Raw genomic sequence first — 72,089 nt, 5'->3', positions numbered from 1 at the left:
AAGGGAAGCTTTAAATTTACTACGCTCTGATTTATTCACACATAAACTACTGCAACCAGGTTTGGGCTACCACAACTAAAACTAATATAAATAAGATTGTTACCATACAAAAAAGAATTATACGACAAATTTCTAATCTTGAACAGACAGGTACCCCGAAAGAAGCATTTCTAGAGCATAATTTACTTCGCGCAGATGAAATGTATGAATTTCGGTAATAACAGTTGTTTAATGTTTCATCAACTAAAATCGTTAGTACACGAATGTTTTCACATTTCTCCCCATCAAAGTACGGCCGCCGAGGCCGCTTTAGTAATAACGTCTCTAAACGGCTATTATTTCATGTATGGAGTGTTCTCGCTAGGGAATTATCAGCCTCCTGCATGTTCACGAAAATTGAATTGTTGGGATATATTACATTAGAAAGCAGTGCGGAATTTTAATGTCATTGCAAAATAATTTTGCGGACAGACTGCTTGCAAATAAGCATTCACAACCGCATTACCTCATACTGAAAAGGTAAGAAGGAAAGGCTGTTAGAAAAAAAAAATATGACACAAGTGGATGCGAGTGGCTATCGTTTCACGCCAATTCAGAGTAGTCATTTACGCCCATCAAGTGAAAGTAAAGTAAGTTATTGCCAGAACCAAATCTGCGCCAGCACTTTCATTCGAAAGCGTTGCCTCACTGGCGAATGACGATTATCGTAACGCTAGTAACAGCGCAGCACAAGACATGGACAAAACGAAGGTAAAAACGACAACGCGCGCCGTGCTTTGTGTTGCGCTGTTACGTACCTTACAACGAATTCTAACCAAATGGCTCAACTTACCGTCTTGAAGAACAGCACTTAGGCTAAAAAGTGAAAACGGCACTTTTTAATTATACTAATAAACTCAGCACGTCTTCGGGAGGGGAAACCAGTATGTGCTAGATGGCAGCACCTTCACGTTTTAAAAGAAGGCACCACCCATGCAGTGGTGCTGTAAACTGTCTGAATATGCTAGCGATTTTTTACTTCAGATATTTAGGGCCAAAACGTCGGAAGCCTCCCACATAGTCGTAGAAGCTATTCAGCAAGCTTCGCTACCACACAATCACGTCACCTTGCTGTTCGCGCCTTTGGTAGACTAAACTCACGTAGCCAAATAGCTATATGTAGCCGGCACACGCAACCGACGCAACGGCGCCCGCTGCTCAATACTTTAATGGATCGTAACTTGCACCGGTGCGTGCCACGATCCCTGCGCCCTGCATTTCCCATTCTGGCCGCTCACCTCGCCTTACCGAGCCGCGTACAGGGTGTTCCCCCTTCGTTTAGCTTGAAAGCGGTGGGCATCGAGGAGCGCCGTTTCTCGTTTAGTGGAACGAGTGACTGGACCTCGCTTCCGGGCCAATTCCCCTGGTGGAATTCGCGAAAAAAATAAAGGTGAAGAGGAGCGTGGGCGGCAAAGCTGGTCGCCATCATTAATTCCTGGCGTCGGCACTTGCGTGATTTCGGCCTGAGTACCGTGCGTGTATACGTTATTAGAGCACAACATACGCCCAATATTTAGAGAAATGGCCTTTAGAACGACAGTTCTACACGCTTAAGTGCACTGTAGTGCTAACTATGTCAGGTTGCTTCACCGCAGATAACCTCAAAAAAGGAAATAGTGCAGATAACAGGCGTATGCGAATGCGACCACACACAGGCTTCTGCGTGGTCGTTATTGTATAGTCCTATTATCTGCGTTGATTTTCCTGAATGTTGGCAAGTGCCTGACATGACGGAACCGATTGTATTGCTTGTTCGGTAAGGCACGCATGACTTCATATTTTTGCGTGATTGATCGCCGCAAATGGCATGAATATGTTAATGGTATTTCGTAACAATATCGAATCGTACGGAGTGTGCGAAAAAGAAAAACTAGAAAACTGCCAGTCTCTTTATTTTATCTCAGTCGCAACGGCTTTTAGCGCACGTGCTGCATACGCTTGAGACTGATTAGCTGAAGGTAAGGTTAAGCAATTGCGCGGGTGAAAGGCAAAAAAAAAGGACCCAAGTCGATTATATCGAGAAATAAAGCAGTTATACTTCACTATTACCCAGGGGCCCTATAACGTAAAACTATTCCCATATGTTTTATTCCAATCTCCAGTCGTCAAAGTTGCATAACCGCCGACGCATGCATCGGGCGGTCACCCGGAGGGTTGTCTTAAAAGACCAATCAAACGCTCTCCTCGTTCATAAGCAGTTACTTTTGTTTGCTTGAAAAACAAGTAACATTGCCTATACTGGGCGGCGTGCCTTACCTAATTGGCTCACAAGAGGCGAGGTGCACGCTAAAGTGGAGCGGGATTTGGTGTGGCCGAGCCACTGCACTGAAAATCGATAACGGGATGAAGAGGATGGTGCAGGCGTCTGCGATTGGTCTGCTTTCCCTTACTTAGCTTGCGGTGGCTCATCGACAATCGCGGCGGAATGCAACGGAAGCTTAACCATGACACTAAAATGGATCTTCAGCAAAGAGCAGTTGGCAGAACGAGGTCAGAAACATGTCGAAAGTGGTCGAAAACGTTAGACGGATATGCAAAATGTTTTATTACATCCAAATAAACCCACGCTCTCCGGCACGTGCGGGTAACCAGTGCTTCAGTGAACATCAGCCGCCATCTTTTATTTCTTTCGGAATGGGGCAGCCTGCGGCAATTCAGAAGGAATTTCATCTTCGTTCGGCAAATTATTTCATCTTGAACACGTATACGTCACTTTGACGGGTTGAATTTTAGCATTTTTGCGACGTCGCATGAGAGGCAAGTGATGTGGGTGCAGCCCAAAAACTTTTTACGAGTAACCGAGGGGTAACTGTAAAAAGGCGTCGAATCAGAAATAACTATTTTTTCTTTTCTTTGTTCAAATCATGCATAATCAGTGCGTGCACGTCATATCAGATGGGGAGCTATCACGGTTTTGGTGACGTCGCGTGACAGACAGGTGAAGTGGGGGTGGTTCAAAGAATGTTTTGACCAATCGCGGAGGGCTGAATGCAGAATGGGAATAGAAAAGTTTGTAATAGTTACATTTTACAGCGCCGCAGCATATGTTACCGGCTGTAAACATCTACTGAACTGCAGACAAAATTTTGAGAAGCTATCGATGTCCACGTCCATTGATTGAAGGTCATAACAAAGAAGTTATTGCCAGAAAAACACCGAAAAGGAAATGGGGCTTCCCGCAGAGAAAACATTTAATATGGCTGCAGGTTTGGCTTAGTTAAATTGGATTCATTTTGTACAATATGTAATCAATGCGCATATGCTGCGCCAAACACCTCGTGTTTGGCGCAGCATAACGTTAGCTGCTTTTGCGCCATTAAACCCCATTTAACTAACTAACTAACATGTGAAGGGGTACGAAAAAGTCGTAGTTTCGGGCGACACATCGATGGCGATTGCAAATTAGTAGACAACTATACAAAGTAAGCATAGTAGTTTTGAGGGCCGTACAATCTGGGGAACATTCGCTTACTAAATAAATTAATGAGCATGGTGTCATCGCGTACAAGCAAGCATCAACACATCACACTACATGAGCGCAGACACTCGCTGTCAAAAGGCTGGTGTGAGCCATTAAGGTAGAAGCAGTGAGTGAAGAGACATTCGCACCGTCTTTCGCTTCAACTCAAGAGCGGCGAGAACAGTGCGCGCACAGAGATAGGAGCCGTCTTCAGATCCCTTTCATGATACGGCTCGCACGACTGCTCAATGGTGGAGACGGCTCGCAGACTTACCGGTAGAGTCGAAACCGCCCCCCCCCCCCCCTCCATTGCTCTCCGCGCTGCCTCCCTGCTTTCTCCTTATTGGGCGCGAGATTCAGCCGCAATCGTCAGTTCCCCTTGCACCTGGTATAGAAATACGCAGTTGCAACCGGAGAACCATACGGACCCTCCCTTCCTCTCCCGCTCATATCTTCACCGGCTTTCACGCGACAAAAGGCGGGGCGTTTGCTCTCCAGTTTCATCTTTCACGCGCGCCAGATTGAGCCACAATGGTCGGCTTTCCCTCGCTCGCTTTCACTTACACATACATACATATACATATAGCCGATATTCCAGTGTGCGTTAAGACAAATAAATGCAGCTGTGCAAGTCATGTTGTGCATAGTTTAGATAACCGTTGGAGCATTAGTGTTGCAGAATCGGTACCAAGAGAAGGGAAGCGCAGTCGAGGACGGCAGAAGACAAGGTGGGCCGATGAAATGAGGAAATTTGCGGCGCTAGTTGCAATTGGTTGGCGCAGAACAGAGGTAATCGGAGATCGCAGGGATAGGCCTTTGTCCTGCAGTGGACATAAAATAGGATGATGATAACGATGACGATGTTACAGCACACGACGCGTGGAGACGGTGTTATTGCCCTTGGACATTATAGGGAACACCACGGTGACGGCAACAGCAAGAATACGCGTGGAGTGTCCATGTAGTTGCTATCGCTATAATAAAGAGAACGCAAAAATTTTGCATTTCACTCATAGAGTGGCAGACAGCATTCTTCTACTGACGTCCTTCTACAGCATAGACAAATATTTCTTAAACTTGGCTAAGTTAGCTGGAAAAGTACGTACGTATGTATGTATGTATGTATGTATGTATGTATGTATGTATGTATGTATGTATGTATGTATGTATGTATGCATGCATGCATGCATGCATGCATGTATGTATGTATGTATGTATGTATGTATGTATGTATGTATGTATGTATGTATGTATGTATGTATGTATGTATGTATGTATGTATGTATGTTCCCAAAGTAAAGAAGAACGGCATATCGGGTGACTTGGTGGTTTTGTATAATGTTTAAAAACAGCGCAATGACGTTCACCGGACAACAGAATAGAGCATCAGACACAAACGGCGCACACAGTGCCCTGTGTGCCCCATCCTTTATTCTGCTGTCCGGTGTACGTCTTTGCGCTGTTTTTAAACATTCCCAAAGTATGTTTCGTCCTTTATTTTCACACGGAAGCTGTATTGCAAAAAAATACATCATGGCATCATCAACTATACACCTTGCACTTTTTTTCCATATGTCTCAATCCCCACCGTGATTGAGACATTTGACATAGCCTGCGATCAGTTTTAAGAAACCACACTGGTAAATCTCGGTGCCCTGCCATGCAAGAAATTGTCGCACAATTTGATGCATTTCAGCACTGCTTTGGAGGTGGCGTCCTGAGAGCACGGCTTTCGATTCAGGGAGCAGGTGCCCATTCAAACCGGATAACACCACGCAATTCAATTGGCGAGCGCGTTGTCAGCAGACGTCTGTCTCCCATCCTGATTTGTACTCGAATAGCGTCGGGCACACCAGTCTGCAGTTGTTTTCTGTTCAGCGCTTTGCACATGCGTCATTCCTGCTTCGCTGACGCTCCTTCCGTCGTTGAACAAGGAACGGGCGTGATTTTTTATGGTGATTGTTTGTTTCGCCTGGTGTAGCATCCTGTATATAAAAAAAGGATGAAACTTAATTTCGGAACGTCCCTTGTATGTACTCGTATGTTTATTTATTCTAGAGCTTTAGTTACCTACAAAGCCCCAAGAACCCAAGTGACGGCGTTTTCTCTGACATTGTCTTGTTTTTAGCGCAAATCAGGTTGAGTGTACAGGAAATCAGAAGACGAAAAGCCAGAAAAAATCACAGGATGGCCGCAATAGATGAGGGCTGGCTTATTATATTTGATGTAATTGTTCTACAGGTGCTCGAACATTGTTTGCATTTGGTTACACCGGAGTGGAGCACAGCATCAGGGGAAGGGCAATTCCATTCTGGTGGCGTCATCACAAAAAAATCGTAAAAAGTTGAGAGAAAGAAAAGGTTTGTATAGAAAGGTAGGGAGGTTAACCAGGGGTAGTTCCAGTTGGCTACCCTGCACTGAGAGAAGGAAGAGGGAAAGAAAGGAAGGAGGAAAGAGTGAGGAGCACAGACAAAGCGCACACATCAAGAGCGGTAGGGGGCAGCGTTCTTAACGTCTATTGCGAAAGCCCGTAGACGACAGTAATCTTCGTAACGAGAATAAGGCCTTCTGCGCGGATGTTCTTTATTTTTATTTACGATATTGTTGATCATAAGGCTGTTACAAAGTGGGATTTAAGGTATCAGAATTTTAAAAAGTGGGTGTTACAACAATAATAATCGCAAACATACAAACTTGGTGTTACAACAGTATATTCGATTAATTGTCAGTCTCAGTAATGTCTCAGTAATGTCTCAGTCTCAGTAATGTCTCAGTAAGCTGCCTGGTGTCGTCTCGTGCGGACGCTGTCCTCTCGGTGAGCGCATATTCCCCTTATCTTTTAAGAAGTTCCATTATTCCAAGCATTTCTCTCGCAAAGCATACTTAGTTCAAGGGAATTTTCCACGCCTCAATAATTTCTCGTCGTATTCGAGTGCTGATTGCCCTGTTATCGGTTGTTCACGAAACTTTCTCCTAAGTCTCTAAATATTTTAAGGCAGTTTGTCGTGTGCCTATCATGACCACGCAGGCGTATACCGCCTTCCGTTTCTCTACCGCGGGTGCGCTTTAAAACCACGGCGCTGCAATTATGCTTCAGAAACTTTCCTTTCCGTTCGTCTTCTCCTCCCTTAAATTCGTTCTCTTAAATACTACACGCAGATACAAAGCAACAGCGCTCGCATTCGATCCTATATATATATATATATATATATATATATATATATATATATATATATATATATATCTATATATATATATATATCTATATATATATATATATATATATATATATATATATATATATATATATATATATATATATATATATATATATATATATATATATATATATATCAGTGAGAGCACTCGTAGTACAGCGCTCTCGGCCGTTCTCTCTTTCGAAAGTAGTTTTACTAGGGTTATTATAATTACACGAAGGTATTTCGCCCTCGTGAGAAGCAGACCTTGAGATTGTTACTCCGGCTAGCTTCCCACGCTAAGAGTGCCGCGCCCGCCTAGCACGTGATCAAGCTTTTCCTAGTCTCTTAAGCTGCTCGAGTTCGCTCTTATCCACGGGCGGCCATTTTTCCAAGAAAGTATGTCTTCCAACCATTCGACCGACCATCGCGGACATCAGTTCCTTTCGACGTAAGTATGAGGCTCTGGACAGGAGCTATGGCGCTTCAAGGTAACCTGGAGCCTGACGTACCAACCGACTGAGCTATGTTTCCGGGACAATTCCAAGGGTCACGAGTTCAAATCACCTGTTCTCTTCCTTTTTTTGTTTTTCTTCTTTTCTTCCTGCTTTTTTGTTTCTTCCCCTTTTTGAATATGTCTTTTCTTTTAGTTTGTCTCTATACAGGGACCCTCCTAAAGAAAAAGGGATCTTCTCTATTATGTATGGCCACACATGTGCAGGTCATAGATACCGGGTTCTCTAGTTGAGTGCCATCCGTGCGGTATAACCGAGCTCAGATTGGTCCACCTTGACTGACCAAATAAGGCCCCACTGTAGGTTAAATGAGTCGTACAACTCCTGCGCGGGCGGTAGAACACCCGCCTCGCGTGCGAGAGGACCGTGGTTCGAATCGCGGTGCCGTGCGATTCTCCACCGAAAAAAAAAAAGAAAACCGTGTGTTGAGAAAATTGCACGAACATGCCTAGAGTGCGGCCTGATCCCGGAGACCAGAACCGGTAACGCACTCTCTCACCAGAGCAGGATTGGCCACCCTTGTACAGTTCTTCGCCACAACCTCCTATATCAATACAACAATCAAACCCCGGCCCTCAGTCCCCACAAGCCGCGAAGCAGCTGACCACGGTGGCGGTGAGATCTGTGACGCAGCACAGGGTACTAAGAATACCTGGCTCTAGACAGGCCGCCATTGGAATCTGAACCTGGCAACGTTTAACGTTATAACGTTATCTAGGGAAGCGGGTCTAGCAGTGTTATTGGATGAATTAGAGAGTAGTAAATGGGATATAATAGGGCTCAGTGAGGTTAGGAGGACAAAAGAAGCATATACAGTGCTAAAAAGCGGGCACGTACTGTGCTACCGGGGCTTAGCGGAGAGACGAGAACTAGGAGACGGATTCCTGGTTATTAAGGATATAGCTGGTAACATACAGGTCAGGGCGGCCGCATTTCGATGGGGGCGAAATGCGAAAACACCCGTGTACTTAGATTTAGGTGCACGTTAAAGAACCCCAGGTGGTCGAAATTTCCGGAGTCCTCCGCTACGGCGTGCCTCGTAATCAGAAAGTGGTTTTGGCACGTAAAAGCCCATAATTTATTTTTTTAAATTTTAACATACAGGAATTATACAGCATTAACGAGAGGGTGGCAGGTCTTGTTGTGAAACTTAATAAGAGGTACAAATTGCAGGTAGTACAGGTCTACGCCCCTACATCCAGTCATGATGACCAGGAAGTCGAAAGCTTTTATGAAGACGTGGAATCGTGGATGGGTAAAGTCGAAACCAATACACTATACTGATGGGCGACTTCAATGCCAGGGTAGGCAAGAAGCAGGCTGGAGACAAGTTAGTGGGGGAATATGGCATAGACTCTAGGAATAGCAGGGGAGAATTATTAGTAGAGTTTGCAGAACAGAATTATATGTGGATAATGAATACCTTTTTCCGCAAGCGGGTTAGCCGAAAGTGGTAAGACTAGAAATAAAATCGACTGCATACTCTGCCCGAACCCTGGAATCATACAAGATGTAGACGTGCTCGGCAAGGTGCGCTGTTGTGACCATAGGATGGTAAGAACTCGAATTAGCCTAGACTTGAGGAGGGAACAGAAGAAACTGGTACATAAGAAGATAGTAAATGAGTTAGCGGTAAGAGGAAAAGTAGAGGAATTCCGGATCAAGCTACAGAACAGGTATTCGGCTTTAACTCAGGAAGAGGACCTTAGTGTTGAAGCAATGAACGGCAATCTTATGGGCATCATTAAGGAGTGCGCAATAGAAGTCGGTGGTAACTCCGTTAGACAGGAGACCAGTAAGCTATCGCAGGAGACGAAAGATCTGATCAAGAAGCGCGAATGTATGAAAGCCTCTAACCCTACAGCTAGAATAGAACTGGCAGAACTTTCGAAGTTAATCAACAAGCGTAAGACAGCTGACATCGGGAACTATATTATGGATAGAATTGTACATGCTCCCAGGAACGAAGGAAGCCTAAAAGCAGCGAAGAAGAAACTAAGAATAGGCAAGAATCAGATGTATGCGCTAAGAGACAAAGCCGGCAATATCGTTACTAATATGGATGAGATAGTTCAAGTGGCTGAGGAGTTCTATAGAGATTTATGCAGTACCAGTAACACCCACGACGATAATGTGAGAGAGAATAGTCTAGAGAAACTTGAAGTCCCACAAGTAACGCCAAAAGAAATAAAGAACGCCTTGGGAGCTATGCAAAGGGGGAAGGCAGCTGGGGAAGATCAGGTAACAGCAGATTTGTTGAAGGATGGGGGGAACATTGTTCTAGAAAGACTGGCCACCCTATGAATGCCTCATGACCTCGAACGTACCGGAATCTTGGAAGAACGCTAACATAATCCTAATCCATAAGAAAGGGGACGCCAAAGACTTGAAAAATTATAGACCGATCAGCTTACTGTCCGTAGCCTACAAAGTATTTACTAAGTTAATCCCAAATAGAATCAGGAACACATTAGACTTCTGTCAACCAAAGGACCAGGCAGGATTCCGTAAAGGCTACTCAACAATAGACCATATTCACACTATCAATCAGGTGATAGAGAAATGTGCAGAATATAACCAACCCTTATATATAGCTTTCATTAATTACGAGAAAGCGCTTGATTGAGTCGAAATCTCAGCAGTCATGGAGGCATTATGGAATCAGGGTGTAGATGAGCCATATGTAAAAATACTGGAATATATATATAGCGGCTCCATAGCCACCGTAGCGCTCTATAAAGAAAGCAACAAAATCCCAATATAGAAAGGCGTCAGACAGGGAGATACGATCTCTCCAATGCTTATCACAGCATGTTTACAGGAGGTATTCAGAGACCTGGAGTGGGAAGAATTGGGGATAAAGGTTGATGGAGAATACCTTAGCAACTTGAGATTCGCTGATGATATTGGCTTGCTTAGTAACTCAGGAGACCAATAGCAATCATGCTCACTGAGCTGGAGAGGAAAAGCAGAAGGGTGGGTCTGAAAATTAATCTGCAGAAAACCTAAATAATGTTTAACAGTCTCGGCATAGAACAGCAGTTTACAATAGTTAGCGAAGCACTGAAAATGGTAAGGGAATACATCTACTTAGGGCAGGTAGTGTCCACGGATCCGGATCATGAGACTGAAATAACCAGAAGAATAAGAATGGGCTGGGGGGCGTTTGGCAGGCATTCTCAAATCATGAACAGCAGGTTGCCACTATCCCTCAAGAGAAAAGTACATAACAGCTGTGTCTTACCAGTACTCACGTAGGGGGCAGAAGCCTGGAGGCCTACGAAAAGGGTTCTGCTGAAATTGTGGACGACGCAACGCGTTGTGTAAAGAAGTATGATGGGTGTAACTTTAAGGAATAAGAAAAGAGCATATTGGGTGAGGGAACAAACGCCGGTAAATGACATCTTAGTTGAAATCAAGGAAAAGAAGTGGGCATGGGCCGGACATGTAATGAGGAGGGAAGATAACCGATGGTCATTAAGGGTTACGGCCTGGATTCCAAGGGAAGGAAAGCGTAGCAGGGGGCGGCAGAAAGTTAGGTGAGCCGATGAGATTAAGAAGTTTGCAGAGACAACATGACCACAATTAGTACATCACCGCGGTAGTTGCAGAAGTATGGGAGAGGCCTTTGCCATGCAGTGGGCGTAACCAGGCTGCTGCTGCTGCTGATGATGATGATAGAAAACGGGTAAACTTGAGAAGTTGAAAAGTAGGCAAATATACAAACTGGGTGTTACAGCAGTAAATTACATCACGAACTGCCAGTAATAGAACACAGACCGAATTTGTACCGCAGTAGAACACTCCAGCAATTCACTGACAAATTACCTCAATAACACGACATTGTTAGAAGCCACATAAAATAATAATTTTACCAGTATTATCACGCTTTGGCACTCACTCTTCTAATTCATGAAAAACAGTGGAATTCGTAGGAGATGACATGTTTTATATGAACTAGTTGATAAAAAATAATATATATATATACATACATACATACATATATATATATATATATATATATATATATATACATATATATATATATATATATATAAACGAGAAGAAAGGGGGTTAACCGAGGGACCCGATAATTATTAGTCATATATTGAGAAGCCAACAAACACTGACACCAAGTACCAAGTTGGTGTCAGTGTTTGTTGGCTTCTCAATATATGACTATATATATATATATATATATATATATATATATATATATATATATATATATATATATATATATATATAAGAATGGCAGCAAACATAATTATTCATGCTTGTAATGGTGGTTTTATCCATATTTCGAGTGTTTCAGCTGAGGTGCACTGCATAATTCATAATGACAGGGCGTTCCAGTGTCTTATATATCGAGGTAGGAATGAATATGCATAGCTGTGTAGAATATGCATAGACGGGTAGCTATGGCACAATGAAGATGGATTCATTCTTGTCCCTGATCCCTGAGAGTTCGTATTTCTTTGGGGGGGGGGAGATAAATATTCTGCGATGTCGATGTTAACATGGTGTTTAGAAGACAAAAATAGGAATTTTAGTCTTGCCACTAGGCTCCACTAGGGATAAATGTGGTAGTTCACGCCAAGCATTAACTCAGGCGTCAAGCATCAAACGTCAAGCGGAAAATCAGGGAGGCGAAAATAATCTCATGGGTGGCGGTAATAGAAAAGAAACATACCATGAGTAACTATTTAAGAAAAAAATGAAATAAGGAAAGAAGCAACTTATGATAACTCAAAAGGAAGCTGATTATTTTTCGAAGCGAGATCAGGATTGGTACGCACCTAAAAAACTAGATATAAAAAGAAAGAGAAGCATAAGCTTGCTGCGGTAAACCTAAGGAAATGATGGAGCATGTTTTACTAGAAGGTGAAGATATTTGCCCAGTGGTTGATTTAGGCACCACTGGCCTTCTTGAAGCCCTTGGGTTCAGCGAGAGCAGCGGGCAAGTAAAAATGTCCACAATAGATATTAGTAAGAGGCGATTATAAGATTGGTGGAAAAAAGTAAGGAAATGAGAAAAAACGCAGGCGTTACAAAACAAAGTTAACAAGAGGGGTCAGAAAATTTTATTATGGGAAATTATCGTAGGTTTTTTGCTCCTTCTTTTCCTTGTTTTTATTTTTTCTTTATCCTAGGTAGGACATTAGGCAGTATAATAGCAAGAGCATGGTGGTGCAACTCACCACCCTGTTCCAAAGCCGACGCTCATAACATCCATCCACATTCATCCAGTTAAAGCAGGCTTAACATCTCTGTTACCGAGTCGGTGGAGGAATACTCGGGCAAAATAAACCGCGCAGCACTCCTTTGTACCCTTTCGAGTTGGTTTATCAGACCCACTTGGAACGGATCCCATATGATGCTTGCGCACTATTACGCTGGCCTCACATAGGTACGAAACGCGGTTATTTTGGCAGATTGACGCACAAGCTTCAGCTTCCTGCGCAGGAGCCGAAGTTACTTCTCGACAGTGCTCATATTTATGATAGGCGTTTTCCAGCTTGGGTTCTTCATAATAGTTATCCCTGACTGTCTGAGCGTATCAAGTGTAGCGAGTATTTGGGAGCTCACAAAGTATTTGTGGTCATGAGTATTCTTTAGCTTGTTGGATACCCTGAAAACAACTGTCTTTTGTTAATTTATCTTCATTTTCCAGTTTTCACACCTCATTTCAATTGCTGGAAAAGCGTCACTCAGTGATTTTTGTTCATTGATGTCATTAATTTCCCGGTAAAATAGACAGTCATCTGCGTACAAACGTACCCTGATGTTTTAACTAATAGCGGAACAGATATTTTCCCATACTGATGATGGTAAAGAACACAGTTGCAATACTGTGAAAGATGAAACTAACTTTTATTGGGCGAACTTGTGACACAAGAACACGCTACACTTAAAGCACAAGGATAGCGGCGAACGCAGTCGGTGATCCTCGAAATCTGATCTCCGCGTCAAGCGCGTCGGCTCTTATACATCACTCATCGAAGGTTCCCAGAGTGATCGGTGGTGCCCACGTGTCTTTCAGAAAGTTCTACACCATTCACGTCGCATGACGAGTGCAGATTAGGCAGAGTTCGGTGAGAACAGACAGCGGACATAAACATCGATAACTTTCGAGAAACTTCTGATACATGCAGGCGCGTCCTGCGCTGTGCGATAACATTTCTTAGGCGGTGAAACCTGTTCCCCCGATAAAGATAAAGAACTACGCCTGCCAATATTGCTACGAAACAGCCACAACCGTGTGGCTGCACCGAAGAGGAGGAAGACGACGTGGACCCGCTTGATATAGCGTCACCATTTTGGCCTTCCGTTAGCTTCCCTCAACAAATTGGGCTACGGCCACACGTAACATTAATTTGGTGGAGGTGGACGTTCCGCATACCCGTCATGGAGCGTCGCAGCGGTCGCATTGGTGAAAGTGCCACTTCGGCTCCGGCGGGCACAACTTCATCTGCGCAAACGTCTCCGCCTGCAGCCCCGACCTACGTCGCCGTTCCCCCCTCCCCCTCGGGATCCTGGTGTTTTCAACAGAGTCAGCAGTCCTGATGTTGACGACTGAATCCGCTTATACGAACGTGTCCGCACCAGTCACAGGTAGGATCCGACTAATAGGCTTGCGAACATTCTTTTCTACCTCGACGGAGCTCCACTTGCATGGTTCCAGACTCACCAAGAGGAGATCTCGAGCTGGGATCTCTTCAAAGAGATCCTCCGCCACCTTTACGGCAATCCGTTCGGTCGCCAAGTCAATGCCAAAAAGCCCTTGCCACACGTGTACAGACGTCTACCGAGTCCTACGTGCCGTACATTCAGGACGTCTTGGCCCCTTGTGCCAAGGCTCACCTGACCATGTCTGAGGCCGAGAAGGTTAATCACGTCCTCAAAGGCATTGCTGACGACGCCTTCAATTTAGTGGTGTTTACGAACGGCACCACCATAGATACGATCCTCAAGGAGTGCCGCCATCTCGTACATGCTAAAAGCTACCGGTTATCGAGGCACATCATGCGACTTCCCAACACAGCTGCTACGCCATCCTGTGACCTCTTCCACCAGCCGTCGCGATGTGACAACTTGACCGCATCATTCGTCGTGAGGTCGAAGCGGCCCAACAGGGAGCCCCTTCATTCCCGTCACCTGATCATTCTCCGGTGACAAACTCCTTGATACAGGCCGTCGTCCATCAAGAATTGTCCAACGTCGGCCTGCAATCCATTCGTTCCGTACGATATGAACCTCTCTCTCCAAGCACGTCCCCACCGCGCTCTTCTTACTCTTATCGACAGCGCAACCCTTCCGAATGGCGAACGGTGTAAAACAAGCCGCTCTGTTTTAACTGCCGACACATTCGACATTTCGCTCGCCACTGCCGCAGCCGCTGAGACTTCTCCGACGCGCTATTCTCCTGATTAGCACCCTCGACCCTCTAGCGCATACTTTTCCTTCGCCCCTTCTATGCCCGCTCCATCATCTGACCCTGCGACACATTTGACACGACGCCCCTACTCCCGCTCACCTTTCCTTCCTTTCGTCAATCTTGTTCGCCCCCGTCACGTGGTGCTCCTTCTCCGACCTGCTCGCCGCACCCCCGACCGGAAAACTAGACAGTGCAGCTTCTAGAGGTGAAGCGGCAATGACGACATTGGCACGAAATCGTTGCTTCACATTACCCATGAAGAAGAATCTTTTGGACGTTCTCGTCGACAATGTTCCTGTGTGCGCGTTTATTGACACCGGGGTGCGTGTGTCCATTATGAGTGCTGCTCTTCGCCGTCGGCTCAAGAAAGCTCTGACGCCCATCCCGAACCAAGTTGTACAAGTCGCCGACGGAGGGACTGTCGCTATTGTTGGCATATGCTCTGCCCGACTCACCCTTTCTTAGCGACACTGTCGTTCTCTTCACCGTCATCGAGCATTGCCCTCACGAACTCAATCTCGGTCTAGATTTTCTTGCCCATCATTCTGCCCGCATTGAATGTTCGGCCGGCTGACTTCGCTTTTACTTGCCTCTTCTTGCCGACTCTGCGGACCCACCTCCAAGCCGTTTGAGCTGCATGGATTTTGTTCGCCTACCGCCCCACTCTGTGACACACGTCGACTTGTAGTCCTTACCAGCTGTACCTGACGGTAATTATTTGGTCGCACCAATTCCGGCAGTTACACTTACACGTGGTGTTATCGTGCCGCACCCTGTGCTGACAATTACTGGCAACCGCACCTGCCTTCCCCTTGTGAATTTCGCGCAAACCGTGGAAGTTCTGCCTGAGGGGACTTAATTGGCTATAATCAGTGCTTTACAGGATGATGAGATCGAGCCATTCACAGTGTAAGATCGTCACAGCTCAGTGCATACCGTGATTTCATCGCACGGTACTGACGTCGACATTGAGAAGATGGTTTCGTATGACCTTACACCTGTTCAAGCTGAAGTCCTTCGCCGTGTTCTTGACGACTATCGCGACATTTTTGACTTTGATAATCGACCCTTACGTGAAACGTCCGTCATGACCCATCGCTAAACACTGGCGATGCGAACCCTATTCACCGACGTCCATATCGTGTTTCAGCTGTTATCCAACAGGAAATCAAAAAGATGCTTGCAAAGGACATTACCGAGCCTTCCTGTAGTCCCTGGGCTTCTCCTGTCGTACTTGTCAAAAAGAAGGATGGAACGTGGCGTTTTTGTGTAGATAATCACCACCTGAACAAAATCACAAAAAAGGACGTGTACCCTTTGCCACGTATTGATGGCGCTCTAGATTGCCTCTACAGTGCAACCTATTTTTCTTCTATCGATTTACAGCCCGGCTACTGGCAGATATCCGTCGATGACATCCACCGAGAGTAGAGAGCATTTGATGCCCCTGACGGCCTTTATCATTTCAAGGTGATGCCTTTCGGTCTCTGCAACGCGCCCGCCACCTTCGAACGAATGATGGACTCTTTGCTTCAGGGGTTCAAGTTGTCCACCTGTTTGAATAAACGATGAAGTCTGGACGACTTCATCGTTTATTCGCCGACACTCGACACGCATCTAGAGCGTCATTCAGCAGTATTTGACGTGTTCTGCCGCACCGGTCTCCAGATGAATTCGTCAAAATGTCACTTCGCTCACCGCCAAATCACCGCCCTTGGACACCTCGTGGACACCCGAGGCGTGAGATCTGATCCGGACAAAATTGGCGCCGTTACGAACTTTCCTGTTGCGAAGTCTACCAAGGACGTTCATAGTTTCGTACGGCTGTGCTCTTATTTCCGACGCTTTGTGAAGGATTTTGCGACCATCGCACGTCCACTTACCGACCTCTTGAACAAAGCCACCACATTTTCTTGGGGATCTGACCATGCCGCATCTTTTTCGCAGCTCACTACTCTCCTTACCACGCGTCCAATTTTGGCCCACTTTGACCCGTCTGCTTGAAAGGAAGTTCGAACTGATGCCAGTGGTCATGGCATAGGAGCAGTTTGAGCACAATGCCAGCTCGGACATGATCGTGTTATAGCCTATGCCAGCCGACTTTTATCAACCGCCGAGAGCAATTATTCAATCACAGAGCGCGAGTGCCTCGCTCTTGTGGGGCACTCGCCGGATCGTCACACGCACCCGAATTGTTGCAGTTTACAATGCAACTTTCATTGTGATATGGGAGATTGCAATGCACACAGACGACCAGATGCTTACGAAAGAATGCCAGTGGGGATTGACCTCTGCCATATTTATCTTAACGTCTCGGGTAAGCATATCAGCTTGTGTTCCGAGTCTACAAACGGCGCGTACTCGGTCCTTAAGGTATGGCTACATTTTGCGCCACGTTTCTCATGGCAGTTCGCAAACGTTTCTTAGGCATGCCTGCGCATATGTATGTGAAAATACTACTGGCAGAAGGAAGCCTCATGATGGCAACTGAAATTATAGCAAAGCTGTGCTGCCAGGAGAAATGCCGTTCTTAATGACTCCAGTGGCGAGTGGCCTGTCGCATCGAAAAATCCGTAGAATATGAAGCACTGCGAAACTTGAAGTATAGATACAATACTAGCGCCAGTGTGACTTTCTCTGGCGAAGAGAGCTCGTCGGAAAGAAAACTCAGGTATTCTGAGAATTTACTAGCGCGTATATTGCCGCGAATAATAAAAGCGCTACAATGCTGTATGGCAGTGTCAGGCGATGTGGCAGCACAAGCATTTTCGTAGCGGTAAGGCGGCTGCATGCACAAGCGGCCACAACGCTTTAAAAGCGCTGAAACAGAAGAAATTTTGTGTGCGTTTGGCTGCAAATAAAAAACACATTATCTCACCATCTGAGCCGACATATATTGTATTATTTTTACGTAATCTTTATTTCTCTTTTGTAAGTAATTAAAAGCATCAATTTGCTGCAACCTTAACATAGTCAATCCTACTAGGCTTACAAAACGTCGGTGTGTTATGCGGTTAACTTGTAATATTGCTACTGGATTGTCTACATTGAGTTCAGTGTTTATTGAAAAAAGGGTCCTTTTATTCGTAGTTCTATGTTAGTGCGTATATTTGGCAAGCACAAATGCGCTGATTGAAAAGTTGTACCTCCCAGTGAGCTGCATATGAACCCAAGTTTTTCCTGTCTTGGCTATTGTAATGTGCATACAACAATCTTAAGTATATAGAGCCGTAGTTGGCTTAGTCGCTGCACCATATTTTGTAAAAGTAGAAGGCTATTTATCATTTTACCGCTACTACGCAGAAGTACCTTTTTTCTTATACTAAGGAACGCTGATAGCGTTGAATGAAATGAAGTGTGGTGTATTTTTCTGCTAACTTAATACAGAAACTTTCATCTGCCATGTATCAGATTAGTTTACCTTCTTGTAGTAAACAATGCGTTACCTCTTTTGCTACTGCTGTCGTCCTGTGTATTTTCGTAATTTTGAAATGCATTTTATTTCAGGTATTCAAGAAATGGCAACAACCAGAAGAAGTCGCCATCTTATTGAGCATGTTATGGGTGAGACAAATCGTAGCAGGCACTGTCGCATATCTCGTTAGCATATGATGCTATTTGTTGTAATTTTTGTCTCCACTTTTCTGTCCTTATTAATTTCAGTAATATTGTGTAAAGGGTAACACTTTCACATCGAGACAGAGTAATCGGCCACACGCGAGACTTGGCTGGAGGAGGCAACAAACACAAGCCTGCTTTGTTCCTACCTCAAAGTTGTGCAGTTACTCTCTCGTTATCATTCAACAAGCGCAAGTTCCTCATCAGCTACATTTACTAATTATCCGTTATTACAATTTCATTGACACCACATTGAAAGTACAGAGTTATACAGCAAGACAGAGACGTGAAATGATGAAGAGCCGTAGAACAAGGAGCATCGTTGGAGCCAATGTTTCCGCAAAGAGAAGAAGATAATTTTCTCGTCAAAACGTTGGCTCCAGTGAAAGTTCTTGTTCCATCACTATTTACGGTTAAAATAAAGCATTATTGCTCTTCCTGAAGTATTGTACATCATGGAATAAAAATTAGCAGAGAGAAATGTCAGGAATGTCAAAATTCTTATGTATTCCAATGGTAGAGCGACAGCCAGAATAACAAGATGTAGAGAACCAGATTGTTATTTTTCACTACCCAGTTTGGCCAGCTTCATCCCCAGGTTGCACTTTTTTGTATGAACGACTACTGAAATTCGTTAGTTGGATTAGCTTGGTGATTTACTTATGTTAAGAGAGGTTGAACGTGTATTAATGCAGCTTAAAACACTGCATGTAAAAAAATGGACAATCACATTTTAAGATGGCAGACTTGCAGTTATCTAGCAGATCACTTGATTGTATAAGGTCAGGTTTCAACCGAGCTTACATGCACAAACGGTTGCACATTCTTTTTTGTCATTGCTTGGATTTTCATAAACATAAGTACCGTTTCTTTTCGGACGGGTTCTAGTTGTGTTGTAGGAGCCAGCTGTTTACCTTCATTTGTATTGGTAGCCTGTCACACAGACAGCTCAATTTTCATTGTAAATCGTGAAGTGAAAGGACGAAGAACATTCACGCAGATTTGTTGCAGGTATGCTTTGGCGGCTCCTACCCCTGCATTCTACCTCCCCCATGTCCTGACTACGTCCACTAAGGATTTTGGGAGCCTTTGGTAGCTCCTGCCACTGCGTCCTGCCACCACCATATCCCGACTATGTCCACTAGGAAGTTGGCAGCCTTAGGGATAATGCCAAGCAGGCTGACAGCCGACAGAAAGATTCAAGTAAATACATGTATTTAAGTGGCGTCTTTTGGAGTGAAGGGGCTTGCAGCCACTCAGCAATGAAAGAATTAACTTCGAAGCTGTTTAGACTCCCTGCTATCGGCGCAGCAATGGTCATGTCCATTCATTTTGTCTTAGCCACCAAGAGGCTATGTGGATTAGACTAAACGCGATGCAAATTTTGAAACTACAAGAGACCACTTCTACAGTCTTTTTTTCTTGCGTAACACAAAAACTAGGTTGATAAAGCTTTATCATTTTAAACACACTACAATGCACTCTCATACATGGTATTTGGCATAAGTTTACTAGGACTGGCTCAATGGTAAGTATGCCGATAAACGTAAACCAAAATGGACTTCTAAGTTCACCCTCATCTCTGTGCACTGCTGCATATATTCATATTTCTGAAGCCAGTTTTTGCACACAGCGCAAGTCCTCAACACGTGGATTACATAAATTTGCAGCTTTTGCTCAAGGCCATTTCTGGGAAAATAAAGTTAATAAGCCATTTTGTCCATTTCTAATGACTCATAATGAGCCGTAATAAACTGAGCAATCAGTTCAGTTTTTTGTGTAAGGCCTCCTTTCATTGTCCTTAAAAATTTGGCTATCTTAATGAAGGAACCAAGTTTTTGGCTATGCCTTTTAGGATGCATAGTTCAGTGCTCTACACAAAATTTGATGTTTACGCCTGTAAAAGAAATTGTTTGCCTTAATTATTTCGTGAAATTACCATTTGTTCTATTTGAAGGGCCTGCAGTTTTTCGAAAAGAAATTCCAAATGGTCGCGTGCCAGGCTGGGACCGCTGGCATGGAGTAACCTACTTACAAAAATAGGGAGGGAGGGCCATGCATGCTTGATATTATGTTAAGATACTATATTGATCCACAAAAGACAAAATGAAATATTGAAAGCAGCATTTCACATTCATTGACACTTTTGCAAATTTATATAACTTGAGTCTGGTGACTTGTGTCTGTTTTCATTATCTGCTATATGGAGATGGTAAACTTCAGATTTGCCCTATGGTGAAGAATATTTCGGTGCTTGTAGATATGGATCTGTGTTTTTAGGTTGCCTCAAAATTTTGCCATGGCCATGCCAGACACTCGGGCCAGGTCTCTTGCGAACAACATATAACCAGGCTCAACGCACCGGTGTCGAGTGAGTTCTGAGATCAACGCAATCTGCTGTGCAACCAGCTCGCAACATTTGGTCACTCCTCTGGATGTTCCATCGACTTCACAGCTGTACCTCAGGTCCCATTCATCCAAACAGCACCATCAGCTGTGATCACTTATCGAATAATGGATGAATGTTGGGGTGAAGTGATTTGAACAGACATTCAATTTGTCCCTTCAAATCCTTTGCAAATTCTTCTGTTATTATAATTCATATGTGCCTTTAGTACCTAGTTTTTGATAGTTCTTTTCTGTTAGAATTCTCACCATCGACTCCTGCTTGTATAATGTATATCTTTCTTTATGCCCCGTTTTTCGTAGTTCTTTTGAAATTGTGGATATATTTGATAGGTACTTAACTCTAGTTATACAAAAGGCTAAAATGCAAACTTATGGCAATATTTTTCCTTTGATGATCTACAGCACTGCAATGTTTTCAAGAAATGCAACCTAACACGTGCGCTGGTGCATGATAAGTTTAAGAGCAATATAGAGTACTTATTTCAAGCACCCGTAATTTTTTTTAAAAGCCAAGGATATAGGAGCACAAGAAAAAAAAACAATAAACTAGAGAAACATGGGTTCCCCTCATAAGTATGGTAATAATGTTCTTTTCACTGCACAGATACCAGTGGTACTCACATACAAGGTTTCAGACATGAAAGCTATGATGCCCTTGGCATTTCTCGGTGTTTATCTGTCACACTGACGAATGTTGAAGGCATTGTAGGTTTCATACACACATTGGTTGTGTTACACCTTTCGAGTATTTCATTTCTCAAACACAAAGTTTACAGCAGTGCTTTAAATGGCAAATGTATTCCCTAATTTTCAGAATTTGTTCGTGCAAGAATACAGATCATGTAAAACTAATTTTATAGCCTAAATTTCCATGGATGCATGCTTCTTCTCATGACATAGCAGTGCCATGTGGTCGGGATATGAATATCTTTATTTCAGATTTAAATATTGGTATCCACGTCTGCGTTAGTCTCCTACACTGAGTATTCTAGGTCAGAGCCCATTTACTAGAGGAAAGTGAATTAAACTAGGAATTATAAACATTAAAGGATCTTGTTCGGGACACTAATGTGACAATCAGCAAGGTTCTTCGTGCATTCGTTTCCAAATTCATGAGGATATATTTTATGGTTACTTTCATTATTGCAAGAACAAATATTTGTTTATTGTAACACTTGAATTGGCTGCCCCCATTTGTATACAACCCCTTTACAGGCTAAAAATTCTGTGTTTTATTAGCCTGTTTTTGGTTTTGCACACTCAGTGTAAAGGCATGGAAACGTTGACATACAAAAGAATGCAAAAATGACTAAGGAATGCAAGCAGGGCGTGCGGCTTGTTAGGCAGATGCGTGCGTGTGCTGTTTATAAACCTCCCTATAGCATGCCCGAAGGCATTTTCTAACACTTTGGTAGAATACACTGACACCCACTTATTAAGGGGAGATTCTCCTCGAAACAACTTTTTTTATTATTTGTACTAGAGTTTTGATCACACTGCCATTCGTAGATAGTGTTATGTAGATTTGAATTTTCATTGATTTTTGTGTAGCTGCTGTTCTTTAGTTGTGTCCTACACAGTGGCAAAATATTTTTGTGGGCACTTTCTTGTGCATAAATTTTCACAAATAGCTCCATGCTGTATATTATTTAGCTAATTGTATAACGCAAAGTGGCGATACCAATCCAAACAGTTTGTACAATTACTGGAGCTATGCAAAAAATGCTACACCACTTTACACAATTTTTAAATTGGAATTTAAATTAGATATCAGCATTCTGTATATCCTGAAGAGTATGTATGCCAAATTTCATTTGTATTTGACAATTATAAGCGCACAAGGTTATTCGCATGCTATTGCGACAAAGAAATTATTGATGTATTCTCAATATGTTTTTCACAATTGCGTGAGAAGTATGAAAGATTAGTATGCGGGCATGCCTACCTACTAATCTTCGATTTTTCTTATAAATTTACATGCTGTTTGAATTGATATCGGCACTTTGTAGTCTACAAAGAACTGAGTTAGCTACAGCACACTGTTTTTTCTGAAAAGTGAATACGCAAGAAAGTGCCTGCAAATATCACTATGTATTTTGTCGTTGTGTAGGGCATAACTAAAGAAACAGCTTAACAAAAACTAATGACATATATGAAATCTGCGCGAAGTACTCAACAATTGGCTCTCTTTTCCAACCTCTAGTACAAATAATCGAATTATATAAGTAATATTCAATCAGAAAAACGTGCCCCTTCCTATAGAGACCTAGAACATAGCGACGCAAAGTTTAAGGCAAGTCGTCTTGTCAAAGCGACTCTGGGCTCTTTTCCGAGTGGCTTGTGTTAAACACTGAATTTTCCTGCATTTGCCAGAAGTGCGATACTAAAATGTTAGTGAATGTGCAATTGGTATTGGCACACTAACAGAAAAATAGAGAGTTGTGTGAAATGCTGAATCGGCTATAACTTTGTTCGACATTTACATTTTGACTCCATACATTTATGTTGTGTTTTGTACTGTTTCAGCGGTGACTGCCGCTAGTTATTGAACATAACTGCTTCATGACAGTGCGACAATTTTCACTGACAAAAATTTATAGCAATGGCAGGATTTATAATTACAGTACTCAACAACGTCTACTTTGTAAGAACACACATAAACACCAGTTCTGAGTTACACATACCCAAAAGCACTGATCAAATAGATTTCTGTTCCCCACAGGATTGTCGCACAAGGCTTACAAAAGCCTTTTTGGCAAGGTAATATCTGAAAGAGCAATGCATGTTCCACAAAGTATGGTGACAAATATTTCACAGGTGCCAGTCTGAGGACTCCTACAAACAAATAATACCTTCAGAACTGACTCGCTTCAATAATGGGATGTCAGGATCTTTCTGAAATTCATAAAACTTTAGTTATTGTGATCGTGTTTAAGAAGATATTTGCAATTATCATCCAGTTCTAATTTCTGTCAGTTTTGTAAATATTTTCCAATGGTTTTTTCAGGGTACACTTTTTGGTAATAGTGGTATTCATTGCAGAAAGAGCTCGTAAATGGCATTTGTAATAAAAGTACTTCTCATTGTAGATTTCCTGTCTTCAGAATTTGTTTTGTTCCAAAGCTGCTTTTTGAAATCTGAAATGATGTGCCCGTTTCGTTGTTAGCAATAAACAGGGAAATCTGTCAGCATGTTTTGTTTAAAATACAGCTGATCAACCCAATAGTTAGTCTATTTGCTAATTATAAATTATTATGATAGTATTAGGAAGGAACAGCGCCAACTAAGACGATCACAAGAGGGCAGAACGACACAGGACAAGCGCCATCTAGCCATCTAGCCCAAATGAATGTTCTCCTGTATTATGATAGTAGTGCAGGTCCATAAAAACACACTGATGCTGACTCACAACTGCCCAGCTATATCGACGCAGCTGTGTCATACAATGCGCATGTGTTCAGAAGAGCCAAATGCCCCAGAGAGAAAGAAACAGTGACTCATTGTTCGTCATCTTGTACAAGCAGAATATGCGTCAGATCTAATTTATGCACAGTAAATACATATTCCAGTCATGCCAGGTGTCTCACATTAAGTTGCAAGTTCCAAGTTATTGTAATCTTGTTTTTTTTTCGCTTCCTATGTGAGCAAGAGTGAATTGGTTACCTTGCCACATATTGTCAAAACTGTTTCTTCGTCATTCGGCATCACGAAAATTCATTTAAACATAAAATTCACAGTTACTAATATGGTAGGCTTCGAGCTTAATCCTCTTATCTTTCACATGTTTATCTACCAAGTAGTTTTATCGTTCATTGAAACATATCCACGCAATGCACAATTGGCACTCACATTATGAATATATGTTCTTGCTTACTACCCTGTTCTGGTGTTTTCGCAACCTAGCATTGGTGCAATGGTCTGCCTGCACCTGCAGAAAAGTAGTGAAGTGGCTAAAAGTAAAGGTCAACAACATAGAGATAGAAAGCAAAAATATAAGTTTGCAAATGTCCCCCATAACCAGAGCTTCGCTTAGAAATGGAAAAAGAATGATGTACTGCTATAGTGTGAGAGTTGCTTTGGGCACCAAGTGAACTGCGTAGCACCTCTGCTAGAGTACACAACAAAGAAAAAAATCACGCTGGATTGGAGCGGCAGTAGAAATTTAAGCTCAGATGTTTTATTTCACGATCCATTATTGTGGCCTATCATCTGCTCCTGTTTTGTGGGAACGCATACATTGGGAAGACAATTTCTTGCGCCAATGTTACCTTAGCGGGACACCAGAGAAAGGTCGAAATCAAGAACCGGCATTCACGCTTGGTTGACCACAGTGTATCATCTGGATGTGTTTTACTGCACAAAAGATTACTGTAGCAGATGATCATAAAGACAAAGACACAATAATTAAAAGAGGTATGGGTTGGTCATCCTTCCGTGACCTCCAGTGCTTGTAGAAACACTTCTTACTGTTTGTGCCAAGCCATAGGGAGGCTTTACGTAACTCAGTCATGCTTGCTAAGTTTAAAATCAGAATAAGGACAATCACAAGAACATTGTATGAGTGATATGTAAATGTTGCACCTAATGTAACTTATTCATGTATGTGCTGAGGGTAGAATACAGCCAGTGCGTAAGCTGCTCTTACAAGATGACTTGTGATGAGTAAAGGAAGCCTTCCTCACATCTTCGTCCTTGTTCCTTTTGGATCTTGGTGCACCATCTGTATTCCTACAGCCTCGTGCATCATTGCTACAACCTCGTGCTACAGCCTCCTGCATCTGGGTATCATTCATGTGTCATCATTCATGTGCTATCTTTGCCGTAACAAAATAAAGCTATGTATGCTACCTATTTTGTCAGCGTGCTTGCATTATGGCACGTTTGGTATTAGTGGTTATTCCAATCTGTGAAATTATCTGTGCCAGCTATTATACTTCGTCTTGCAAAAGTATGTTTGTCGACATAAATAAACGTTTAGTATAAATGTTGCTGTATTTATTTTTGTAATATTGTCAGTTATGAAGTTTTTATACAATGTTGCATGTTGTATGACGCAATAAAATTAATGCAGAACTTTTTAATGTGGTGTTTTTCAGATCAATTTTCAGCTGACGCTAACACGCACAAGTTGTGCGGAAATAGGGCCAACAAGATTACAGTGAGGTAAGACAGCTGTTTTTACTGTTGATTGGATTATCAAGTGCCAACCAGTTGTTTTAGTAGTTTAGTAGTTTAGCATAGTATGATGCATGGATTATGTAATCTAAGTTGGAATATTGTTTTAATGCTTCATTATCTGGGTCTCCTTTGTACATAAGTGCTGACTTTTTACTTTATGTGTAGCTTACTTGGTTAGGATGTGAAATCGTAAGTTCTCAATAAAAGTGCGTCTCGGAGAACAGTGAAGTAGTTTTAACTTATAAAGTTTTTGAAATATTATAGGAGACTTGTGCATTGGTGAATTGAACTTGCACTTAATAATATTTAGGGGTATCATTATGGTTCCGAGTGGCATTGCAGTGCCATGCATATGCAGTTGAAGGCTACATAGGGCATGTTTATTTAAAACTGTTTTGCTTGGTTGGCAATTGATCCCAGTATAATAGTAATAACAGCTGTCTTGCTTTTATAATGATTCTGCGCTGACTGACGCGTTTGAATTTTCCAGAAGGTAATAACAAAGAGTGATGAAATATTAACTTTTTCTTCCTAACCTGCCATGTCCCTTTTTGGCTAGTTTGCTATGGATTCTTTCTTATCATATGTTGTCTTTTCATAGTAGTCAACTTGAAAACTAGATGTAGTCGTGTGTACTTACAGCAAAAATTGTTCACACATGTGGGAAAGCGGCTCAACACTGCCATCCTAGAGTCAAACAAATGTGAGGCTTGGGCTGAACGCAGGAAGACTCGCACAGTAGGGTAACGGTTTAATGCGCGTTGAGGTTACATTTAACACACCGACTGATCACTCCAGCGGTAATGGCTTGACTGACTCACCCATCGCGGGCCAACAGCGAAAACAAGCAAGGCTGCCGGAAACGGAAGCAGGACAAGGTAGGTGACGATGTCGGTGCGGCTACATGCTGCGCAGGTCACGTTGCGCCATCTGCAGCAGCCCACGCCAACTGGGCCAAGCAGCATTACCTCACTCACATTCAACCCCCGTCCGGTTGACCAAGTCCCTTGGTCTAACTTGGCGTCATATTATAGTAGCTTCTTATGATATGGCGTACAGATAGTCATTCAAGCACGAAGTCTCGCAAGTGACGGGGAAGGTGACGCACACGATGTTGGCGCTGAGGCTGTGTTTGGTGGATGGCAGTTTCATCATCACGGACTGTAGTGCAGGATGTTTCCCCTTCAAGACTGGACGAAAGGTGTGCCACAAGAGATGATGGAGGCACATAAAACCTAATTTGCGAAACATGCACAGTTCTTGGCTGGTTAAGCCGGCGAGCTGTCATTCCTGACACACGCAAATCCTTGAATGTGGATGCAGTCAACTGCTCAGTGAAACTGTAGAGCCCTCTGAACTGCGGTGCCATTTTCTCGCGGGGCGCTGGCACTTTACGTTTGATCCATACTAGATCACCTACTGTGAAGCTATGAGACCGTGGGTACTATCATAGTGCCGTTTGCGGGAGGCTTTAGCTACTTCTGAATTGGCAGATGCCTCTGAACGTTGCGCTGTTACGTCGAGGACGCGCTCAACAAGGCCGGTTTGTTGGAGCGACCATTGTTGATGCAGAGGAACCTTAGGCACGTAGCTGAAGAGTAACTGGAATTGCGAAAAGCTGGTGTTAGAATTCACCGAAGTGTTGACCGCAAAGGCTGCTTCATGGAGCTTTGCAGGCCATGATAAAGGTTCCAAAGTACATATTTTTTGCAATACTGTAAGTAATGTCCCATTGCTACGTTCAATTAGGCCATTCCCTTCAGGTCGGTAGGCTGTTCAAAAGTGCAGCTCAACGTTATGTAAATGCATTAACCTCTTGAACGCTGTCAACTAAAAGGCCGACCCATGGTCTCAGAGGCCGTGGTCATGGCACCATAGCAATGAAATATTTTATGCAAAGTCTGAATAACTTCACCTGCCGAGGTTGACGGAATGGCTCCTAGAGCAATAAAGTGAGTCGCAAAACCAATCATGTTCAGTATATACCGTGATGAGTTGCTGGGAGGCATAGTTATGTGGTCGATAGCAATAGTTGAGAATGGAACATCTGAAGTGGGCATTTTGCCAAGAAAACCAACACTTCTTGAGGTTGGACGGTTATATTGCTGGCAGCACTGCCAGGATGACACGCAGCTCTTGACTACCTTTTCCATATCTGGCCACCAGTAGCGGTCTTGCACTTTGTGTAAAGTCCGCGTAACGTCGAAGTGACGTGCACCAACATGAAGTGCCTGGAGAATAGCGGGGTGCAATTACGATGGCGCTACGACAACATAGGTTCCTGAAGGTGTCCGATGGTATAGAACGTTGTCGATCAGGTTGAACTCGGCCGGGGCATCCCCATTAGCAAGGCTTTGAAGAATTGCACTGAATTCAGGGTATTTTTCTTCATGGGTAGCCAGCGCTTGGGTGGAGTTTGTGACTGCACAGGAAAGTCGAGAGAAATAGTCAGCTACAACGCTCAGCCGTCCAGTCAAATGTCTTACAGAGAAGTGAAATTCAACCAAGTCCATGAGCATGGACGTAAATCTGCGAGATGGTTTCACACACTTCGTCAAGCAAGCAACAGTCCAGTTATAAGTAACTAGGACGAACTTGATTCCGATTATATACAGAAGAAATTTCACTGTTATTGCCCAATGTACTGCGGTGCCTTCTCACACGTTACTGTGAAGCTTGCGTTCGTCTAGTGTCTGGGATCGGCTAGCATAGGCAATAACATGTTCTTTGCCATCCTGAAATTGTGACAACACTGCTCCTATGGCTTCACCAGAAGCATCTATAGTTACTGTTGTTGCTGCATCTTGACTGAAATGAGCAAGTAGTGGTGGCTCTGTAAGGGCTGTGCGAATAGTTTGGAAGGCACTTTCGCATTCTGGGGCCCACAGAAATGTGGACGACTTGACAAGGGCTCGAAGAGGGGCTACCACATTAGCGAGGCCCTTGATGAATCGACGGTAAAAGCTGGCTGTCTGTATCCAGGAAAGGACTTCCATTTGGTTTCGGGGAGTTGCGATATGGTACATGACAGCAGCTCTTTCTGGATCCGGGCGATGGCCTTTGCTTGAAATGATGAACCCGCGAAATTTGATGCAAGCGAGACCAAAGGAACATTTCTCAATTGAGGCCTTAAGTCCACTGGTATGCAGCAACTGGAGGGCCTCTTCCATCAAATCTGCAAATTTGGCTAATGACTGCATAGATAAGGATGTCACCGAGATATACTCGTATGACGCATTTATCAGGGCGAGGCTGAAGGTCTTGGAATACCAGTTGCATGGCTCGCTGAAACGTGGACGGCGCATTCTTTAATCCGTATGATATTCGGGTCCACATGTAGGTTCCGTGGTGGGTGATAAATGCGGTTTTATCATAGTCCTGGGGTCTCAGGCTGACTTACCCTAGGCGCACTTAATGTCCATGTGGCGAAGTAGGCGCAGCCAGCGATGTCCTGAATGATGACATCCACCAGTGGTAGGGGGTGCACAACCTTGTTCGTACATTCATTAAGTGGAATTCATTAAGTGGAATATTCGCGCCTACAAGAGCTGTTTGTGTCATACGCGTGCTGTAACTTAATAGATATGCCAACTAGGATTACTCCTACCTCTCAAAGTATTTTAGACCTTTGCATTACAAGCTTTCCGCCTGACGTTGTCAAATCGGGTGTATTGAAGTGCGATTTAAGTGACCATTTGCCAATCTACTGCATTTTACCTCACAAAAGGCCTAATTCAAATAAGCAACCAGTTTTTATCCGCCATTACTCTGAAAAAAATATCAGCAAATTCAAATATCTTCTCTCAAATCAAAGGTGGGACTCCATTTTAATGGAAACAGATGCAAATAAAGCGTACGAGGCTTTTCTTTCCTGCTTTATGGCTGCATACGAGAAGTGTTTTCCCCTCGAGCCATGGGTAAAACGAAAAAAGATAAGGAAGCCTTGGATCACTCATGAACTGCATATGAGAATCAAACAAAAAAACAGGCTGTTTGAAAAATTCCTGAATACCAAGCATGAAAATGACTTTACACTGTTTAAAAAAATTCGAAACAAATTAAATGCAGATATTAGAAAATCAAGATTTGAATACTACATAACAAAGTTCGCAGACATTACGGGTAACTCACGGCTAATGTGGCAAACCGTGAGGGAGGTACTCTCGAAAAATTTCCAGCACAAAAAGGTTCCGTATCAAAACGACGCTATGACTGACAACGAAGTCGCAAATTTATTTAATGACCATTTCATTGCAGTCGGATCATGCGATGGGAATTCAGTTGATTCACCGTGCGAGCAGTTCATTGCATCAAACGCCGCAAACACATTGTTTTTAGCACCCACTGACGAACGTGAAGTGCTAGATATTATTCTGACACTAAAAAATGGCTGTGCTCCAGGAGCAGATGAAATTAAACCGAAACCTCTAAAGGCTGTAGGTGAAATAATCAGTTGTCCGCTCTCTCACATTTGCAACATTATTTTATCTACAGGCGTTTTTCCGCAGAAAATGAAACTGGCCAAAGTGACTGTTGTGCACAAGGGTGGCCCAGCGAACGAACTAACAAATTATAGGCCTATATCAGTACTACCAGTATTTGCAAAGGTAGCCGAACAGGTTATAAACAAAAGATTCGTCCGTTTTCTCACCGCGCAAAATATTATAGCCGATGAGCAATTTGGCTTTAGGAAAGATAGATCAGCCGAAACCGCACTCCTCGGGATAAAGGAAAAAATTCTAAACAACATTGAAGAAAAGGCACACACCCTGGGAATTTTCCTCGACTTCAGAAAGGCATTCGACTGTGTTCAGCACGATGTTCTAATAAGAAAGCTTCCACTTTACGGATTCCGTGGCGTGTCGTTGACCTTAATTGAGAGCTATTTAACGTCAAGAGAGCAATTTACTGTCATAAATGCTGCAGCCTCACATGTAAAAACAATAAAATATGGTGTGCCTCAGGGATCTATTCTCGGACCTGTACTCTTTATTTTATACCTGAATTATATTGTGAATATACCAGGCAGCGAAAACCTAGTGTTGTACGCTGATGACACTAATGTCTTTTTCTCAGGTATTGACCCCTACGCGCTCGAAAGAAAGGCTAACTATTGGTTGACCGGCTTGAGTACATGGTTAAAACTAAACAAGATGCAATTAAATGCTAGTAAGACCAAATACATTCTCTTCAGAGCAAAAGGTGTAAAAGCTCCTGACAACCTAAACTTAAACTTTGAAAACACTCAGCTGAAACAGTGCTCGCAAATTCGTTTTCTAGGTGTTCTGTTTCAAGAAAATCTCTCTTGGAATTCGCATGTTGATCAGCTTCGAAGTGATCTTTGTCGGGCGGTTGGCATTTTAAACAAATTGAGATATCTCCCGGCGTCCATAAAGCGGCAAATATACTATTCATTAATACATTCCCGTTTAAGCTACTGTTCCCTTGTATGGTTAACGACGACACAAACAAATCGAGATTCCCTCTTTGCAATTCAAAAGCGGGCGTTACGAGCTATTGGGAAAATACAGTTATTGCGCAGCTGCTGGCCCTTGTTTAGGTCTTATGGAATACTAGAAATAAGTAAACTGCACACATACAAATTATGTCTGGAAATATTACGCCAGTACAAACTAGACAAAATAACCTTCGAAACCACCTATCACACTAAACTTAGCACATACGAACGTAGGAAACAATGTATGGAAACACCTCGTGTACGCACTAATTACGGTTTTCAGAGGTTAGGATGGCAAATTCCTGACTTAATTAATCAATACCCTATTATTCTGGATACTGTACGCAGCACTCCCTCTATACGTAAATACAAAATGTTAATTAAAGCAATGCTCATAAATGAACCTTAAAGGTGAAAACTGAACGTATACCTATCACTAGTGTGTTTTGTAAATACTGCTATGATGGAATTGTGCTTTGAAGTATGCTGTTTTGTTTTTCCGCCGAAAGCCTGTGTTTTGTAAGGATGTCTTATGCATTGTGTAAAAAATATTGAATGTGTGTTCTATTATGTAATGCTCTTTCTTGATTTTTGTAGCCTGTGGTGCCGCCTGTCATCCGGGTGGCGTGGCCTCGTCAGGCAAAGTATGCCTTTTGCCACGTCACCCTGGACAACCTTTTCGTTGTCTTAAATAAATTCTGAATGAATGAATGAATGAATCCCCACGCGCCAGATGCAGGGAGGATGATATTTTGAGCAAGAAGCTTTTTAAATTGCCTTTCAAGGAATTGCCTCTCTTCTAGCGTATATCTGTAAGGGCCGCGGTTGTACGGCACAGTATTGGGCAGCAAATCAATGCGATGTTGAGTGTCGGTAAAATGACCAATGTCATCTTCATGGCGAGAAAAGACTGCATTGTTCTTGGCCAGTATGTCAGCAATGACAGAGTGCTGTTCAGGGGAGAGCTGGCTGCCTAGGCTGGCTGGTGGAAGTTCGGGGTGGATGGTTACAGGCACCTTAGTACAAACTTGAAGTGCGGCAGTGCTGCTGTCCAGAGGCACTGTCTTCGCCCCCAAAACTTACCAGGGAGGCTCTAATGGCGAAGGTAAGGGTTCTCGTTGCAGACAGTCTTGTGAGGTTGCTTCTGCCGGCGCAAAAAGTTTTGAGCAGGCTAAACTGACGGCATTGGCCATTCGCGGGACCAGACGCTGAGGGGCTAGAAGCGTTACCCCCGTGGCGGGATGTTGTAGCTGAGTGGGCTCTGGTGGCTGGAAGATCAAGCGGGCTCGCGCTGCCAAAAACCAGTTTTCACCCAGAATAAGGGCTAGGACGTTGTTCTCCAAAACTGCTGCCTCAACCACACTAGTGATAGGGCCAATAGTTATCTTAAGGAGGGTGAACCCAACTGGTAGCGCTGTACGACCTCCAATGACGGCAAGAGGCAAACTAGCCCATGGCAAGATCATTGCGGAAGGTAGGATTGCTTTAGAAATCATAGTCACGTTCGAGCCAGAGTCCGGATATGCTTCCTGTTCTCCGACTCCTGCGATGGCCGCCGTCAAAAATGGACATTGATGTTGGGAGCCTTCAATTTTGTCAGGCATACTGTGAAAGGCCCGTGGCTGTTGCGCATCAGGAATGGTTGATGGTGGTGCCCTGTTGCTACGCGAGCGACATGCCGACGCCAAATGCCCTAACTCTTGGCACTTGTAACCGACAGACAGACAGAGAACTTTTATTTTGGTCCTGAGAAGACGATGAGTGTCCCCGTTAGGGGGCAGCGTCTGCGGGCCGCACCCACGACGGAGCCGGGAGGCTGAGACTCTCGGCGATATCGCGGGCTCTCTGGACAGCCCTGAGTTGCTCTTCCTTGGCGGAGCTGGTGACGAGCCGGAGCCAGTCTTCCTCTGAAGAGGGAGACCCTGAGCCCCCGCACAAGTCGGGGCACTGCCAGAGCATATGATTAAGAGTGCATCTGGGATGTCCACAGCGCGGACAGCCCGGGTTGATGCCACCTAGGAACTTTGAGCAAATAAATGGAGACGGATACGTCTCCGTCTGCAGCATCCGCAGGGTGATTGCCTGTGGTCTGTTTAGGTGTGGGTGTGGAAGTGGAAACTTCCGACGCCCTGGTTGATAGTGCCTGCAGACCTCGTTAAAAGTAAGGAGAGGGTCCCTGTGCCATTGCCACCCCCCAGCCTCCGATTGCCCACTTCCGGCGCGGCGGGTGAGATCTCGCGCCTGGGAGTGAGCAAGTTCGTTGGCGTTGGGGACGGCTTCATGAGCATCGCTGCCCATGTGACCGGGGAACCAGATTAAGTGTTTTTTGCCTGTCCAAGATGCTGCAGAGAGAACATGAGCGGCTTCCTTGCATACCGAGCCTTTCATGAATGCTCTAACGGCAGCTCGCGAGTCTGTGAAAATAGTGGAACGGTTCGTGGTGGCCATGGCGATGGCTACAGCCACCTGTTCGGCTTTGTCGGCGTTCACATTTTGATGCGTAGGCGACGTCAGCAGCTCCCCCCGCAGCGATGTAGCCACCGAAACAAAATGATTGGAAGCAGCGTATTGCGCAGCGTCGACGAAGGCGACGGTGTCCTCAATCTTAGCCGCCAGGCTAAGGAGGGCCCTGGCCCTCGCTTTACGTCTACCGTAATTGTGCTGAGGGTGCATATTTCTAGGTATCTGGGATACCGAATACATTTCTCTGACTTTGACGGGGAGCGCGCACTCCCTCTGTTTGGTGATGCACGAACCTTGACCGATATGCGCTAGTAGCTGCCTGCCGGCTTCCGTGGAAGCCAGTCTTGCAACTTGTGACATCTGCTGCGCCTCGACTATCTCTTCAAAGGTGTTGTGGACACCTAGCTCCAACAGCCTTTCAGTACTGGTGCTCTGTGGGAGACCCAGTGCCTTTTTTATGCTCTTGCGAATGATTGTTTCTACTCTAGCTGCGTCCCTTCTGCTCCATTTGTGGGCCAGGGCTATATAGTTAATGTGGCTGATTAGGAAGGCGTGGAAGAGTCGCCTTAGATTATCCTCCGATAGCCCCCCTTTTTTGTTGGCCACCCTCGTGATTAACTTTGTCATGGAATCGGCTTTGGTTGCGATTCGCTCTAATGTGTAGTCATTACTGCCGTCCTCCTCCAGGAACATGCCCAGGATTCTGATTCTGTGTACTACCGGAATGACGGATCCGGTCGCGGTGGTGATAGAGATATCGGGAGGTGTCCCTTTCTTTGCACCGATTGTGGGTCGGTATAGTAGCAGTTCCGATTTCTTAGCCGACAGGCAGAGTCCTGCCTTCGCGAGAAACTCCTGAACGACTGTGATCGCTGTTTGTAATTTCTCTTCGATGTACCCGTCGCTACCCCCCTCGCACCAGACTGTGATGTCGTCGGCGTAGAAGGCGTGACCGATACCCTCAATCTCGGCCAGCTTTTGGGAAAGAGCTCTCATGGATAAGTTGAATAAAAAAGGGGAGAGGACTGCCCCTTGCGGGGTGCCTCTGGGACCGAGACCGAATGTTCTCGAGCCCAGAGCTCCTAGGCAAATAGTGGCTTTTCTATCCTTTAGGAAGGAGCTGACGTACTTGTAGAATTTTTGTCCTAGACCTGCTTCTTTAATCGATTCGAGGATGTGAGAGTGTGTTACCTTGTCGAAGGCCTTTTCTAGGTCGAGTGCCAGGACGGCCCTGGTGTCTCTGGAGGCCTTGTCAATAATCTTATGTTTTAGAAGCAGCATTACGTCCTGTGTGGACATGGATGGTCTGAATCCAATTTGATTAAACGGAAATAGATTTCTTTCCTCTGTGAATTTAGCGGCCCTATTGAGAATGACGTGCTCGGCGACCTTTCCCACACAGGAAGTGAGTGAAATCGGCCGTAGCGAGCCAAGCTCTAAGGGTTTCCCTGGCTTCGGGATGAGGATTACGGTCGCGTTACGCCACTCCAGTGGTACCTCGCCTGTCTCCCAAACCTCGTTGATTTTATTTGTGACGAGCTCGATGGCCCCATCATCCAAATTCTTTAAGAGTTTATTTGTGATCCCATCGGGACCCGGTGCTGATCTGCAATTGAGTTCGTATAATACCTCTCTCACCTCCGCGTACGTGAAGGGGGAGCCCAGAGGGTCCGTTTCGTTCTCGTGCGTCGCAGAGAAATAGTCATTGTTTGAGCCAGGTTCGATACAGAGGTACCTCGAGGCCAACTCGTCCGTAATTTGTTTCTCGGTCATACCAGCGTTTTTTAAGTTGTGGATGAGCCTATCAATAGTGAGCCTCTGATTGGCTTTGGATTGTTTGTCCCCAAGGAGATGCTTGAGGATGTTCCATTTTGCTCCGCTCCTCATTTGCCCGTCGACGGCGTTGCATACTTCGTCCCATTGCTGCCGAGCGAGGGTTTGGCTATGTTCATCTATTTGCTTATTAAGTTCTGCAATCTTTTTGCGTAGGCGTCTATTTAACTTTTGTGTTTTCCATTGTGCCTGTAGCGCGTTTTTGGCTTCTAGCAGGTGTGCTAATCTACTGTCCATGCGCTCTACCTCTTTGTCCGTCTCTATTTCCTTTGTGGAAGCAGCAACGTCTTCTCGGAGGCGGGCGAATAATTCCTCTAACGAGCTGTATTTAGTCTCGTCCTTCTTTCTGATAGCTCTAAAGAGATCCCAATCCGTTACTCTGAATTTTCTGAGAGGTGGTGATGACACTCTTATCGCGAGGCTGCTGATGTAGTGATCACTGCTGAGGTTCTCTTGTAAATTTGTCCATACCGGTTCCTCCGCATTCCTAACCATGGTCAGGTCTGGCGTGGTATCCCTGCTGACTGAGTTGCCAATTCTGGTGGGGTATTTTGGATCGGTGACCAAGGTGAGACCGCAGGCTGCTATCTGTGCCGCGAGGGCCTTGCCCTTGGCCGTATCTTTGATGTAACCCCAATCTTGGTGTTGTGCGTTAAAGTCCCCTGCTATGATAAGCGGATGATCGCCTGCAATTTGACATGCCTTCTGGAAGAGAGCGTTAAACGTCTCCCTTCTGTCGGCTGGCGAGCTGTACACGTTCAGAATGAAAACGGATTGGTTGAGTTTAGCGTTTTGGATGAGCTCGATCATGATGTGTTCGACTTTTAAGTTCGGCCTAACGTCGTGACGTAAATAGGCGAGGCTCTTTGAGACGAGTGTCGCTATTCCTCTTTTGCCCTCCGAAAAGTGCGCTTCTGCATGGTAGTCGCGAAGAGCGATCACATCGGTGAGTGTTTCCTGGAGGAGGATTACTGACGGCCTTTCGTTAGCAGAGCTAAGTAGTTGTTGCAAGACTGCCTTCCTTTTGCGGAAGCTGGCGCAATTCCATTGCCAGATAACTAGATTGCTTGAGTTCGCCATTTTACTTACGTAGTGGGGGCGTACCGAGCAGCGCAAGCTGTCTGTCGGATTCTAAAATTTGGAGCCTCGCTGTGTGCTCGTTCAGTTGGAGCTTGATGGGGCTAATTTCGGAAACTATGTCCGATCTTAGCTGGTCAAGCAGTTGCTTAATCCTCGAGACGTTAAGCGTCTCCTCGTCGTCCATGGGCTCGGGGCTCGCCCTGCGTTTAGCGCCTCTGTTAAGAGAGGCGGCTGCTGCGACAGCTTGGCCGCCGATCGCGCGTTCTCTCTGCTGCATTTCCTGCAATAATGACTTAATTTCAGACAGTTCCGTTTTAAGAGACGCGTTTTCGCGCTCGAGTGATTGAATTTTGCCTAGCGTTTGCTCTTGGAGTTGCCCTTGTTGTGCGGGAGCACGGGTCTCACCTGTTTTAGCTGCCTTTTCCGCCCAGGTGGGTTGTGAGTTGATCCGGACCCGGGATCTGCTCCTGGATCTCGATCTAGAACGTTCCGCGGTGGCGTTCCTGGGAGCGTTCGTAGTTGGCGTTGTGGCTGGAACTGGGGTTCCTCGACCCCCAGCGTTGCTCGTTGCGTTGTTCTTGTTGCCGCGTTTCCTTCCTCTTCTGCGTCGTCTCCTCACGACATAAGGAACTTGATACCTGTTTTTGCAAGTTCGGTCGCCGGTGAGGTGAGCGTCTCCACAAAGCGCGCACTTGGGTTGCACACATTCGTGTCCGTTTGTGGTTTGCAAAGTTCCGCACTTTTCACACACTTTTTCGGTCGGTCTGGGGCAAACGTCGTGCCTGTGACCGACCCGTCCGCAGTTGCGGCAAGTGTCTATTTGCCTCTTGTACAGCGTGCAGCGCACCATGTTGGGGCCGCAGCGCACATAGTTGGGCACTTTCATGCCATTGAACAGTATGATCACGGTAGTCGACTCTTTTATGCGCCTGACTCCGAGCACCATCGGGTTTCTGGGTGTGACAAAAAGGCTTTGCAGTGCAGCTTCGGGCAGATCGGCATCGACGCCTCTGACCACGCCTCTGCAGGTATTACCCGGAGGCGTAATGTATGCCGCGATAGGGTGCCGTTTATCCGCCAAGATAATCTCTCGGACCTGGGAGTATGCAGTGGCGTTCAGTTCGGAGGGTGTGCTTATAACAAAGATATTCTGCATTGCATTCGCACACACGATATCCTCCTCGGCTGCCACCGGGGGCAGCTTGGTCGCCATTAAAATGGCGTTCGTGACTTTGATCTGACTGCATTTTCGCACGTCCAGCCCTCCCCCCGGGCGGACGACAACTCGAAAGTGGGATTTAGGCAGGCGCGGTAGCCTGGAGGCTGCGGCAACCTTTCTTAGCTGGCTGGCTTGTTTGGCGCCAACGCGGGTGCCTTTTTGCGTTGCCTTGCGCGTCTCGTTCTCGACGCAGGTTTTGTCCGCGTTCCGCTTTCTGTGAGCGGTAATCCAGCCGTTGGACTCGGCGTCTTCTTTGGAGATTTGCTCTCCCTGGACCATTGCCTCGTAAGGCATGGCGGAATGTTCTAGAACGCTCTTGGGCGTCGGCTCAGCGAGCGGCCACACCTTCCCGCGCTACGGCGGAGCCGATGTCGTGCCAAGCCAAATTAGGCTTAACCCTTGCTGTCGGAGAAAGGACACACAAAAAAGGTTTCAGTGGACCTACCGTGATAGATGCGCCATCCAATTGCTCCTTGTAACTTCCCGGAGTCGTTGCAGCAGAAATTGTGACGAAAAAGCACATTGGAACAAGTAGGACAACTTCGGTTGGCGGAGCTGATGCGGACACGTCCGCACGTCACGCCGCCATCTAGCGTCCCCACTTGTAACAGGTCGCTTGTGCGATGTCTTGGCCGCTCCGGAATGCTGGGCCCCCATACAGTGCAGAAATGGCTTCGTATCTTCGCTCCTGTTGTTCCTTGAGCAACTCGGAAATGCGCTGTCTTGCCTGTGCTGTTGTAGCTGTTGGCGGTGCTGGTGGCTGGAAGTTATACTGCTGATGTCCTGAATTGCTACTTTGAATTGAACGAGGGGGTGGCTTCTGTGGAAGCACCGGTTGGTTTACGCTTGCCATGTCGTGGGCACGTTGAGTGCTCTTGTCTCGGCTTGTGCACGTGGACACGAAGTCACGCACTGTTAATGGCCTATTGGCCGCGATGGCTGCAATGACTTGTTATTCTTGAAGACCTTGTAGTAGGTAATCAATCTTCTGGGCGTCGGTAAGGGTGACGGGGCAGCTTTCAATCACACGCCGCTTTGCGCAAGCGTACTCTCGTAGGCTCTCGCCAGGGCCCTGTCTGATCTTTATGACGTATTCCTGCCATTCGATGAGGGTCAGCTCCGATGAAAATGTTTCCTTCAGGGCGGCGCTCTATGTTTCCCAGGTTGACTGATGAGTTCCAAAAGCGAGGTGCCAATTATGAGCTGTGCCTTTCAGTTTACTTGCGGCAATGAGACCGGTGGTGGCGTCGTCCCATGCGGCAAGCTGCTGTACCCAGCGGACGTCATTGAGCCAAGCATTAACATTTTGTGCTGGAGACTGATCAAAGCAAGCAATTGATGATGACTGGTCTGGCAGAGTGGTAACTGTAGTCGAGGGGCGTGGCAGCTGTTGAAACAGAAGTGCCAGACTTTCGACCGTCCAGGGATCAAGGGTCAAACCTGAGTTGCCGGTGGTACCTGCTCTCTTCACGCTTGACCATGGCGTAGCCTCGCGATGTTGGTGAATGTTGCCTTCGAGGCGCTGAATGAGCTCTTCCTTAGAGCCGGTGCTCTCTAACTTGCGTCGGGCCAATTCATCGCGGATGGTCGCTTAGCCAAGCTCTTCCCAAATAATTCCTGGCATGATGCACTGCAAAGTTAGGCTGGGCCCTCGGGAGACTAGGCGAGTGAGCGCTAATCCATAGGTTATGCGCGGGATTCAAGTTAGTACCGGGTTAGTTGTGAACATTCATCGCACTCTTCATCTGACTGCCGTGCTTTTCTTCTGATGCAGAGTGAACACAGACAAGCCGTAAAATGGCAGAAGTATCCTCAGGCGTGAGTCTTCGGTGGTGTGAGGGCGCGACTACAATGATGAATGCGGCTGAAGAGGCGTAGTGACCGTCGTTCTGCGCTGCCGTGGCTGAATGGCTTGTCAGAGGTTCGGGGTCGACTACGCCAGATGTGAGGCTTCGCCTGAACTCAGGAAGACTCGCATAGTAGGGTAACGGTTTGTTGCGGGTTAATTCTACGTTTACCACACACTGATCCCTCCAGTGGCAATGGCTTGACTGACTCGCCCATCGCGAGCAAACAGCAAAACAAGCGAGGCTCCCGGAAACGGAAGCAGGACAAGGTAGGTGATGATGTCGGTGCGGCTACTTGCTGCGCAAGTCACACTGCGCCATCTGTAGCAGCCCACACCAACTGGGCCAAGCACCATTACGTCACTACACAACTTACATTGATTAGTTATTTTACTCTAGTTGCAATAGTCCTCTACCGCGCACTAAGGGTAACTTGACACACACTGCTGGAGTCATCAGACTCATCAAGAATAGTTACCCCAATCCTTCGGCAGTGGTCATGTGACCCTTTTTCTTCAGTCTTCTCACTCATGTCGAAAGGTTAACAGACTCCCTCAGCACTAGTATTCTAACTATTTTGACAGGGTTAGGAGACTACTACAACAGAGTGTGCATGACTATTATGTGTGGAGCCGTGTAACCACCTTGTATTAAGCAGAGATATTCTTGGGACTCTCTGCCGAAATATATTTCGGATGTGTCCCACAACGTGTGTCGTATACGTGGTGAGTCAAGGCTCTCCGAAAAGAGCAAGGCATACTCTTTTTTTTTCTCAGTATGCAAACCTACCGCTCCTCTCATAGCCGCTGCTGCACCTCGACAGTCGTTCCCGAATCGACATCGGAACCTTTCTGAGTGGCGAACACCGGATGACACGCCAATTTGCTTTGGTTGCTCCCGGGTCGGTCACATCGGCCACTTCCCACATCGCCATATATTGATCGCCGCTTCGACTGAGACCCTCGACCTCTATCGCCCCTCTCTGAGCCATACCATGCTGGCCTTCCACCTCGGGGAAGTACCACTAGCCGCTCGCCCTCGCCGCAATGCCGTCAATACCGTTCACCCACACTTCGACGTCCCTCGTCCCCATCCTACGCATGCCGCTTCTATAGAAACTAAGCAATGCAGCTCGCAGAGGTGAGCCTGCATTGACTACTCAGGCTGCAAAACCTCTGCTGACCCCTGGTGCTCGACCGAACCTTGTTGCAATTTTTGTTGATGATGTACCCGTTCAAGCCTTCATCGATACTGGCACTCAGGTGCCGGTTATGCGATCAGATCTTCGAAGCCGTCTCTGCAAAGTGCTCACACCTGCCGAGTCGCCTGTCTTCCGAGTAGCTACTGGCAGTACAACATCTGTGATGGGAATGTGCGCCGCGCGTGTTGCCATTGCTGGCCCTGCAGTGTTAGTCCTATTCACTGTTCTGGCCGAGTGTCCCCACGAAGCGATTCTTGGAATCGACTTTCTGACTGCCCATTCAGTACCTATTGACTATGCAACGGGCACCATTCGCCTCGAACTGTCCCATTACTTTGCCGACCCGACCTACGACCACAAGTCCTGACTTCGTTCTACTGTAATTTGTTCGACTGCAACATGGTGCTGCGACTGACGTCCTCATGTCTCCTTCTCCAGCACTTCGAAATGGTACTTACGTGGTGTCCCCACATGGCGACGTTCACCTGGCCCGTCAAATAGCACTACCAAGTTCAATTGTAACTCTTCTCAACATTCGAATGACGAATGACAGTCTCTTCAATGTTATAAAAAAAGATTACTTATTAGACTAACTATTATTGCCTCGGTCAATACAACGATGAGAAGAATAGACCGGTCATAGTCAAGTTCGCCTTTTTTAAGGATAAGCAGCGCGTAATAGAAAAAGGCCACAAGTTCAAGAACACTGATTATGCTGTTCGTGAGGATTTTTCTTTGCAAACCCGTATCGCTCGGCGCAAACTGATTGACTTCGCAAAAACCAAAAACGCGCAATTTAAGCTAACCCTCGATAAACTAAGAATCGATAACAATGTGTACACATACGATGAAGCGTCTGCCGCTGTTATCCCCCTACCCAGATAGCAAAGACCTAGGCTGGGAACACGTGTCTTTAAGAAAAAACCCAATTCAATACACGAGCCTATCGTGCCCTCGCACCTATCTATATCATTAACTAACATTCGTAGCATTCTTCCTAAACGCAATCAAGTTTCGTCATACTTAGACGACTGCGAATGTGATGTATTAGCACTTACGGAAACTTGGCTCAGCTCTGAAATTACGGATGGCGAAGTTCTACCCGGTTCTAATGTTTACACTATCTATCACAGAGATAGGGACGACAGAAGAGGTGGTGGGGTATTGCTCGCCATAAAAAAACATATCCCGTCATTTCTTGTGCCGATGTCATCCAGTCTCGAAATTCTGTGGGTCAGCGTAACATTTCCCCAATCGAATACAATTTATGGTGTATGCTACAGACCACCCGATAGCTCCTACAATTTTCTTTCCGAATTACACGATAACATTACGTCTATTCGATCCAAATATAACAAAGCTGATATTGTTCTTCTTGGTGACTTTAACTTTCCAGACATTGACTGGCAAAACTTGCGAGGCCAATCACGTGCATCTTTTGAGTTCGTTCAACTAACACTTGTTTTTTCACTTGTGCAATTAATAAACCAGCCTACTCGTATCAATAATATTTTAGATCTTGTTCTATCATCCGCGCCCGAGAGGGTTAACGCTATCACTTTTACGGATGGGTTCAGTGACCACCGGTTGTTACAATTCACAGTTCATACACCTTCACGCTCACGTCACCTGAAAACTAAACAAGTATTTGATTACAAAAGAGCAAACGTCAGCGCTCTAAACAATGGTATGGAAAGCTTCACGTCCTCATTCTTAGCAACTTTTTCTGAGGGGACAGTGAACGAGAATTGGTGCCTGTACAAAGAAAAGTTAATGGAATTAGCACATGCGCATATACCAAAGGTTTCATTTCGCGTTAACTCATCGAAACCATGGTTCACTAAAGCTCTTCTTACTCTATAGAATAAAAAGAAGCGTCTTTACAGGATGGCCAAACGTGTTGAGACACCTGCGTCTTGGAGCAAACACAAGTCTTGTGATGCAGCCTACTGAAATGCCCTGCGTCAAGCCAAGCAAAAGTATTTCTCTTGCGATCTGCAATCACTACTTCAAAACAACCCCAAAAAATTTTGGAAAACGATCTCTCCCGTTAAAGATTCCGACATTTCACAGCTACTTGATAGCTATGGCTTACCGATTGCACGAGAGCTTTCAGCATCTATCTTTAACAATTACTTCACGTCCGTATTTACAGAGGAAGACCATTCAAATATGGCAACACCCATCGAACTCGATTGTACATACATGGCCCCCATCAACTTAACAACCACTGGTGTTGCTGAGCAGATCGACAACCTCAAGATGTCAACTTCTTCCGGCATGGACGGTATAAATTCAAAAATCTTAAAATATACTGTAGTTTCCTCTAGCACAGTCCTTTCCTGCTTGTTTCAACAGTCCCTCTCAACAGGGGAAGTTCCGTATGACTGGAAGGTCGCTAAAGTTATACCTTTCTTTAAATCTGGCGATAAAAGCGCTGTTAACAATTACCGCCCAATATCACTAACAAGCGTTCCGGTAAGTTACTAGAACACATAATCTTTTCAAACGTAGCAAATCACTTGGAAACTAACAAGTTCTTCTTTAAACATCAGCATGGATTTAGAAAAGGACTATCATGTGAAACGCAACTATTCGAATTGACTACAGATATTTTCCTAAACATGGATAAAGGCATACAAACAGATTCCATCTTCATAGACTTCGCTAAGGCTTTCGATTGTGTTGCTCATTGCCGTCTCATAGCTAAACTCTCATGCTTAAATATCGATTCCCTAACAGTATCTTGGATAAGAAATTTCTTGTCATTCCGTAAGCAATTCACCGTCGTCGATAACTTCATTTCCAGTATCAGCGATGTAACATCTGGTGTCCCACAAGGAAGCGTACTCGGACCATTACTTTTTCTGATCTATATTAACGACCTGCCATCCGAAATAACGTCATCCATTCGCTTATTCGCAGACGATTGTGTGATCTATCGTGAAATCTGCTCAACTTCCGATCACGTCGCTCTCCAACGAGACCTTGACCGTATTACTAACTGGTGCTCTTCTTGGCAAATGACTCTAAACACTGATAAATGCAAACTAATAACATTCACCCGCAAAAAGACATTTTCCGCTTTCGATTACTCACTTGATAACAACCCCGTCACACGCACCAACTCATACAAGTACCTCGGCATTCTCCTTACACCTAACCTGTCATGGTCTGCGCACATCGAAAAAATAACTGCTAAAGCTTTACGTACGCTCGGCTATCTTAAACGCAACCTTCGTGATGCTCCTGTCCTCACCAGACAAATCGCTTATCAGACTTTTGTAAGGTCACAACTGGAATTCGCAGCCCCTATCTCACCTCGCCAAGCTTACCTAATCGCATCTCTCGAATCGATCCAAAACCGCGCCGCCCGCTTCATTGTCAGAGACTGTCACCGCGACTCTAGCGTGACTAGCATTAAGTCATCTTTATCTCTCTCATCTTTTGAATCACGAAGAACCATAGCATTGCTTTGTCTATTTCACAAGATAATCCATAGCACGCACCCGTCCACTCTGCCGCTCACTCGTCCATCTCGTACATCTCGGCATTTACATAATCATCTCAGTTTCCAGCGTATCTTTGGCCGAACAAATGCTTTCAATTCTTCCGCATTACCACGTGCCATTCAACATTGGAATAACCTACCAAATGACATAGTTGACATTCTTGACCCAGTATCCTTCAAAGCACGCTTATGCATTTTATTTCCATAATTCATCACAACTAAACCATACTGCGCACCTAAGCAAATACTTGTAGCGAAGTTGTATAAGTTTTTCTTTTTGTTTTGTTTGAATGTTTGTTTTGAATTGCTTTAACACTATTACAGACTTGTTCTTTCACCTTCACCTCCTACCATTTGTACAATCTCTTGGTACTTTTTTTGTTACTTCACACAGTCGTTTGTTTCATTTATCCCGTTATTTACATTGTTAGATATTTGTTCTTTCATGTTTACTCGCTAACAATGTATAATTTCTGTTTACTCCTGTTTTTGGTAATTCCCTGTATCCTCCCCTCACGCAATACTCCTTCGGGAGCCTGTGAGGTAAATGAATAAATAATGTAGAAAGATGTCGCAGGCAAGGAAAGAAAAAAGAAAAAGCACGCCCCGTGATCTTAAGGTTCTTGGACTATCGCGATAAATGTTCAGTGCTGAAATAGGGCAAAAAGCTTAAAGGGACAACACTTTCTATAACAGATGACTTTTATTTGAAAGTTAGGGGGATAAGAAAAAAATATGGCAAAGCTCAAAAGAAGAACGTGAGGGGGGCACCAACGCAAAGCAGTTTTTGATACTTGCGGCAAAGATGGTGAAATGTTTGTGTGGGATATGGAAAAGGACAAACTCTGTAAGCTAAAAAGAGGGAGAAAATGACCTGCTAACCTTTGGCAATCACCATTCACCCTTAACTGCCGCAGCGTTGTCAAAAAATAGAACAGCTTTAAAGCATCCTTTGCTGGCTTGACCCGGATGTTGCCGTATTGACGGAAACCTGGTTAAATGGTGATACATATGGTAGCGAATTCGTCCCCATAAACTACAGACTAATGCGAAAAGACCGTGATAGAAGAGGAGGAGGCGTAGCTATCTTCTTTAGACATTCCCTTCAAATTTGAAGGATGCCGGACACATCGGGAGTATAAAGCGTCATCTGCAACTTTTCTGTTAACAACGCCAAAAACATTGGGTGCCGTATACAGGCCCCCAATTCGCTTGTTGCAAACTTGGAATTCTTAAGAGAATATATGTGCACCCACATAAAACAAGCAGAGAAACTAATCTTAACCTGCGATTTACCTTCCGAAATGTTAACTGGAGCACATTTACGTCTCAATGCACAACAAATATTCATTGTGAAATGAATGATATTGCTTTTATTTTGGCTTATTACAGGCAGTTAAGGATTTTACTAAGACTCACAAAGATTCAAATGCTGTTCTCGATCTATTTTTTGTAAGTGGAAATATACAACATGATGTCTCATGTATGGTCACAGACGGCATTTCAGATCATCAAGCAGCCGTATTGTTTTGCAATGGTGCCCCTCGCTGTAAAAATGACAGGATTCAGTATTACCCGAACTTTTCTCGTGCAGATGATGCGTCTGCAACTGATACACTAGCATTTTATCTGGACAACTTTAAAAAAAAACACTGCCAGCATGAATGATCTGTGGCTTTTATTTAAAGGCATTGTATTCAACTGTATTGAACAGTTTGTTCCAAAGATTGCGAGAATGGCTACGCGTCGGAATTCATGGATTTCCAGGGAGACGTTGCGCCAGCAATGCGGGATTAAATCGCTTAAAAATGCCGCAAAATTGAAAGCTAGTTCGAATTCTGAAAGGGTGATTGAGGAAGCGTGAAATAAATTAAAACAAATTACCTTAAATGACAAAGAAAATTACTTTAATGTACAGCTTCCTAGTTTTATGAAAATCCAGGTAGATTCTGGAGGACGATGAGTCATTCTTCTTCCTGGTCCGATATGTTTATAATAGACGGTAAGAGTCTACAGGATGACCAGGTTGTATGTTCTGCTTTTAATAAGCATTTCAGTAGTGTATTCAAGTCAAAACGAATGACGGTTGTCTGCCTTCTTTTTACATGGATTTGCCTTCCATTCCCGATATTGTTATTACTGAGAATGGTATACGTCAGTTACTGTTAAAAATTGATGAAGAAAAATAACCTGGTCCAGATGGCATACCAAATGCTTTCTTAAAACCTTATGCCAAGTGCTGTGCGAAATACTTGGAAATCTTGTTCAGTAAATCGCTTCAGGATGGCATGCTTCCTGATGACTGGAAAGCAGAAATAATCAAATCCTTCCAGAAGCAGGGAAACAAAAATTGCATAAAACACTCTCGACCAATTTCCCTGACTTCGACAACATGCAAAATTTTTGAACACCTAATCTATAAGTATGTAACCGGTTTCCTTGATGAGCATTGCGTTTTGACAAAGGCTTAACATGAATTTAGGTAGGGATTTTCCACAAACGCTCAATTAGTCGAAACAATTCCCGATCTTGCAAACACAATAAATCACAGAAAACAAACCGACGCTATATTCATGAATTTCAATAAAGCATTCGACAAAGTAGCCCAGAGCATACTGCTTTGCAAATTATGTTTTACACTTAGAAACGATGAGCTAATAAAATGTATACAAGCGTACCTAACCAAGCATTTTCAATTCGTCAAGATAAACGAGACTTCATCCAAAACATTACCTGTTGTAAGGTGTTCCTGTTCCCCAGGGATCCGTGCTGGGTCCTCTTTTATTCTTGCTTTATACAAATGACATTGGCAATATTCTATCAGTAAAATTAAACTTTACGCGGATGACTGTATGCTACATGACGAAATTAGCTCACCCCAAGAAAAACCAGGCTAAATAGTGACTTTGGCAAAATAGTTGCATGGCGCCATCAATGGCTAATGACTATTAGAGATCACAATCTTTATGGCTGTAACACTAAGGAAAAAGCCTCTTCTCTTCCACTATTTTATCCAGAACACCTCTATCTCCGAGGTATCTCACTCTGAATATCTCTGTATACACATATCGCACAGTCTATCCTGGTCAAAACATACTGACACTGTAACGGCTAATTGCCTTCGCAAATTGTTCACCCTCACACGGTCGCTAAAATTTGCCACACCAGCTGTCCGCCTCATGGCATATAATACAACAGCTAGTCCTACTTTAGAATATCTAATAATCATTTGGGAGCCCTACACAAAAACAAATATTGAAAAAATTAGAACGAATTCCAAAGAAAGCTCTCCAGTTTATCTACACTTCTTACAGTCCAACTTCTATAACATATCTCCTTAAACGTAGTGGCTTTTCTTTGATTACAGATCAAAATCGTGTTTCCCGATTGAAATTATTTTTTTTTCAGCTAAATGGCCGCTACCATATTGATACCATGCACATCTGAAAACCTTTAACTGGTTATGCTACTCATCATAAAAACTCCCTAGCGGTAACCCCGTTAACACCGCACAACAACTGCTTCAAATAGTCTTATTTTACAATAACAACAGTTGATTGGAACAAACTTCCTTATGAAGTCGTTACGCAAAATTTTTTATCCCGTTTTCAGGCTCACCTGCATTCATGACTCAACCACACATAGTTTATTTGCCCCATTTTCATGCTTTATGTCCATTTGCATGTTGAATTCAAGCGTCGGCATGATTGCTTGAACTGTATAGTTGTAGGATGTACTTGTATGTTCCCATCCTGCTAAGAGATTGTAAAAGATCGCAGTATCTATAAATAAAATGAACATCAAGCGTGGCTTCCTCTTCTGAACATTGGTTCGTGTCTGCAAGCGCTTCCTGAGGGTGCCTCTCCCGCAGTGCTGTCTCCTTTGGAAGACTTTGCAATAGCTGCTCTTATGCCCAAACCACGATTCGACACTCCTGCAGCTTCAGTCTATCCTACTTCCCGCAACAACAACTTACAACAATGACAGCTACTGATTTAAGACCTGATGACGCAGATGCCCTTCGCCACATTCTGACATCCTATGAAGACATGCTTGATTTTGGCAATCGCCCGCTAGGCTGAACCCGTGTCGTCACCCATCCAATCCACACTGGTCACGCTCCTCCTATGCACCTGGACGCCTGGACACCGGCGAAACACTGGGAAGCGGCCACTGCATCCTTCACACGGAAATCTATGCACGCGGCAAGCGTCGGCGGAAGCATCGCTTCTCGGTTACAAACTGGGACAAATTCCGCGAGTCCAGAAGAATGCGAGCCAGTGAGGGATCCATCGCCAATATCTCATCCTGGATGAGCCAACTCCTGGCCGACGGGGAAGAGCATACGGAACATCTTCACCCGGAAGACGTCCCGGAAACCTCCAACGTCAACAGCAGGCTGCTCCACATGTGGCAGGAAAGATCGAGCATGCTCCGGCGTTGGCAACAGCAGGGGAAAGATGACCAAGCCCTAAAAGAAAAGATCACTTGACTCGACGCAGAGATCTGCGATCACGCGACCGAGGTCACCCGGCAGCAATGGTACCAAATATGTGATCGCATGAGGGGACGCCTCAGCGCAGCCCGGACGTGGCACGTCCTACACCACCTCCTGGACCCAGACACCACCAGGCCCGAAGGCAGAATAAACATGGCCAAGTTAATCCACAGGCATGCTCAGGACCTGGGGGCGTTCCTGGCCGAGATGCGAGACAAGTACAACGGCCCGCAACTCAAGACACCGTTGCCTGCGGCCTACCAAGGGCCGGCCGAAAGCGCACAAAGACGAAGACATTACGTTCGCTGAGGAGTCGTCAGCCGCCTACAAGCTGAGGACGAACTAGGCGCCGGGTTGGGACCACGTTACCAACAAGATCCTACGCAACCTGGACGAGGCTGCAATGGAGCAGCTCACCGAGTTCATGAACGAATGCTGGAAAGGCGGGCGCCATCCCGGAACAGTAGAAGACGTCAACGATCGCCTTTATACCAAAGCCAGGCAAACCACTCAATGCGGACAACCTCAGGCCAATTTCACTCACATCATGCGTCGGCAAACTGATGGCGCACGTGGTCCTAGACCGTCTCAATGAATACGTAGAAGATGGGGACAAGTTCCCACACTCTATGTTTGGTTTCAGGCCACACCTGTCCTCCCAAGATGTGCTCCTTCAGTTAAAAAGGCAGGTGATGCAACCCGAAAGTCCGGCGGCCGCTCGATGATTCCGGAGCCTCCTGGGCCTCCACCTGAAGAAGGCCTTCGACAATGTCGCCCAGGCAGCGGTGCTCGAGGGCCTGACCCAACTGGGTGTCGGAAACCGAGCATACCAATACGTCCGAAACTTTCTCACCGACCGGAAGTGCCGGATCAAAGTCGGCGAACATGAAACTGAATTTATAGAGCTGGGGAGCCGAGGCACGCCGCAGGGATCAGTCATCTCCCCTTTTCTCTTTAACGCGGCGATGTGCGGGCTCCCGGAACTGCTGTGCTCTATCCCTGGGCTTCACCACAGCCTCTACGCTGACGACGTGACCTTATGGGCAGCCGCGGATGATCCACAACCTCTTCGAGAGATCATGCAAGGCGGCATCGACGTCGTACAAGCTTATGCGGAGACGAGGGGCCTGACTTGCTCACCGAAAAAATCCGAATACCTCCTGATCAAGCCCGGCAGAAAGAGCTGTCCCAGGGGATTACCACGGAGAAGGCGCTTCCTTGAACTTAAGGTCGGAGAACTTACCATCCCGGAGCGCCCCACTGTCCAAATATTGGGGCTAGACTTTCAGAACACGCTGCGCTGCGGGCTCATGTTAAAGAAACTCTTGAGGGCGACCAACTACAGACTACAGCTCATTCGCCGGGTGGCTAATCGGCGCCACGGCATGGGCGAGGGCGATCTGCTTCGACTTGTGCAGGCATACATAGCCAGCAGAACCATGTGCCGACACCACATGTCAAACTCGCAGCCACGGACTAAGCCAAATTAAACATCATGATCCGACGAAGCACAAAGGCAGCCTTGGGCCTTCCGGACCACGCGGCCACCGCAAGGCTAGAGGCCTTAGGCATGCATAACACGATCGAGGAGCCCTTACACGCTCACCACACAGCCCCAGTCCGTCGTATCTCGCTAACACCCGCTGGCCGCACAGTCCTCCGGAAGCTCAGTCTCGAGGCTATCCCCGACGTTACAGAGCACATTACGATTCCGCGAAAGGTCAGGGGGCATATTTATCTCCCCCTCTACCCCGCAGCATGGACCCCGAGTTCCATCAGGGCCGTCGGGAGGCCCGAAGTAATGCCATTTGACGACGCTACGGCTCGCAAGATGGAGTGGTCTACACAGACGCAGCCAAACACCCTCGCAGTGACCTCATGACCGCGGTGGTAGCGGATCACAACGGAGGACTGACAGAACATACAACAATCACGGCTGGCCGACTGGTGGAAGTGGAAGAAACCGCGATTGCCATGGCCATGCATGCGGAAGCGAATACCATCATCAGCGACAGCAAGCAGGCCATCGGCAATTTCGTCCGTGGTAGAATTTGCAAACAGGCGTACCATTGTCCTCACACGACGCCCCCTAAGCGGCTTGAAAACCCTCGTGTGGGCCCCCGCTCACGCGGCTGTGCCCGGCAGCGCGTCGGCTCCCAGTTTGGCTCGAGATCTCGCGTGCCGAGCCTTGTCCGTGGATGCGGACGGCCTGAATGAGGAGAAGAGACACGAAGAACCTTGCGAGACTTATTATGAAATAGCCCATCGGTATCGCTTGAGGAGTCGCGCGCTCCCACCACCGGCCGAGCAACTCGACAAAACGCAAGCGGTCGCGTTTCGGCGACTTCAGACAAATACATACCCACACCCGAAATACATTACCAAAATCACAGGGGGCAGCGAAAGCGACAAACGTAGGCTCTGTTCAGAAACAGGAACACTCACACACATAATGTGGGAACGTACCTCGCTCCCGTTCTCTGATCCCCTCCTCAGCAACGAGACTGACTGGGCAGTCTGGCTCTGTGCCGGGGACGTCGACCGACAACTTGAACTGGTGGACTGGGCGGAAAAGGCCAAGCAGGCCCAGGGCCTTACTTGAGCCCTGACCCTCAGCCACGTCCCTCTTTACCCTCCCCCCTTTCAATAAAGTTTATCAACACCACCTACCGTGTGTCCGCGGCGGAAAGCCAGGTCGCGCCAAACGGAGGTGAACAAAATGCTCTCGAACTATATTATCGAGCCTTCCTGCAGTAAGTGGGCGTCACCTGTCGTTTTGCTGAAAAAGAAGGCCAATATGTAGAGATTTTGTATCGATTACAGTTACCTCAATAGGATTACCAAAAAGGACGTGTAACCGCTTCCGCGAATTGATGACGCGCTGGACTGCTTACACGGTGCCAGTTACTTTTCGTCGATTGATTTGCGCTCTGGCTACTCGCGAATCCCAGTGGATGAACGAGATCACGAAAATACTGCTTTTGTCACCCAAGGTGGTCTCTACCAATTTAAAGTGATGCCTTTTAAACTGCACAATGTCCTGCTAGCTCCTAGCTCATGGCTGACTCCATTCTGCGCGGCTTTGAATGGACCACATGCCTCTGCTACCTTGGTGACGTCACTGCTTTTTCACTGACGTATGAGAGCCACCTCCACCGACTCTCAGCTATCCTTGATGTGTTTCGACGAACTGGCCTACAACTCAATTCTGCAAAATGCCATTTCGGCCACCGCCAAATACCAGTACTTGGTCACCTGGTTGACGCTCCTGGCGTCCAACCAGATCGACATGAAATACGTGTTGGTGAGTTTCGACTCCCGCGTTCTTCTACAGATGCCCGCAGTTTCCTAGGACTGTGTTCCTATTTTCCGTGATTTATCCTGAACTTTGCTAAAATCGCTCGTTCTCCCACAGACCTCCACAAAAGGACATGCTTTTCGTTAGGGACCTGACCAGGCTGCAGCATTTTCAAAGCTCGTCAATCCACCCGTGTGGGGTCATCTTGTTTCCCATGCCTACACGGAAGTTCGCAATGATGCGAGCGGCCATGGCTTTGGCGCTTTCTTGTCGCAACGACAGCGGGACACCAATCGCGTGATCGCGTATGCTAGCCGTTTACTTTCAGCACCAGAGCGCAACTACTCCATAACAGAACGTGAATGCTTCATCATCATCATCATCATCATCAGCAGCAGCAGCAGCAGCCTGGTTACGCCCACTGCAAGGCAAAGGCCTCTCCCATATTTCTCCAACAACCCCGGTCATGTACTAATTGTGGCCGTGCCGTCCCTGCAAACTTCTTAATCTCATCCGCCCACCTAACTTTCTGCCGTCCCCTGCTACGCTTCCCTTCCCTTGGAATCCAGTCCGTAACCCTTAATGACCATCGGTTATCTTCCCCCCTCATTACATGTCCTGCCCATGTCCATTTCTTTTTCTTGATTTCAACTAACGTATCATTGACTCGCGTTTGTTCCCTCACCCAATCTGCTCTTTTCTTATCCCTTGACGCTACACCTATCATTCTTCTTTCCATAGCTCGTTGCGTCGTCCTCAATTTAAGTAGAACCCTTTTCGTAAGCCTCCAGGTTTCTGCCCCGTACGTGAGTACTGGTAAGACACAGCTGTTATAAACTTTCCTCTTGAGGGATAATGGCAATCTCCTGTACATGATCTGAGAATGCCTGCCAAACGCACCCCAGCCCATTCTTATTCTTCTGATTATTTCAGTCTCATGATCCGGATCCGCAGTCACTACCTGCCCTAAGTCGATGATTCCCTTACCACTTCCAGTGCCCCACTACCTACCGTAAACTGCTGTTCTCTTCCGAGACTGTTAAAGATTACTTTAGTTTTCTGCAGATTAATTTTTAGACCCACTCTTCTGCTCTGCCTCTCCAGGTCAGTGAGCATGCATTGCAGTTGGTCCCCTGAGTCACTAAGCAAACAATATCATCAGCGAATCGCAAGTTACTAAGGTATTCTCCATTAACTCTTATCCCCATTTCTTCCCAATCCAGGTCTCTGAATACCTCCTGTAAACACGCTGTCAATAGCGTTAGAGAGATCGTATCGCCCTGCCTGACGCCTTTCTTTATTGGGATTTTGTTGCTTTCTTCATGGAGGACTACGGTGGCTGTGGAGCCGCTATAGATATCTTTCAGTACTTTTACATACGGCTCGTCTACACCCTGATTCCGTAATGCCTCCATGACTGCTGAGGTTTCAACAGAATCAAATGCTTTCTCGTAATCAATGAAAGCTATGTATAAGGGTTGATTATATTCCGCACGTTTGTCTATCACCTGATAGATAGTGTGAACATGATCTATTGTTGAGTAGCCTTTACGGAATCCTGCCTGGTCCTTTGCTTGACAGAAGTCTAAGGTCTTCCTGATTCTATTTGCGATTACCTTAGTAAATAGTTTGTAGGCAACAGACAGTAAGCTGATCGGTCTATAATTTTTCAAGTCTTTGGCATCCCGTTTCTGATGGATTAGAATTATGTTAGCGTTTTTCCAAGATTCCGGTACGCTCGACGTTATGAGGCATTGCGTATACAGGGTGCCCAGTTCCTCTAGAACAATCTGTCCACCATCCTTCAACAAACCTGCTGTTACCTGAGCCTCCCCAGCTGTCTTCCCCCTTTGCATATTTCCCGAGGCTTTCTTTACTTCTTCCGGCGTTACCTGTGGGATTTCCTATTCCTATGTACTATTTTCTCTTCCATTATCGTCGTGGGTGCCACTGATACTGTATAAATCTCTATAGAACTCCTCAGCCAGTTGAACTTTCTCATCCATATTAGTAATGATATTGCCGGCTTTGTCTCTTAACGCATACATCTGATTCTTGCCAATTCCTAGTTTCTTCTTCACTGTTTTTAGGGTTCCTCCATTCCTTAGAGCATGTTCGATTCTATCCATATTATACTTCCTTATGTCAGCTGTCTTACGCTTGTTGATTAACTTCGAAAGTTCTGCCAGTTCTATTCTAGCTGTAAGGTTAGAGGCTTTCATACACTGGCGTTTCTTGATCAGATCTTTCGTGTCCTCCGATAGTTTGCTGGTATCTTGCCTAACTGAGTTACCACCGACTTCCATTGCACACTCCCTAATGATGCCGACAAGATTGTCGTTCATTGCTTCAACACTAAGATCCGCTTCCTGAGTTAAAGCTGAATACCTGTTCTGTAGCTTGATCTGGAATACCTCTATTTTCCCTCTTACCGCTAACTCATTGATCGGCTACTTATGTACCAGTTTCTTCCGTTCCCTTCTCAGGTCTAGGCTAATTCGAGTTCTTACCATCCTGTGGTCACTGCAGCGCACCTTGGCGAGCACGTCTACATCCTGTATGATGCCAGGGTTAGCGCAGAGTATGAAGTCTTTTTCATTTGTAGTCTCGGCGTTCGGGCTCATCCACGTCCACTTTCGGCTATCCCGCTTGCGGAAGAAGGTACTCATTATCCTGATATTATTCTGTTCCGCAAACTCTACTAATAACTCCCCCCTGATATTGCTAGTGCCTATGCCATATTCCCCCACTGCCTTGTCTCCAGCCTGCTTCTTGCTTACCTTGGCATTGTAGTCGCCCATTAGTATAGTGTATTTAGTTTTCACTCTACCCATTGCCGATTCCACGTCCTCATAGAAGCTTTCGACTTCCTGGTCATCATGACTGGAATGTAGGGGCGTAGACCTGTGCAATCTTCATTTTGTACCTCTTATTAAGTTTCACAACAAGACCTGCCACCCTCTCGTTAATGCTATAGAATTCCTGTATGTTACCAGCCATATTCTTATTAATCAGTAATCCCACGCCTAGTTCTCTTCTCTCCGCTAAGCCCCGGTAGCACAGGACATGCCCGTTTTTAGCACTGTATATGCCTCTTTTGGCCTCCTAACTTCACTGAGCCCTATTATGTCCCATTTACTGCCCTCTAATTCCACCAATAGTACTGCTAGACTCGCCTCACTAGATAACGTTCATGCGTTAAACGTTGCCAGGTTCATATTCCAATGGCGGCCAGTGAATGCTTGTCCCTTGTTTATTCCATTGCTAAGTTACACCCTTACCTGTTCGGACGGCCTATCAGCATCGTGACAGATTGAAAATTATGGTGTTTTACGTGCCAAAAGCGCTTTCTGATTATGAGGCACGCGACAGTGGTGGACTCCAGAAATTTTTACCACCTGGGGTTCTTTAACGTGCACCTAAATCTAGCTACACTGGTGGTGGCCACCGTGGCCGGGATTCAATCGCGCGACCTCGTGCTCAGCAGCCCAACACCATAGCCACTGAGCAGCCACGGCGGGTATCGTGACCGATCATCACCTCTTATGTTGGCTATCCTCACTCAGAGACCCGATAGGCCGCCTTGGCCGCTAGGCTTCGCGCCCACATGAGGAAACGTATACCGTGTCCTACAAATCTGGGCGGCAACATACGTACGCCGACTCTCTCTCCCGCTATCCTGTCGACCCTCCCCATGGCACCGATAATATATTTTAGGCACATATATTTTGCCCCCGTAAAAATATAATGAGGTATCCGAAGTCGATATTTGGTAAAATAAGGTCCCCTGAAGAAAAGCATACGACCACTTCGTGGTTGTTGGTTATGTAACTCTTCATACCCTGTAGGTATGGAGTCGACTTAGGCACTCTGTGGATTGCCCCGAAAAGGACTAAAACTTTGTCAACCCTAACGTTGCAACACACAAACTCGTGGCTTTGGATACCTTTGCCAATGTATGCGTTAACGTCTTCACCAATTATGGCAACACCACCGCTATTGGATTCGCGGTCGTTCCGCATTATCTTATAACCGGGCGGCAGCAACGCATTGTCTCGAATGTCAGGCTGTAGTTCTTTGGGAGCACTGGCCTAAAGGTTTTAGTTCTGATAGTGAAAAATTGGTCGGATTGGTTGATCACTCCGCACATCACTTCCCTCTCGCCACTTTAGCACAGCTAGATACAAATAATGCGTGCGAGCGCCTTTCTACAGCTTCATGTGTTACACGTGGGGCTGTCGACAATTCTAATTAGGAAGGCATAAGAGTTCGGAAATGCAATGCCTACCCACAGATGGTAAAGCACGGCCTGTTCGCGTCGTGGCAGCCCAGGCGGTAGAGGCATCTGCATGTCGGGAGACAACGATCAGAAAAGAGACATGCTGAAAACATGGGAGTACCAGAGGGTCAATGCACAATCACGGAGCACCAATGCAGCCCAACCGCAGCGTCTGTTCGTGAAAGCGGAATCAAGACACTTTGACCAATTGCATGCACTGATCGGGCGGATTCATTGCCGCGTATGTTGCAATGTCCTCGACGCCATTGAAATATTATGTTCTGTTCTTTGTAATGGCTACGATAATATATCTGTTGAATTTTTTAGGCCAGTTTTCCATACGGCCCATGGCGCATTACGCTTTGTATGCACCGAAGGGCTGCCTTGGTATCACTAAAAACTGTTGCGATGATTCCTCATTAATGCAATCAAGTGCAGCACGAAGTGCTGCAAGTTATGCACCCGTCGAGATGGTACCACATTAACCCTCTTACTGGATTTTTGCAGGTTTTGCCAGTATGATGACTGCACCAGCAGAGCTATTGAGTTTAGAGAACCATCTGTTCAGAGATGTTGGCGGAATTCGTGCACGTTGTAAATGTATTTCAAAGTGGCTTGCTTCAAAGCTTGCAACAGCACTCCAGCTTTCTTTCTGACACCGGGAATAGACAATTGTACTTGCGGCTGGTGCAGACAACACAATGGGGCTAATAATCGTGTAGCAGGCGTGAATTGTGTAGGAAAGTACCACTGATGCCTTAAAACACTTTTTCTAAAAACTTGAATGCGGCCTCATTGCTGGCAAGCAAGCGGGATGGTGTCAGGTAACGCGAGTCACTGGTGTCGGATGTCTGCTCTCAGGACATATATAGCAATCATCATCAGCAGCAGCAGCACCCTCCGCTTTGCTACGCCTACTGCAGGACAAATGCTTCACCCATTCTTCTACAACTACTCTGGTCCTGTGCTATATTGGCAATTTGTCCCTGCAAACTTCTCAATCTCATCCGTCCACCTAACTTTCTTCCGCCCCTGCTACGCTTCCCTTTGCTTGGAATCCTGTCCGTCACCCTTAATGAGCATCGATTATCTTCTCTCCTCATTAGATGCCCTGCCCATGCCCATTCCTTTTTCTTGATTTCAACAAAGATATCATTACCTCGCGTTTGTTCCCTCACCCAATATGCCTCTCTTCTTAACCCCTTAACGTTGCACCCACCATTCTTTCTACCAAAGCTCGTTGCGTCGTCCTCAATTTAAGTAGGACCCTTTTCGCAAGGAGTAGGAGGAAATAACTTCATTGGGTCCTGAAGAACCCCTTCCCACCCACTCTTGGTTTAGTGGTTGGCAGAGGTCGCGGGCCGCACCCACGTTGGGACGGGAAGCCCGTGAGCCTCCGCCCTTTCGTGAGCCCTCTGGACGGTCCGGAGCTGGGTCTGGTGGTCGTCGCTTCGCAGGGCGTCCATCCAGTCTTTTTCTTTGCTGAACACGGTGCCGATAACCGCGGAGCATTGCCAAAGCATATGCGATAGCGAGCAGTACGATTCGCCGCAATCCGGACACTGCGGCTCTACGCCCGGTGAAGAAAGCCTCATTCTGCCCCTCGGGGGGAACGACCTTGTTTGCAACATTCTGAATATAGATGACTGTGGTCTAGTAAGTTTAGCGTGTGGGAGCGGGAAGGTCCTCTTCGACAGCTGATAATGCGTTGTTATTTCGTTGAAGGTGAGCAGCGGGTCTCGGTGCTCCCTTCCCTCCCCGCCACTTCGCTCGCCACGATCGCCGCGGTGCGTGAGTCCTCGCGCGCGTCGGTGCGCCAGCTCGTTGGCGTTGGGAAAGTCGGGGTGCACGTCGGCCCCCATGTGGGCTGGGAACCATTTGAGGATGTGATGACTCGCGGCTCCCTCACTGCCGAGGACGGCCGCCGCTTTCCGCGATATCGGGCCCGAGGCGAATGCTCTGGCCACCGATCGCGAATCTGTTAATACGTAAGGACGTTCGGGGTCCCTCATTGCCATGGCTATTGCCACCTGCTTGGCCACCTCGGACGTTACCCCCTTGACCGATGCTGCGCTGATGATCGTGCCATCCCAGCGTATCGAGACGGCCGCGTACCGGTCGCTGCGCCCGTACTGGTATGCGTCTACAAATGCCGCCAGTCCCGGACAGCTGGCGGTCGATTTCAGCAGTGCTCAGGCCCTCGCTTTTCGGCGCCCCTCGTTGAATCGCGGGTGGACGTTTCTCGGAAGCGGTTCTTCCTTGACAGTGCCCCTGACCGCCACTCTGCCTCGGCATTTATCCCTGCTTCTTCTAGGATGCGTCTGCCGGCCCTGGTGGTCGACAGCCGCATGACCTATGCCTTGGTCTGTGCTTCGATGATTTCTGCTAGCGAATTGTGGACCCCTAGCCGATCGAGCCGCTCCGTGCTTGTACTGATCGGTAGACCTAGCACCCTCTTGATGCTCTTGCGCATCAGTGTGTCTATCTTGGCCGCGTCTCTCTTGGTCAATTTTAGCGCCGAGGCTACGTAATTTACGTGACTCATGAGGAAGGCGTGGTAAAGTCTGATGAGATTGCTCTCGCTGAGCCCTCCCCTGCGGTTGGTCACCCTGAGGATCAGCCGGAGCATGTTCTCCGTTTCGGACGTGAGTCTCATGACCGTTTGGGTGTTACCGCCTTTAGCCTCAATTAGCAGCCCCAGGATTCTTATAGTGTTCACTCTGGGGATCGGCTGGCCGTCACTCGTGTGTAATTTGATTGATATTTGATCGATCGGCGTCAAATTCCTCATGCCTTGTTTCGAGGCCCTGTAGAGCAACAGTTACGATTTGCTGGATGACAGACGGAGTCCCGTTTCCTTCAGGTACTCTTCCGTTGTGTCCAGCGCTTCTTGAAGAGCGCGCTCGACTTCTGCGTCGGACCCGGGAGGGTGCGACTTCTGACCCCGATTGGACCCCGATTGATGGACCCCGATTCACGTTCGGACCCCGATTGACGTTGGTCACTCTCGTCAGCCGGTCCGAGAGCCCTTTCAATGCTAGATTGAATAATAGCGGGGAGAGCACCGCCCCTTGTGGGGTGCCCCTCGCGCCCAGCGTGTACCAATCGGACGTGGCCTGTCCTATTTTGATCGTGGCTTTCCTGTCTCCACGTTTCTACACCGTAGGTGAATACTGGTAAGACACAGTTGTTATACCCTTTTACATGACGGATAATGACTACCTGCTGGTCATGATCTGAGAATGCCTGCCAAATGCACCCAAGCCCATTCTTATTCCTCTGATTATTTCAGTTTCATGATCGGGATTCGCGGTCACTACCTGCCCCAAGTAGATGTATGCTCTTACCACTTCCAGTGCCTCACTACCTATCGTAAACTGCTGTTCTTATCCGAGATAGTTAAACACCACTTTAGTTTCCTGCAGATTAATTTTTAGAACCACCCTTCTGCTTTGCATGTCTAGGTCAGTGAGCATAGATTGTAATATCTTCAGCAATTGGATTGTTGAAGATATTGAAGACAATATCTTTAGCGAATCGCAAGTTATTATGGTATTCAGCCTTAACTCTTATCCTGAATTCTTCCCAATCCAGGTATTTGAAAACCTGCTGTTAACACGCTGTGAATAGCAATGAAGAGGTTGTATCTCCCTGCCTGACGACCTTCTTTTGTGGGATTTTCTTGGTTGCTTTATGGAGGACTATGGTGGCTGTGGAGCCACAACAGATATTGCTACACTCGTGTGGCATTTGCTTGTTTGAACGAGGCGCATGGGCGCCATCCCGCTAAAAAAGAGAAAGAACGAACTTGGCTCGCGCTATGAATCTAACCGGTCAGCTTTGCAACCACTGTTGTAAATATAACCTGTAAATAGTGGCTTCTCTTACAGACTCGTCCTTCGCATAACATTGCGGTGGAGGTGGAACGTTCCCTGTCCTCCCCACGGAGCTCTGAAGCTGCTGCACCATCGTCTTCTCGACGATGGCTTCCCATGGAACCACCTCATCGCCGCCTACTCCTGCGGCGCCAGCCAATACGTACGTAACGGTTCCTAGTCTCCGTGATCCTGGGACGTTCTCCGCCCAAACTGGCGTTGACGTCGACGACTGGCTCGGCATGTATGAGTGTGTTAGCCAAAGCCACCACTGGGACTCTACCATCATGCTTGTCAATGCGATATTTTATCTGCCGGGAACACTGCGTGTCTGGCTTCACACCCATGATGTTGAGCTCTATAGCTGGGACATTTTCAAAGAGAAGCTTCGCGACCTATATTGCAACCCGTCAGGTCGCAACCAGGCTGCGCGAAAAGACCTTGCCACCCGTCTGGAGTCGTCGACCTAATCGTATGCCTCCTACATACAGGAAGTGCTCGCGTTTTGCCACCATGTCGACGAGCACATGACCGAGAATGATAAGGTGGACCCTATCCTAAAAGGCATTGCCGATGACGCCTACAATTTGCTCGTCTAGAACGACAATTCTACCGTCGACGCCATCGTCAAAGAATGCTGTCGCTTCGAGGTAGCCAAAAGCCGCCGCGTCGTCCCACAGTTTTTCCGGCTGCCAAACACCCCAGCCACGTCCTCTTGCTCCCCTCTTACCGCCACAAGATCATTTCAAGAGAAGGTCGCAACTATTGTTCGCCTTCAGATCGAAGCCGCAAGTCTGGCCCCTCTTCATCCACGACCGCTTGACAGCACCTTTGACCAAGCGGCCCCCACAATTCCCGTTATTCAAGCAGTTGTGCGGCAAGAAATTGCAGACCTCGGCATCCCTACAGCCTGCTCGGTCTCCCGACCTCATTCGGCACCCATTCGCAAGTCCACTACCTGTAATGACCAGTATTTCGCTCCCAGATCATGCAGTCCCGCTGAATTGTGAGCCCCAGACGATAAAGCGATCTGCTTCCGCTGCCACCGCGTTGGTCATGCATCTCGTCACTGCTGCACCCCCTGGATGCTGCAGTACTTGAGCTCATTCCCTGCTCCTCGCCCATACGCCGACGCTGGCCGTTATTCACTTCGCCGCCTATACCCTACTTCTGATGCTCCTGACACCCGCTCCTCCGTGCGATCGCCGTCACGCCAACCTCGCCGTTTTTCCTTGCCAAACCGACGGACGAAAAACTAGACCATGCAGCTCTTGGAGGTAGTGCTTCATCATGTTCTTCTTGTCCAAATCCTCTGTTGACGTTCCTCATCAACACGAATCTAATTGAAGTAGATGCAGATGGTGTTCCGCAGACGGTAATAATTGATGCTTGAGCTCAAGTGTCCATAATGAGCGCTAATCCATGTCATCGCCTCAAAAAATTCCTTACGCCTGCCATCACTCGACCCGTACGCGTGATCAATGGCGCCACTGTTGCCGTCAGGGGTGTGTGCAATGCTCGCGTAGGAATTGCTGGCCGCCAAATTCCAGTCTTGTTCACCGTGCTGATCAGTTGCTCTCATGACCTGATCTTCAGGCTCGACGTTTTGACGACGCATTCCGCCCTCACCGACTGTTCCACCGGTACGCTGTGCCTCGACCTTCCTCTTCTTTCAGGCGTTCACCCCGAACAACTGAAGGCATAGTGGTGACTACGCTCTGGTCAGTGACACACGACCATGTCCCTGCTTTTGCAGTCGACGCGTCTCCAGATCATCCTGATTACCCGCACGATGCTTGAACCTCGACGGCCCCTTACGTCACATGGTCGCTTCGGACCTCGCACCTGACCAAGCACCCGCACTTTATCACCTTTTGCTTTCCTACCGCGACATATTCCACACTGACAATCGACCACTTGGTCAGACGTCCCTTGTTAAGCGTCGGATAAACACTGATAATGATGTTTCCGTCCACCGCCGACCATATCGGGCGTCTGTGGAAGAGCGGCAAATTACCCAGCAGTAAGTAAACAAGATGCTCGCCAGAGGCATCGTTGCGCCCTCGTCGAGTCCTTGGGCGTCGCCGGTTGTGCTTGTCAAAAAGAAAGATGGAACGTGACGCTCCTGCGTTGATTACCGCAAACTAAATCGAATCACTAAAAAGGGCGTTTAACGTTTACCACGGATCGACGACGCTCTTGACTGTCTTTAGGGTGCCAAATACTTTTCGTCCATTGGCCTTTGATCTGCTTATTGGCGGATTTCCAACGATGAGCAAGACCAAGAAAAGACCGCTTTCGTCACTCCAGATGGCCTCTACCAATTGAAGGTTATGCCATTCGGTTTAATGAATGCCCCGCCACGTTCGAACGGATGATGGACTCTCTGCTTCAAGGTTTCAAATGGTCAATTTGCCTTTGTTACCTCGATGACGTCCTTGTGTTCTATACTACATTGGACACGCACCTTGAGCACGTCGCAGCTATCTTTGAGGTATTCCGCAAGGCTTGGCTCCAATTAAACTCATCGAAGTGTCTCTTTGGGCTCCTACAGATTACAGTGCTAGGCCATCTCGTCGATGCTTCGGACGTACGAACCGAGCCAGAGAAGGTTCGAGCAGTAACGGCTTTTCCTGTACCTCAGTCTGTTAAAGACGTCCGGAGTTTTGTGGGGCTCTTTTCTTAATTCAGACGATTCGTGAAAGATTTCGCAGCAATCACTCGGAAGCACGAGCCTAAAACAGGAAGCACGAGCCTATGATTGAGGGTACCTAAAATAAGATACTTCAGGGTCAGAAGGGACCCCTTAAATTAAGAAATTGGAAGGGAGGAAACCGTTTCTTTGTTATAAGTGCCACAATCTATGACACAATCCTGCGCAATGCAGCAAGGTAAAGGTAGTATTTTTATACGTAGGTTCCAACGACGAGAACATAAAGCTGCTCTAACCGTACGCGCGTCACCTTGAGGCAAACGAGAAACCAAGTTAGGTACTGCGCGACTCCGGTGCTACTGTGGACGTGGTTTACAGCTCTTATGTGGAACCAGAGATGTTCACGGGCGAATGCAGCTGGATTAAACCAGCTGTAGAAGTTCACAGTGGATGCCTTCCCGTCGCCAAGATATCTATTAAAGTTCCTTTCAGCACACTTGAGACGGAAGCTGCCTTATTACCTATGCTTCCTCCGCAGTACCTTTACCTGCTCGCAAATTTGTCGGAGCGAATTATGCACGAGAAAGGGATAATGTTTGCGGAGTCCAGCGTGATGGCACTAAGAAGATTGCAAGCTTGTGAGTTAACTGCAAAAGCCGTCGTGCAATTGGCACTAACTGATGAGGATGGTTGTGCGGAATCTCAGGAAACGGAGATCGAGAATGCCTCCATGTTGGAACCGCAGGAGTTCGCATCCACACAGGCAGAGGTGACGATAATGGCAGGAGCCGAGTTATTGGAACAGCCGTCGCCAGATTTGCTTGTGGAGTCTACCTCAGAAGGCGAACAGCGACTGTAGAGGTGCACAGTTCAGCCTTAAATTCAACCTAGCCTGCGCAACGTCCGAAGAAAGCTAAACAAAGGTATGGCTCGGAAAACGTCAATTTTTATGAGAGAGGCGGCGTACTGTATGGAAAGCATGCACATCGCAGGGGTTTCACATTTCACCAACTAACTAGAAGATTGGGAAGCGCTTGACTTTATTTTTGTGCGATTTTTAATTTTTTTTTTATCATGGTACGTGGATATCGAGTGTCCAGTAACACTCTTGAGGGGGGATGAGTCAGTTCGAGGTTAGGGAGTTGACGTTGTTGTTGTTTTGTGGCCCAGTTTAGGTGACTACAGAAAAGCGGAGGACGAGTTCACACGCTTCTGTATCGGCCAACAACAGGAAATGAAGGACGCAGGTGGGTTCCGCGAAGAGGGGACACGGGAAACACCCACGCGTGCGGAGAAAACGGATGAGTGGCTGCGCCGTAGAAGAGGCACTAGATCTGCACCCTCGGTCAAAAGAAAAGGGAGGTGGTGCGAGCTGAAGGGGAGCGTTCGGGGACACGGGCATGAAGTTGAAAATTAGGGGTTGCTTGAAGTCACCGCCACTGCTAATGCCCATGCGCTTCCCACATGTCCCGTTGAGCATCTCGGTCACGGAAATTTGGCGACGCAACACTGCCCCGCCGGTTTGATGTTTGGCATCCGTGTGCACCTTCTGAGAATGCCTGCAAAACGGCGGTAGCTTTAAAACCACTTAGCCGGCTACGACGGATGGATGCTTTCGTGTGCGGTCGCCATCGGGTCCCAATTATGGCGCTTGTATTTCAACGGAACCGGCCCACCGCTGCACGGGGGGCAGAGTTTTCTCAGTACTCTCAGGGCAGCCCACTGTACGGCAGACATGCAGTCAATGTGCCGTGGTTTCATGGAAACATTCTCGCAGCTTGTGTGGTGGCTGCTTGCAAGTGAAAAGGGGATGAACTGAAGGGCCGATACTTGCAGCCTAACGTTAGGGAGATGACACGTGTTTGTGAGAAATCCTATCGCCTCATGTGTTGTATAGAGTACCACTGTTTCGTGTATGGCACGAAGGTGCTTGTGCCATTGGTTACAATAATGTGAAATCGCATGTGTGATTGGCTGCTCTGCGATTCCATTGTGCAACTGACGGCTTAAAATTCATGTTTGGTTGTGTGGAGAGAGTGGAGCTTCGGGCTTGGACTCGGACAGACGCCTCAGCGTTTGAAAAAAGCGTCACTTTATCGGACAACGGCTCTTCCTTCGCGCTGCCACCGTGCCACCGTGCCACCGTGCATCGAGGGGCGGTAACTTCGGACCTTAAGAGGACGCTTCAGCTCGGGCCCAACTCCGACAAGGCCTATTCAAATTTATGTAAAACACGAAAACATATTTCTGAGACAACCCCTAGAACGATTTTATGAAATTTGTTGCATTTGAGAGAGAATGTTATATTCTAGTGACTGTTGGAAGTGGAATTTCGATTTAGGGCCTGAATATTCTTTTAAAAATTTGAAATATTCGACCGTCTGAAAAAAATAGAAGCACGAAGTTCGCAAATTCATAGGTCTGCATCAAAAACTGATATCGCGGTTCTGTAAACGGCATCCATTAGATCAATCAAAGCGGACAAATTCGATGTGCCATTTTACATTTTACGTGAATTTTTTACGTTGATTACAAGGGTTCTGCTAAAGTTGTTTTTCCATATTACTAAAATTTTTTACACACATGTGTTAGATGCAATTCACAGAATTGTATTATCCTTCTTCGTTGTTAAGTTGCAGAGTTGTAAACGTGATAGATTCGTTTTTTTGAAAATTTTCGAATTTAGCGAATGTTTAATAAAAAATTGACAACCTAAATCGAAAATTCGAAAACAACATTCACTATATTTTAAGCTTTTCTTTGAAATGGAACAAACCTCGTCAAATTCGGTGCAGTGGTTGCCCAGAAAAATTAATTCTCTTTTTACATGTATTTAGATAAGGGCACCCGAGCTAAAGCTTCCTCTTAAACACCTTCCCTCCTTAAGTACTGTTGAATGTACCAGAAGACAAAGGGAAAGGACATTAACTGCGTCCTGAAAAGCTTGCTGACAGGTCAATTCGTGCTAAGATCGCAGGACTAACCGAAGGGAAATGTGGTTCAATGTGATGCGAGTGAGCGAGGCTTAGGCTTGGTACTATGCCAAAAGGGAGAGAATGACGAGGAACACATGTTCTTTAGACCGTCGAGCAGGCTCGCGCAGCGGCTGCCAGGTACTCCCGGTCGGTTCCTGCGTGGGAGACGCCCGCTGCGCGGTGACGCGCGTCCTCAGGATTATTAATAAAATTTATCAAATCCAAAACCCTGTCCCTTACGCAAGTCGGAAACTCACTAGTCATGATGATCGTTATAATTTGCTTTCCACTAAAGACCCCTGTCGAGCTATTACATAAGAGGGGGGGGGGTTACATAACGTAAGAACGGAAACAAAGATATGGTTACCATTTCCTACAAAAAGCCTCTGAACTGATTTGAGAACACGAAAGCAAAAAAGGGCAAAAGAGGCGCGATCTGCCTTACGAGACCGACAGCGCTCGCGCTTACGTGTGCGCTGCACCTGCGCTGCGCCTGCGGCCTACCCATGGTGAAGCCTGTGAGTGCATTGCGTGAAGCCTATAATTCAAGAGACAAGTTTGTGTACTGCATCATGGCAATGCGTACGCAGCGCGCAAGTGCTCTGCAGAACGTAGGAGCGCGTGCGGCGTTAGCGCTTTTAGTACCGAGAGATGCCTACGTACGTAAGAGGGCGAGCGTTAGACGCCGGGCGGGTCGGGGCTCATTGGTCGCGTCCACCAGTTCGTCGAATCGTCGGTCGAAGGAGACGCTGTTGATCTCGCTAACGTGATGTAATATTTGACCGCGTTCCCGCTTCATGCTACTATATTTAGGCCTTTAAGAGACTGCTTTTATTACGGATGAAATGCACGAATCGTATCGAGAAAAATAAAAACTGAGTTCTCAATTGCTTTCGGCGAATTGAGTTTAACGATTTTGAAAAAAGTCGGAAAATGTAAATAAAGACTCGAAAAAGGCTTATAAATTCTTTAAAAACTATAAACCAGAAGAAAGTTCTTTTGAAGAATTTCAAGAATCAGGTGAAAAAGGCGTTTGGGTGATCCTGAAGCTATGAATTTACTTAGCTTACTAGAGACAGATTTTGTTGAGAAAAAGAGTTTAGAAAGTTATTTTCTGGCATTTTTCAAGTGTATGTAAGAATGTTAGCTTAGAAATATTTTGTTTAAACTGATTAAGACTAAAACTAGCATTGTTAAAGTCCAGCTGAAGTGGAACATACAGTCCTTTGCGACGAACTGCGCCAAAAGCAAGTCGAGCCTTTCGCGCAAACAGCGCACACTGAACACTTCCTCAGAAACAAAGTTCGTATTTCTGATATGCATTCCCACAGTGCAGGATCTGGGAATGGCTTCTGCGCGTTCACTTCACGCAGCAAAGCCAAATCGTAGGCCATTGAAATGTACAGCCTTCGTCTGGTCGCCTTTGATGCTGCCATTTAGGAAACTCTTTTGTCTCGCTCTCCCGGAACAAACGATAACCACGAGAGCAGCCCGCTAGGCTCCCTACGTGCGCACGCAAGAATCGGATGCGCGCGTAGGCAGCGGCCGCGTACGCATCGCGTACCGTTGGTATGGCGTTCTGCGCATGCGCACTTTGCAGAACGTAGCGACCTTACGCACGCTACGTACGTACCTTACGTACTCTAGGTACCTTACGCTACGTACGCAGTACTGAAACTGTCTAATGCACATATACATTGACGCGTATACTTATCTTTAGACAGTTTTAGTTACACGTACGTAGAGGCTCCACGTGCGCAAACGTGAAAAGCCTACGTACCTTAGGTGCATGCCATCTGAAACGCTTTTAGCTACACGCACGCGACGCAGGCCAAGAGGGACCCCGTAACTCCTTCTATCGGGAAATGTGAACACGGCGGTAGCCAATTCAATCCCGCCGCCGTGTTTCGATGCGAGCCGTCTGAGCACGCGCGGCCCGCAATCGCTTGTTCGTGATCTTGCGGAACTCCCGCGCGAAGCTGTCTACGTGCGCAAGAAACGCACGCAAAGAAATGAATCTCACGTACGTCCGTGAGACCAGCGCGCGGCCGCTACGTTTTACACATGCGCACTGCTAACACATAGAAGCGCTACGTACGCAAAGCCTCTACGCACGTGTAACTAAAACTGTCTTTTATCGGGCGACCACGTTTGGCCGCCTAACAAATGTAAACGTGCAGCGCAGGACGCGCCTGCATGTAAAAGAAGTTTCTGGAATGTTATCGATGGTTCCCTCCACTGTCTTTCACCGCAACTTGTGTAATCTGATTGCATGTATGCGCGACGCGAATAGTGTAGAACTTTGTGGAAGGCACGCGGGTGTCATCGGTTAATCTGGAACATTCCACGACTGATCTATAAAAGCCGACGCTCTTGACCCGCTGATGAGATTCTCGACGATCGCCGAGCGTGTTTGCCGCTATCGTTGTGCTATAAGTGTAGCCTGTTTTGTGGGCGCAGGTTCGCCCAATAAAAGTTAGTTTTGTCGTTCACAGTATTGCTACTGTTTTATTCAACGTCACCACCACGTGACAATATAGTTCGTCTGCGTAGCGTGGCGGTGACGCGAAGGTAAATATACCTGGTAGCGAAGATTCCATAGGAGCCCATACGTTCAAAACATGGCGGTTCATCGGGGATTCATGGGGCTCAGTGCCATCTGTGTGCGGTGCGAACACTTCTGGAGGAAGAAAAAATAATGTGACGCCATGCCCGTAAAGGAGAAGTGACGTCATTTTGTTTTCGAAGGCGCAAAATTTCTTTGGTTGGCATGCTTTTGGAGCTATATATTCAAATGCCCCGCCCTTCGACTTGATGGGCGTTTCCAGCTTTCAGCGTGGAAAGCGATGCAGGAAAAGCCAGCCGTACGGTTGTCGAAATTGCACCACTGCACAGAACATACCTTCTTTGGAGGCCGATGAAAGCTTTAGGTGTAGAGTGCTGATCCTATCGTCGGACGCCAAGCCCGTCGGCTGGCGCAGGCGCACGAGAACAACTACACAATTATCTGGTGGTCGTAACTCACTCCTTTTGACTGAACAGATTAAGAAGCGATGAAGCTACCCGCGTCACCAAATTCACACAAACTTCGACAAGCAAGAAAGCACAAACTGTGAGGGGGGCGTATTTCAACAGGTGGACTTTACGAGTGCGCCTTTCTGCCCATTTCAAGACGTGCATTGCATTGCGAGTGATAATGGCGTCAACGCTCCCTCTAACGATGGGCGCTGAAAATAAATGCAATTTTTAATAATAATACAATGAAATAAACTCGAATTTCGTAACTCGTCATGAATACATAAAATTGACTAGGAATTTATTTTCGTTGCATGAATCTAACTGTGTCTCCCCTGAATTAATAAAAAAACGCTTTTTTTTCTAATGTTTGTTACCTCCAAACATAGTCGCTCTTTAATCGCTGCTCCCATAACCCTCCCTTGCTGATGTCGGTGACACTCTGTGCTGTACCGCTTTTCGCGCGAAGCTTCGCGACATATTTGATGGACCTTGGTAAACCATCTTTCCTTATGAAAGGGGATTAGATTTATTTGTTTCGCAATCCTAAGACGAGTCCATGTTCACGCGCAGTTGCTGTCTGCGATAAGCAGGGAGCTCAGTTAATTGCGACAGGGGTGGTGTAATTCCTCGCAGACGCAACTTGCGTTTCCAGTGAACTTTGAGCGCATGCGGTACTCTTGCTGAGCTCATTGCTTGGCACCGTTATCAGGCACTGACAAGCCGGCCAGTCGACGCTGGTGCGATGCTGCGAATGTCAACTGCAGTATGCTACGCAGACGTGTAAGTTGGCTTTCCTGCAGGGCGTTTTCGGCGCTCACGGACGAATCAGGGAGACATTGAAAGCTTCGCCTTAATAAGCCTGGCGAAATTGAGTGCGAATTTGTGTCGCGCTGATTGACTGAGCGGCTGAGTCTGGGTGTATTTCTGCGGACATATGCTATGAAGCAGAGACCGTTGCAGACCCTTCTGAGGCATCTCGAGTCGGAGCGAGACGTTGGGCGACGTAGCAAAAGGCCCACGCTGTTTCGTGCTCCAGAAAGTAGAAAACGTCTTCACGATTACAACTGAAAGCTTATCGAGAGTGAAAAAGTTGCTTTGGTGTTGCGTGTTACCGTTATTTGACAGCCTGGACATGTTAAGCTAAAATTACACATGTGCCATGTTCAGCCTGACGTGATCAGACGTGGGGAACCACCAATTTTCGAATTCATGCTAAAAAAATATGAGTCCAGGCGGTGACGGTTGACGTCATTTACATCGTATCAATAAAAAGAGGCACTCACAGTTTATTGAATTGGCTAACAGGCTAATTGAAAAAGGCTAATTTTAATTACAATATCTTTGCTAGACGTCAAGGCTTCATTTATTTATGCTGTATGCGTGATCTCGAAACGAACATTTCAAAAAATTATTTTTCACATTGAAAAAATATTACCTTTTGTAACTTTTCAAAGGCATAGCAGACACCTAGGGCTATGTAATGATGTAACGCATATATTTTACACCGACCACTCATGCTAGTTTTTTTTTTTACGTTGAACACAAAACTTGGAAAAAATTTGAACTTGACCGCTTTTTAAGCTATTGAGAGAACCTCCAGGGATTCAAATGTTTTGCGGCTATACTATGTCAACCAGGCTGCCATTGTATATTTATTTTTTGTCTTTTGTATGTCCTTGCATTCCAAGAAATAATGCGAACTTTGCGATTTTGGCAGACACATTACTTCATTCTCTTGACATGACCATCATCTGAATATCTCAATTATGCGACTTTCCTCTGAAAAAGGAATGTTTATCAGTGCCTTGTAGTCAGCTGGGCAAGAACAATTAAATTTTGTTAAATGCGGCAGAATTTTTCGCAAATAAAAATGAAAGGGGAGAAAGCGTTCCGAACTTCAACAAACGTACGGAAAGTTTGTAAACTGTAGCTATAGTGATAAAAAAAAAACGCTGGTTCATTTGACGTGGAATGACGCAGATGTATGTAAGCATGATACCAAATTTTTCGAAAAGTTTATCATTTTACCTACTTTCACATATCGAGCAAACTTGACGTGGTGTGCATTAGTAGAGCAGTTCTTGATAAAACTGGGTGGCTTGGCACGAAACGACTGAAGATACTCAAAAATGGAATAGTAAAATCACTCTTAGGTTAAACCATATCAAAAATTAACATTAAATTGCAGCGACAAATCCAAATGCACAACACTTGTACACTGGTTTGGGTGATGCAACGTGTGCTTTTGAGGAGACCAGTAGAATCAACATAAATAAAATTAAACTAAAAAGGTCAAGGCTTACAAAGGCACACATTTGTATGCTTGTTTGAGAACTTGTAATTCTGTTCTTCAGGAACCTAACATAAGAAACATAAAAGAACATAACTATGTCCAACGTTACAAAATCACAACACTTGTGTTTTGCTTTGAGCTGCCGAACTTGGGCTCTTCGGAGGCTTTAGGTCAACTGTGAGAAATGAGGCCACGGTGTTCTTTACATAGGGCATTCTGACACCAGGAAAATTGTGACATCTGAAGCTTGCAAAAGCAACGAAAAGCCAGAAGTCTTAAAAACTAAGTTGCACATTCATGAGTGTGGCATACAGTAATCCCAATTATAATGCAATTAAATGATGCGTTTGTTTTGCTTTATCCAACCTTTTTGCGGGTACAACCTCAGAGTAAGACCACTTCAATTTATTCAAAGGAGCACAAATTAGTTTGAAATTAGGGAGTTTTGCCTTGCTTTTGTTGTTTGGCCCAGTTTATGCGACTACAGCAAAGCGCAGGGTGCTTTCACACGCTGCTGTATCGGCCAGTAACCGGAAACGAAGAACGCGGATGGGTTCCGCGAAGAGGGGACGCAGGAGACACCCACGCGTGCAAAGAAATTGGATTAGCGGTTGTACTGTAGAAGAGGCGGCAGATCTGCATCCTCACTCGGAAAAAAAAAGGAAGATGGTCCGAGATGGATGGGAGCATTCGGGCAGGCGGGCTCGAAGATAAAAGGTAGGGAGTGCTTGATG

The 72,089-nt window shown here is 46.1% G+C and overlaps 1 pseudogene; it reads right to left on the bottom strand.

Annotated features, from left to right (window-relative positions):
• Positions 1-38,859: 38,859 nt before the first annotated feature.
• LOC139049201 (uncharacterized) lies at positions 38,860-48,094 on the bottom strand (annotated as a pseudogene).
• Positions 48,095-72,089: the final 23,995 nt, after the last annotated feature.

Source organism: Dermacentor albipictus, chromosome 8 (genome assembly GCF_038994185.2).
Source record: "Dermacentor albipictus isolate Rhodes 1998 colony chromosome 8, USDA_Dalb.pri_finalv2, whole genome shotgun sequence".
Lineage (NCBI taxonomy): Eukaryota > Metazoa > Arthropoda > Arachnida > Ixodida > Ixodidae > Dermacentor > Dermacentor albipictus.
The sequence above is the reverse complement of the archived record's forward strand: the minus strand, read 5'-3'. Positions and strand labels throughout refer to the sequence as shown.